At 41.7% G+C, this 72,089-nt stretch overlaps 1 protein-coding gene across 3 annotated transcripts; it reads left to right on the top strand.

Moving 5' to 3' along the window:
• Positions 1-26,674: 26,674 nt before the first annotated feature.
• On the top strand, positions 26,675-63,505 carry KLF3 (KLF transcription factor 3). Of its 3 annotated transcripts, XM_081229854.1 has the most exons (7): positions 26,675-27,034; positions 36,405-36,466; positions 42,542-42,637; positions 50,794-51,283; positions 52,178-52,328; positions 57,210-57,370; positions 59,521-63,505. In XM_081229854.1, exons 3-7 carry the CDS (start codon positions 42,581-42,583, stop codon positions 59,700-59,702), a joined length of 1,041 nt encoding a protein of 346 aa, XP_081085980.1. In that variant the 5' UTR covers positions 26,675-27,034; positions 36,405-36,466; positions 42,542-42,580; the 3' UTR covers positions 59,703-63,505. The 3 variants fall into 3 exon arrangements, with proteins under 3 accessions (XP_081085980.1, XP_081085979.1, XP_081085978.1); XM_081229853.1 differs by lacking the exon at positions 36,405-36,466 and having other exon boundaries at positions 26,676-27,034; XM_081229852.1 differs by lacking the exons at positions 26,675-27,034; positions 36,405-36,466 and adding an exon at positions 41,564-41,651.
• Positions 63,506-72,089: the final 8,584 nt, after the last annotated feature.

Genomic DNA, 72,089 nt, shown 5'->3' with positions numbered 1-72,089 from the left:
TACATTGAAACAATTAATGTTTGAGCCAAAGAAAGCACATCTAAAGGCAGATTTAGCCCTTAAGCCACCATTCTGTGACCTCTGACATTTACAAATCTGTAACAGTGCATGTGTGTGCATTTTCATTTTTCTGTGTTTATCCTCCATACTTTTTCCTCAATTAAATATCCTAGGGGTAGTAGAACGCACGTAGAAGGTACTCAGTTAAGATCAGCTGACCAATGAAGGCTTATCAATGAACAGACACCAGTGGAACTTTTCTGAAAGAGATCAATGAGTAAATTAGTGTCCCCCACGTTCAGTGCTCTCTGTGTCTTCAGTTCAGGTAAACAAGTCAAGCCCTGGGGACACAAATATGAACAAGATGTAGTCCCTGATCTTAAGGAATGTACAGACTTGTGGGGACACAGCTGTGTAGACAACTGCAACGTTTACAAAACACATGGACACATCTCATCTCATTTACATCTCAAGAACCCAAGGTAGTTGATAGAGCACGTGATTTTATACCCACTGTATAGAAGAGAAACCGAGGTTAAGTGACTTGTCCAAGATCACTCCAGTAGTACGTGGAGTTGTAATAAGAACCCAGTTCTGCTGACTCCAAACCCAGGGCTCTTTCTGCTGCACGCTTACAGTTTAGCAATAACATGCCTATTTCCCAGTGCCTGTGACACTGGAAAAATCGGGCTTATGAAGAGGGTTGATATCCAGTGAGTTAGAGGGAGGCATTGATATCATCAGGGAAGGCAGGCTTTGAAAAGCACCCTCTTCTCATTAATTACAATTTACCATCTACCAAAAAGAATTTGGGGCTACTTTCAACAAAGCATAATGCCATATATATATATATATATATATATATATATATATATATATATATATATATATATATATATATGTGTGTGTATATATATATATACATATATATATATATTTTTTAAGTTTAAAATAACAAAATACTGAAAGGAAACAGAGATGAAATCCCTGTTTCAGAAAACTGAGGGTAAGAATAGGTAGCACGAGTGGGCATAACTCTTAACTCTGAACTTCCTGAGAGAAAAGGCAAACTGGGAAGTGACAAGTTTCTTGTTTATAAAAGGAAGCGGACTAATTTTAATTTTAGCATATATTATCACCATTTGTTCTCTGGTTTCTGAATCACACAGCAAAGATCAGTATTCTTATGGAAAACATTGATTTGAAAGTATAGCATTTTACCAAAAAAAAAAGTGAATTTATTATACTTGTAAAGTCTGTGGGTTGATCAGAAGATTTGGAAATTTTGTAACGACATACTCACTAGCACATGATTGCCAACATTTATGGTTTGGCCTGTTCTCTAAAGGAAAATGGGAGAACTGGCATCCAGTTTAGAAGGACCGTGCAACAGAGTATCAGAACTGTGTTGGGGGATTGGGGGTGGGAAGGGTGAGCAAAAGGTTGCCCTCTTCATAAACAGCACACATTTCAAGTTCTTAACTGGGTGAAATACAGGCAAAATGGCGCATCAAACACAAGACGACATTCACCAGCTATGAGGCTATTTCATCATTCATTCACTCATTCAGCAAATAGTTACTGAGGGCTCACAGAGTGGGCATTCAAGCCCTGTCCTTAGGGATGGAGACAGCAGTGAAGAGCACAGACAAAAATGCCTGCCTGCACCAAGCTTCCCTGAGGCAAAGCCTAGCATGTTGCACAAATTAAAGATGGATGTGTACTTTGTCTGTGAGAGAGCTGAGGTTCCCACAGTCACACTGGCATCCAAATCAGCCTCCCTAAAAAGGCGACAGCCCTATATTTCTGCAGACGGTGAAATAGATGCTTGGCTTTTGTCACGGAACTATCTAGAGCATAGGAGCAGCTAAGAAGGGAGGTGCAAACACCCATCCTAACGTCCATAAAACAGGGCTGAAGCCTAGGTCTCACCTTTCGAAGCTCTCAATGGATGGAGGGTGGGTCAACCCTCCCGCTGCAGAAGTAACCAACAAACACCTCCTTCAGTCTGAGGAAATGGTCCTCTCCTGTCCTAAAAATGGCTTTAAGAAGCAGCTGGAAGAAGGGGGAGGGGGAATCTACAGCAGCCACAGACACTGTTAGACACGGTAAAAAATAAATAAATAAGGTTTTTTTAAGACCTATGCATGCATTTATTCAACTAATATTTATTAAATCCTCACTACATATGCAAAAAGCACTGTGCTAGGAACTAAGGAAACAGAGATGGGGGTGGAGACATGGCTCCTGCCCTCATGTCTCTTACCTTCTAGAAAGAGAGTCAGACATTGAACAATTAATTAATTAATTAATTAAAAGTAGGACAACTACTAGGAAGAACTGTCGGAGTCTATAAGAACTTTAAAAGGGCAAATTAACCTAGTGCCGAAGATAACAGAAACCCTTTACACAATCCCACTCACTTTCTCTCTCTTTCTCTCTCTGCCTCTCCCCCATCACCTCACCTCCTCTCCCCTTCTCCCTCCTCTCTCAGACACACACATATATGCACACACACTCGTGTGCACACAGGGGCACACACAGGCATACATAGCTGTAATGGAATCAGGCACCTCCTGTCTTCCTCTTTCAGAGAGAGAACTTCTGAGCTGCAAATACTAAAGATACTATTCATTCTGGCTTTTAGGCCAACAGGCTGCAACCCTGGCAAAAGCCATGGCCAAAATTCCTACTCCGAGCTAAGATGCAGCCAGGTCTAGAGAAAAAAAGGAATATTTCAACTGATTACATCTTCAAATGTTTCCTAGATCTTTGAGTTTATGGTTGTGCTTGTCCTTCTTGATACTTAATTAGAATGTACAGGCCTCAGATGTGAACTTGCAGGAGAACACAGTGTTCAAAACGAAAATGATAGCTTTCCATTGGATTGTGTGCTGTTCTATAGCAGCTCAGTGTCAGGTGCTGAAGTTAAGCTAAACTACATAAAAACAGAAGATGTAAAAGCTAAAGTTAAAAAATTATAACAGAGTTTCATATACTGAACTTTGATTAGCTATTAAATTATAATATCTGATTTTTCAGTTATATAAGTACAAAATGTTTGTGGTAGATAAAAATTAGAAAATACAGTATATAGGAAAAGATAAAAATACAGCCATATTTAATAACCAAAGCACTTTCTGTAAAATGACTAGATCAAAATATTTAACCAATTCTTTATAACTGGACATTTATTTTTTTCTAATCTTCATTAACACAAATATGTTAATGAATACCTTTATACATGCATTTCTGCACACATCTCTCATTATTTTATTATGATAAACTTTTAGAAGTGGTATTTCTTTGCTGGACAGTATTCAGATGTTTAAGATCAGAATTAAATCAATAGCCAAATCCAAAGTCTCTTTAAATTCTTTCTTTAAGGTGCTTAGAACACCTTCAAACTTAAGAAGCATCCAAAAATTGAAAGAAAACAGTCTTTATTTCCATATCAAACTCAATGGTAATATTACCTAGATATAATTTCAAGACTGACATTTCTTAAAACCTCACCAAATACTGACAGACAGCAATCTCATATGGTTATAGATACTTCTCAGAGAGCAAGCCTGTTCCTGATTATAACACAACAAATATGTTAACTGATTATCTCATTTCTTAATTTAAAATGCTGAATGGAAAACCAATCACAACAAACATAGCTATAAAATTTTTGAATGTACACAATTGCATTACACACAACAGCAGAAAGATACCAGACTGAAATGTTTATTTCTTGGTTTGGCTGTGAGCAAAGCCACCATCTCTCTGCGTCTTAGTTCTGAGGGGAAAGGCACAAGGGCTGGAGTTTCCAGAATTTTTGATTTAATAGAACAATTAAAACTACAAGCATATAATTCATAACTAACCTTAAAATGAGAGGGAGAGATAATCTCAGAATAAGAAATATTATTTAAACTGAATGCATTTAACCTGATTTTTTTTTTTAATCTGCTCCATTGCTCATATTTTTCTCATTTTTCCTTGGAGTGTGGAAACTTGCACAAGTCTACAGACTCTTAATTGAAAACAACCCCTCTAGATAACTTCTAAGTCCTTTCCGTTTAGAAAGTGCTGTGGTTTTGTGATTCTAAATTTTAATTTAGGCTCCATGTAAAAAAGTAATTCGCAAGAAATTTTAAAATTCAGTGTCTCATACTTTTTTGAGGATCCCGGAAAGGGGGTGTGGGCATTTTACCCTCCGACTTAGTGGGGGCCTCCTGTGGCCAGGCACTGGGAACACAGTGACACAAAGCACAGCTTCTGTCCTCAGGGTGTTCTCACCTAGAAGAAACAGATACTGAAGTGGCAGTAAGGCACAAAAAGTGGTATAATATGGGAGGTATGCCTCAGGACACGGAGCACTCAGCAGCACCCTAACCACTGGGCTGGAGGTGGCTAGGGGGCCAGACCTTCTGAAGAAGGTGATGCTGAAACTGAGTCTTGAAGGACAGGACGCGTGTTAGGCAGCTGAGTATGTCATTACAGGCAAACAATCAGCCTATGAAAGTGAACGTGTATCAGAAACCATGGAGAATCCCAGGAACTCCACGCCCTGGTGAGTTCCAGTGAGGGCAGAGTCTACGTGTTGGCAGATGGCTGAAGACACTGGGGAGGCTGGCAAGCGGCCAGATCAAGGACAACCTGCAGTGCTAAGTTAAGGACTTTGGACTCAATCCCCAACACAATGGGGTGTCACAGAAATATCATAATCAGAGGAGGAGACCGAGCTACATCTATAGCTTGCCTCTTCCTCCATCTCAAAGTTTAAAGGACAGCTGTACAGTTGAAAAGAAGCTCAAGGTGAGGAATTCCTATGTTACCTTTATCTTTTAAGAATTAAGATCATGTAATACAGGCTTGTTAAAATAAATTCAAACAGTAGAGAAGTACATAAAATAAAAGAGGAAAATTTCATTTCGAGCCTGAATTCTCCCCATCCCCTCAACCAAATCTTACTCCCCAGGGTTAATCACTATGAAGAGTTTCATGTAAATCCATGTATATATGTTCTAAATATATACAAAAGCATTTACATATAACACAGATCTTTTTGTGAGTTCTCTAATAGAGAATGCATTGTGCTACATATCTTGGTCTGCAACTTGACTTTTTCACTTAATATATTGTCAGTCCAGATTGATCTCATTCTTTTGGACTGCATAGTATTCCACTGTATGGTAAGGGTATGTTTCAAATGTATTTATCCATTTCCCTGTTGGTGGTCATTTAGGCAGTTCCTAATTTTCTGTCATTGCTGCAGTGTACATCCTTGACTATTGCACACCTATGTTTGTTTTCTTAAAGGATATTTTCTTAGGATTGGAATTACTAGGTTAAAGGACCTAAGAAGTTGTTTCATTTTGTTTTCATCCAGAGTATACAAGAGTGCTCATTTCCCCCAACTATGGCCAAGCTTGGTATTATCAGGTTTTGAATCTTTACCAATCTGATAGATGAGAGATGTTATCTCATGGTTGGCTCAACTGATTGTTAGTAAGCTTGAACATCTTTCATATATTTATTGGCTAAATATATTTATTTTTGTCTATGAATTGACATTTTACAAACTATACAGGTCAGAGATTCTTAAATCTGGGGTTCCAGAGCCCCCAATATATGGTATGAAATTTTCTGTGTGTATTGGATATGCATTATTCTCAGGATAAGGTCCAAGAAATATTAAGAACCACTGATCTTCAACTCTGTAAGCTGAGAGGAACATGTGAAAAGAAAGAAGCAGGGCTAGAAGGAAGGATGTGAAAGGGGTGAGGGCAGGGTTCCGTGATTGGTTATATACATGTACACACACACACACACACACATACACACCTCTTATTATCTTACCCTCATCAATATCAACTTTCCCAATAACACTCCCTCGTTTCCCTCCCCAGAAGGCCCCCCAGCCACATAAGGGCTACTAGACCATTGTAGATGGGGCTCACTTCTCACTAATATTTAGACATATATCACAGAGAATGCTGACAAACCACTCAAGGCGCTTCTTTATTTACATTTTGGTTCATCAAAACATCCAAAAACCTTACACATACAAGCCATAATTTATTTATTTGAAACCACGGAAAAGCCATTGACTTCAATTTTATCTCATAAATACCTCTCTACTCTACGTATGTCTCTTCATTTCCACTCCAACCATCACATCTTGCTTTGACCACTGCAGCACCCTCCCAACTTGCCTCCCCACATCCTATCTGCCCTCCTCCCTTATCCCGTCTGCACTTTAACCTGAGCTATCTTTTCATTTCAACATCCGCCAGCTTACAACCCGGTCAAGGCTCCCCTTTGCTCTTGAACTAAAAAGCCAGCCACTTGACATGTGCAGCTACCTGGAGCTACCTGGTCTGCTCATCTACCTCTTCTCTTACGCTAAGTCCCTCCTCCCTCCCTCTGGCTACAGCCATACCTGGAAGACTAGAGACACTCTCTCTCCCACTCTGCAATCTTTGTTACTCTGTTTCTTCTGCTCCAATGTTCTCTCTCCCCCTCCTCTCTTTCCTTGAGTGAACTTCTACTCAGCTTAAAAATAACTTCCTGGATCATCCAGGCCAAGTCATGTGCTGCAGTCTCATGCTTTCATAGCACCCTCTACTTTTTTTCTAAGCACTTATCCCAAATTTGCAATTACATAGTTCATTAACATCTGCTTCCCTCTGGCAGGTGAGCGCCATAAAGATAGAAATAGGATCTGTTCTGTTCACCTCTGAAATCCCAGTGCTCAGAGTAGGGCTGACACAGGGCAGGTGATCAATAAATACTGTTGAAGGGAGGGAGAAAAATGATGCTATTGTCAATGGTCCCTTGCAGGCTTTTATTTTCCTATACATTTTCCTTCAAATATGAGCGAATAATAATTATGTCCTCGATACAGAAATTGGTTCTTTCAGGTCATTCCCTTTACTTATCAGGGACCCACTGTGTGTGTACTAGGCACTTTTCCAGAAGCAGGGGGACACCACAGTGAACAAAATAGACCAATCTTCTCCTTTCTGAGCTTACATTCTAGGAAGAGGAAACAGAGAGTAAACATAATAGATAAGTAAATTATAAGGATATTTAGAAGGTGAAAAGTGTCTTGGAGAAAAATAAAGCCGGGTGAGTTGGATAGGAAAAGAGAAAGAGAAGGGGGAGCTAGCACCCGTTCACTGTGTGTTAAAAAAAAATATAGGGAGACCGAAATAGAAGGCGTGTGAGTACTCTCATAAAGTCTAAAATAAATTTGAGAAACACAAGGGAAGTAGATCAGCCAAACATCAACCCCGGTATCGTGTATGCCTGTGCGCGAGCTGCATTGAGGGCGTGGCCGCCAGATTGCAGTAGCTCCTCCCACCTTCTGTGCTTCACCGTCCTTCTCAAGAACGTCATAGTACTCTTAAATGTTACTCTTTTCCTCTGAACCCTCTGTTCCTCCCCCGCAAAGTTGGTGGAGCTTTCTTCCACGTCCCTACAACCTTTAGATCATCTCTGTACGACGTCACTCATCTCCTTGTCCTGTAATGATTTGTCCACGCATGTGCCAGCCCTACTGAACTACAGAAACTCCTTAAGAGAGGGGACCAAGTCCCAGCACCCAGTATCTGACTCGTTCCAGCACTTGGTGATATCTTGGGTTGGCCAAAAGACTCATTCGGTTTTTCCTGTAAGATGGCTCTAGTAGCACTCAGTTGTCTTTAACTTCATTCGAAACAATTTTGTTAGAATGTATTGTGACAGCTGTCTTATCAGCATGCATTAAAAAATAATCTTATCAAAATTAGTGAATTTTTGTGTAGCCATTTTAATACTGAAGATGGAAGAAAAAAATATTTTCAATGTATTATGCTTTATTATTTCAAGAAAGGTAAAAACACAACTGAAACGCACCAAAAGATTTGTGCAGTGTATGGAGAAGGTTCTGTGACTGATCGAACGTGTCAAAAGTGGTTTGCAAAGTTCCGTGTTGGAGCTTTCTCACTGGATGATGCTCCATGGTAGGGTAGACCAATTGAAGTTGATAGCAATCAAACTGAGACATTAATTGAGAACAATCAATGTTATACCACGCGGGAGATAGCCAACATACTCAAAATATCCAAGTCAAGCACTGAAAATCATTTGCACCAGCTTGGTTATATTCATCACTTTGATGTTTGGGTTCCACATAAGTTAAGCGAATAAACCTTCCTGACCATATTTCTGCATGCTATTCTCTACTGAAACGTAATGAAAACGTTCTGTTTTTAAAACAAATTGTGACCAGCAATGAAAAGTGGATACTGTACAATAATGTGGAACAGAAGAGATTGTGGGGCAAGTGAAATGAACCATCACCAACCACACCAAAGGCTGGTCTTCATCCAAAGAAGGTGATGTTGTGTATATGGTGGGATTGGAAGGGAGTCCTCTATTATGAGCTCCTTCCGGAACACCAAATGATTAATTCCAAAAAGTACTGCTCCCAATTAGACCAACTGAAAGCAGCACTCGACGAAAAGCGTCTGGAATTAGTCAACAGAAAACACGTAATCTTCCATGAGGATAATGCAAGACTGCATGTTTCTTTGATGACTAGGCAAAAACTGTTACAGCTTGGTTGAGAAGTTCTGATTCATCCGCCATATTCACCAGACATTGCACCTTTGTATTTCCATTTATTTCGGTCTTTACAAAATTCTCTTAATGGAAAAAATTGCAATTCCCTGGAAGACTATAAAAGGCACCTGGAACAGTTCTTTGCTCAAAAAGATAAAAAGTTTTGGGAAGATGGAGTTCTGAACTTGTCAGAAAAATGGCAGAAGGTAGTGGAAAAAAATGGTGAATACATTGTTCAATAAAGTTCTTGGTGAAAATGAAAAATGTGTCTTTTATTTTTACCTAAAAACCAAAGGAACCTTTTGGCCAACCCAATAGAAAGTGCTCAAAGTATTTGATAAATGAGAGGATGAAAGAATAGATAATAAGTGAATGAATGAACAGAAACAGAGTCGGAATGGGTGGCTATGACAATCAGAACGCATCGTGTCTTGCACCTGAGTTCTCTAGAGATTCTCCATATTTGTGTATGCTATTCTTCAACACTTCTGGATCCCAGGAATATTGGAATGGTCAGATAAGTTATTCTCTAAAGCGAATAAAAATGCCTGGGTAGGGGCTCATTCGTCAGTTACAAAATCTATTTAATAGGTCTGAAAAGCATTTTTAAAATTAACTATATCAACTATATTTCAACTTAAATATTGTGTTTGTTTGTTTGTTTGTTTTGTTTTTTGGGTTTTTTTTTTGTGGTATGCGGGCCTCTCACTGTTGTGGCCTCTCCCGTTGGGGAGCACAGGCTCCGGACGCGCAGGCTCAGCGGTCATGGCTCACGGGCCCAGCTGCTCCGCGGCATGTGGGATCTTCCCGGACCGGGGCACGAACCCGTGTCCCCTGCATCGGCAGGCGGACTCTCAACCACTGTGCCACCAGGGAAGCCCTCTACTTATCTTTTGATAGGTGGAATTTTCTAGATAGTGTACCCTAGCTCTTCAGACTTTCCAAAGGACATTTGTTGGATTTAACTTACTTGTGTGGAAACAGAGGTAGATCCTTTCCTGGTGGATTTGCCTAAGTAGTTGATGATACACTATATTTTTGCTGACCTGGATTTCGCATGTCCAGGTTGTGACAGAAAGGACACAGACAATTTTATAGGAGAATCTGAAAGCAGGTTAATCTTGGGCTGTACATTTCTGAATTCATTTCTACAGTTATATCAGAGGTACAACAGACATATTAGTAGGCCCCCAAAGATGTGACTCTTAAAAGTTTAAGAAGTTATTACCATAAGTTCCAGATGCTGTATTAAATTAAACAGATAGAACTATCTCCAGGAGTTTATAATGAAAAAGAAAGAAATGATCCAAAATATAGATAGGTGATAGATGTAGATAGATATATAGATAGATGAAAAAAGAGGTTTGTTTTATATTAGCAGCATCTCTTTATTAGGGGATTAAATTCTAATTAGCTGGCCACAAACACACAAAAAGAATGTATGATTAATTTTTTTGTACCTGATTAGAAAATTTTCAGAAAAATGTGGGGAAACAATCTATTTGTTGAAAATAAGATGAGAAGTGATAGTTTAGCCAAAGGAGAGAGGAGTGACCGAAAGGACTGGGAAGGGTGTAACCCTGAAGATGTGGGTCAAAAATAGGCTATCCAAGAATCAAATAAAGGGGCAGAAGGTTAAAGTGGTCAAAGGAGAGAAAAGGAGAGGAGAGAGAAGATGGATAAGTAAAGGATTGGGAGCACAATAGTGCCAGGGACATTGTAGATGTTCAATGAGGATTGGGTGGATGGATGGATGGGTGGATGGATGGATGGATGGATGGATGATGGATGGATGGATGTTGGATGGATGATGGATGGATAGTCAGAAGAATATAATAGAAAAGGATAAATTGATGGCTGAGGGTGAGAATCCAGTCTTATTACAGACAAAGAAGGAATAATGATAGAGGGAATTATAGTGTTGGATTTTGTAGGATGTCAATTTGTAACTATTTAAAGTGCAGATAAGTTTTCCTCTAGCTAACTCATGTGTAAGACCACAGGTTAAAGGTCACTTTCTTAAAGAGGGCTTTTCTGACTATTAATCTAAATTAATTCACCCATTTTTTCCTCTCTATATTTTTCCTTTATAACACTTACCACAGTAATATTTTTGGCAATTATTTGTTTAATATCTGTTTTCCACTAGACTATAGGCTCCCTGAGGGAAAGAACTATGCCTTTTTTTGCTAACTACTCTGTCTTTAGGGCCCAGCATAAAGCTTGGCACATGTTAAGCTCCCAATAAATATTTGTTGACTAAATGCACAAATAAGTGTATGAATCCATGAATGAATGAGGTTGGGACATGGGGACATGCAAAGCTGTGAGGCTTGTCCAGCCTCATGAGGATTGAGGCCTATTAATTCAAGGAATGGCTGTAGTGCAATATAAAATGCCCTGGAAATAGCCAAGACACAGAAGCAACCTAAATGTACATCGATAGATGAATGGATAAAGAAGATGTGATACATACATACAATGGAATATTACTTAGCCATAAAGAGAATGAAATAATGCCATTTGCAGCATGGATAGACCTACAGATTACCATACTAAGTGAAATCAGACAGAGAAAGATAAATACCATATGATATCACTTATACATGGAATCTAAAAAAACTGATACAAGTGAACTTATTTACAAAACAGAAACAAACTCACAGACATAGAAGACAAACTTATGGTTACCAAATGGGAAGGGGGGAGGATAAATTAGGAGTTTAGGATTAACAGATACACACTACTATATATAAAATAGATAACTAACAAGGACCTACTGTATAGCACAGGGAACTATATTTAATATCTTGTAATAACCTATAATGGAAAAGAATCTGAAAAAGAATATATATATATATATTTCTGTACACCTGAAACTAACACAGCATTGTAAATCAATTATACTTTAAATTAAAAAATAAAATAAAAATTTTAAAAATGCCTTGGAATTGGAGTCATAAAGTCTGAGTTTAACACCTGCCTCTGTTGTTTACTTGTTGTCTTAATTAGGGCAAGATAACTTATCCAAGCTTCTGATCTCTCAAATGAGGATAATACACCTCACATGGTTGTTATGAAGCTTAAATGAAGAAATTATTCAGAACTTCTCAAAGGTTTTCTCCCAAGAACCCCTCAGAAAAGTGGGGCAGGGGTTGTAGTTCACATCTCTGTTGAACTGAAGGCACACTCAAAACAAAAGCAACTTTTTTGAAATAGGTGTCATCTTGAAAGGTTATGAAAAGTTTGTATTTTATACTATAATATATACCTATATTGTTTCAGTATTTAAATTATGTTTTAAATTGTTCACTGCTAATTTACTTAAATTTTTTCCCATAAAATAATTGAACAAAATGGATGCTCATAAAAAATGCCCTGTATTATTATCCTTTGGTTTTCCATATTTATGAGAAGCATGGATTTATGTGAAGTGGCCTCCCACATGATGGTTGGTCCTCCATAATTTTGCTGAACCTGAATCTGTCCACCAGAGGAGCAGCAAGTTTAGTTCAACAGGCAAAACAGATAATATGAGGAGGATTCCCTCCATAGAGGCAGTGCCAAGGCAGGTTTGCTAGTCTGGACATAAATCAAGGGTAAAGGTTAGAAAGGATCTATAACTTCATTTAAACCTATATAATCAAAAGGAAAATGATCATTGCTATGTAAAATGTAGAATTTATATACTAGATAATTATATATTTATTATAAATAATTACATTTATTTATAATAAATATATTATTTATATTTTATTTATAATAAATATATTATTACATATAATGTTATCACATAATACAACATATTGAACTATCTTCAGAGAGAAAATTATCAAAGATTACTCCTATCTTTTGTTTTATTCTTAGAACCAAATTAAAAAAAAACAAACCCTCCACCCTCTATACTAACAACTAGAAATTGTCAGCTCTGAATCCGAATTAGCCATAAATATATGCTCTATACATTTAGTCGTGGCTCACTTTCCATTTCCAAGGTTTCAACCCAGTGAAAACATTAAACACAGTATCACTAAAGCAAACCCCCATATGAACTAAATGTGGTCTGCCCTCAGTTTCCTCATTATAAAGTGGGGTCAGCAATACTTACTTCACTGGCTGGTTATAGCACTAAATGCAATGATGCCTATAAGTGTGCCAGGTACAGTGCCTGGCACACTGTAACCAGGACCATCTGAGTTCTAGGCTTCATTCACTGCTCTGTCATCAATGCCCACGTGTTATGGGCTGAATTGTGTCCCATGCCCACCCCCTTGGCCAAATCCATATGTTGAAGTCCTAACCTCCAATACCTCAGAATATGACCATATTTGGAGATAGGGACTTTAATGAAGTAATTAAGTTAAAATGGGTAGGCCCTAATCCAATATGTCTGGTGTCCTTATAAGAAGAGGAAATTTGGACACAGACAAGTACAGAAGGAAGACAATGTGAAGACATAGGGAGAGACCATCTTACAAGCCAAGGATCCAGGTCTGGAACAGATCCTGCTGTCACGGCCCTAACAAGGAACCAATTCTGCGGACCACTTCATCTCAGATTTCTAGCCTCCAGATATGTGAAAAAATAAACTTCTGTTGTCTAAGACACTTAGTCTGTGGCATTCCTAGCAAACTAATATACCACTGGAATAAAAGCTCCATGAGAGCAGAGATTTTTCTTTTCCTTTTGTTCAGTGATGTACCCTGAGTGCTTAGAACAGAGTCTGACACATAGCAAGCACCTAGTAATTGTTGAACTATTACATAAATGTCCAGTCCTGTACTTGGCACAAGATATTTAGCAAATATTTGAAGACTGAATAAATGATTCTATTTCCCAAATACCAAATCAGGACATAGGTTGAAAAGAAACTTCTGTAAGTATATTTATGTAAGCAGTGTAAAACTTTCAATATTAAATCACACTTGACAATCATCTCAACTGAAGAGGGCCAATGTCATGAAATTCAAGCTTGTCTGGGAAAATCCAGCTTTGGTAGAATAAGTTGCCAACTGTTTGATGTCCCTACCCCTTGACCTAAATTGAAGCACTGTGCATACAGCTCTCACTTGCTTTTCCAACCTCTTTTCTCCAAGTCTTCCACACTTTGCTGGAACCACTGTGGTCTCTGCATCCATTCCAGATACACCAGGCTCAACTCAAATCCCTCCTCCTACATGAAGCTTTTTCTGACCCTCTGAAGCCAAGGCTTATTTGGCTTCAGATATTTATTTACTTATTTGGACTACTTTTTAAAAAACATATCATCTACTTCCTCATACCATCGGTTATCTTTGAGTGAAGATATCTTTCTGGTTTCCATTTTAGATTGAAAGGTCTCTGAGGACAGGGATGTTGTAAATTACTTAATTCTACCCCTATCTAAGTAGGGGTCCAGCAAATATTGTAGATTATAAAATTATGTCATTGGAAAACGGCATAGTCAGCAGTTACGCCGAACCCCAGCCCTGAGTCCAAAGAGTCAGGAAAGGCACTGGCAAATCCAAAGCTCTTTAACAACTTGGGCACAAGTCCTACTAAAAGTGGGAAATGGAGAATTGCAATTACAGAGCCGTGGTGCTGTTAACGTCGCCATTAACATCACTCTAATAAACATACATCAGGCCCTATTTTTGAATAATGTCTATTTGATTAATGCTGGGAGTTTCCTTTCCAAGGATTCTTACTATTCTTTCCTCTGGCTGGTTTTCTGTTTTTTGTTTTTTGGGGTTTTTTTGATTGACTAGACACTCACTGCAGATAACCAAATCAGCAGCAGGGTGCGGAAATATGTTTGATCTCTGCCTCTGTGGGCCTGGCAAACAAGCTAGAGTGTGTTTATGCAATCATAGGCAAAAGAAATACTGCATAGAATTAATTACTACTTTTTTTTACTATCAGTCCTTTTTCTGATTTTCCTGATATGAAACATGGCCCAGTGTAAGGAAAAGTCTTTCCTCTTGATTTAATGCAAAACCTTTAGGAAGAATAAGTGTGATATTCCTCGGTTTGTTTTCTGACCACTTGATCTCATCTTCATATGGCCTTTAAAAAAATCCTGTTGTTATGTTTCTTTTCATTTAATTGGATCCAAACAATAATGATGAATAAGATAACTGGAGAAAGAAGGGTCCTAACCTCACAGGTAAGTGTGGATATCACCATCTTTGACTATTTTAATGTGCTTCTCATTGAATCCCCAGTCTAACTTTCTCTCCATTTTTATGTGATGTAAGAGAACATGTTGAATGGAATTTTTATTGATAATAGTTTGAATGAAATATTTAATTATAATATTCCCCTTGGGAAATTAGACTAATAACACTATTTTGAGTAAAGCTTATATTTTCAGGAGTATAACTCAGAAATACTAAAGCAAGTTATATGGAATAAGGTATAAAATATCAAAATACAAATCAATACTATATAAATCAGACTGTGGCCATCCTTTTATAGATAAATAAATTCAAATGGAAAAGATCATTTACATGGTCAAGGAAACTAGTTGTTGGAATAATATAGAATTGTCTATTAAGTATAAAGAGTTGAGACAGGAACTGTAAAAAGATAAAGCCCTTACCCCAATCAGCTTACAAATAACTACTGGAGTGCAAGCTAACTAGAAGTATAAACTGCACGGGGAGCTGAGAAGGGAGGTAATTCTACTGATAAAAGCAATTTTTCTTTAATTTTTGAAAGATGCCTTTTTTAGATCCAAAAAGAAAATTTGAATTATACACATTTTATTTTAAAAAATGATACAGGAAAGGTTTTCTTTAAAATAAGCTAAAAAAACTTTGCCTTCCTTCCTTAGTTTCTAAAGACTATGGAATAGAAAGATCGCTATCTAGAATTGAAATAACATAATCAACAGTATTATTAGGGAGGGCATCAGGCATAGCAATCACTGTGTCTGAATTAGACAATACATCTTTGTCGGGTCATCTGTACCAAATGGTCTAGATTAAATTAACTATCTTTTTTTTAAGAATCTAAATGTACTTTTGCCTCAAGTACAGAAGAAAGTCAAGGGGAATACATTAAGAAGTATGACACATTTTGTCATCCAAATAGCACTACTCATTTGATAGCACTACCACCTAATCAAAACCGCAAAGTATCAAGGACTGGACTTTGGAAAGGTTCTTTCAAATGCAGCAGAATTGGGAACACCTCGAGATATTTGGTGAGGGAAAGCAAACAGATTCTACCAACAGTATCTCTCCTGAAACATGGTAAATAAATCCTCATCAAGACATTTCCTGGGAATTTCTGGTGGCGCAGTGGTTAAGAATCTGCCTGCCAAGTCAGAGGACAAGGGTTCGATCCCTGGTCCGGGAAAAGCCCACATGCCGCGGAGCAACTAAGCCCGTGTGCCACAACTACTGAGCCCACGCTACGCAACTACTGAAGCCCGCACGCTCTAGGGCCCGCATGCCGCAACTACTGAGCCCGTGTGCTGCGACTACTGGAGCCCGCATGCCTGGAGCCTGGTCAACAAGAGAAGCCACCGCAATGAGAAGCCCGCGCACCAAATGAAGAGTAGCCCCTGCTCACTGCAACTAGAGAAAGCCCACGTGGAGCAAGGAAGACCCAAAGCAGCCAAAATTACATATATAAAAATAAAAGACCTTTTCCTGTATCCTCCTGAATCTTGGGAGCTTCTCTAAAATGCCCTCATCTTCTCAGGACTAAGTGAAATACAGTGAATTTTATTTGAAAATTGTGCCAAATAAACACACATATGGGAAAGGAGAAAAACTTGTGTGAATCTGGGGGAAATCTTCATTTTCCTGATAGCCACAAAATACTAAGAGAAATGAGTTTAGGATTCCACCATTGTTAATTTCAGCTTCTTTTGAATCTTTATCTTTCTTATCTCCAGCACAGTAAAGGAAATTGGTTAGATAAATTACTGTGTAGCAAAAATTGTATTCAATGAGTTTTGAAAGTGTTTCCCTCTTTTTTTTAGAAAGTGAATTTTCTATGAAGATACTGTGACTACTAGGCAGAACTGTATATTCAGTGGTACTGATGACTTCTTTTATGATGGTATTCCAAAAACTTTAAAAAATATTTCTCATAATTATTTCTCACAATCATAAGTTACTAAACTTAAGAATCCATAATGTGCGTTAAGTAATAGATCCATTTGCAATGATAATGAACAAAATTGAAATGTAAGTCTAAACAGCTCACGTAAAACTGCTGACTGGCTAAAATATTCTTTAAAATCTAATAAACTAAAGATTATACTGATAGCATAAACACAGTATACATTGTAGATCTTTCTTGTCCATATAATAACTGAGTAACTTTAAATAGGCAAAGATCACCCAAAAAGTACTGTACATAGTTCAAATTTCCCCCATATTTCCTTTTTATCCCCTCATGAAAATACAGTGTCTTCAAGAAAAGGGGTGGAGGGAGACAAACACTGGAATACACACTGAGACATAATTTAGAGGTATTCATGATAGAAGAAAGCACAAGTCAGTGAATTAAAAATTGAATAGATGCCGTGCCTTTTTTGGTATGAGAACACATAAAAATAGAAATTAAAAAGTAACCAACCAAGGGAAGAAAAACATGGCTAAAAGGGCCGGTAGCTGAGCTGGGGTGGGGATGGGCTGGGGGACAGAGTCAGGGAGACAAACAGGATGCCAGGAGGTGAGAAATAAGGGTGGGGAGTAGTGGGCAATCTGAAGAGGAACTAACAAGGTCTGTTGCTTATAGTTACCCAGAAAACTTTAAGAATAATAACAGACAAACAAATGTAGCTTAAAGAAACCTGAGAGAAGCCAGTCCCTGCTGGCTGGGAGGACAAGCCCCCCTGTATTAATGGTGCTTGGGGAGGCAAAGGTAATCTCCCATATATTCACATTCAGCACAACTGCTGACACTCCTGTTTCCCGCTGAATCAACAGATCCTGGCGAAAGACCACAGGGAGACGGTGAGTGGACCTTGTGCTCGGGGAAGTATATTTCTGTCTCTTGAGAAATAGGAACTTTGGCTCTATTCAGTCCAGTGTGCTGGGTTTTCTGGTTTTTCGGTTTTGTTTTGTTTTTTAACTTTTTCTCTTTGGAGTCACTTTTAAAGCAAATACACGCTATTTTGAGGAAGAATCTCAGTTCCAAGAACATGCACAGGTTCAAGCAGCAGTTAAAAAGCCAAACAGTCAATAAAGGAAGATGGTCACCCTGTCGCGCGACCTCACCTCCTAGAGCCCCTCCCTTTCCACCCACAGCCCCCCATACGTGCCCCCACCTCAAAACTCACAGGCGCAGAACCACACCTCTGGCTCCGGGTGCCTTCAAGGGGCCACCTTGTAAAACTGTGCTTCAGGCCCTACATTTAATTACACACGGCGTGCACATTACTTTCTTAGCTATTTAAAGAAGCACACTTCTTATAACAAAAGTAATATATGCCCACTAAAGAAAAAAAGGCACATAAGAGCATTGAATGGAAAAAAAAAAAATCACCCTCACTCTTATCACTTTGCTATGACATTATTATGATCTCAATATCATCTGCTGTTAGCAAATCTTTTTCTATTACAAGGGCAATGAAGAATTCTCTACTGTTCATGTGATCCCACCATATGCTTATTATTTTTCTAGACATATCAGCAAACTTGTAAGGCATTTGTGAGCGTGGACAGGCTTGCCAGATTGGGAAGCTAAGGAATGAAAGTTGAAGCCTTCTTCGCCAGTAAGTACCAGGGAAACTGGTGCAACTGGGCTTTTACACAGAGGGAAACGCTTCACATGTTACAGTTCAGGGTTTGGATGTAAGCATGCAACACACTTGGAATTGGCAGAAAAAGGAAGGTAGCAAGGCCACTTCCCTAGAGTATAATTCGCACAACATCTCTCTGCTGGCTTAGTTACTGAAGAGGGAAGATGTGTGTGTGTGTGTGTGTGTGTGTGTGTGTGTGTGTGTGTTTAGAGTGAAAGAGAAAGAGATGGTGTGCGCACACACACATATATATGTATTTCTCCCCACGGCACACGCACCATAGTTGCTGCCTCCTGCACTGCACTGGTGGAATTTTCCATTAGAGTTATATTTAATGTCATTTTATATGCTATCATGCATCTCACTTGTTCAGAAACCTTCCATGGTTTCCCAAAGTCTGCTGGAAAAAATTGCATCTGCTTGGCATTGCATTTTCCCCCCAGCACGGCCTCAGCTGACCTTTCCTAGCTTGCCTTACACCACATGGTTCGTCCACCCCCCCACCCCTCCACCACCAAATCCTGGGCCCCTGGGCGCCTCTCCAGACTCCAAAATGCAGTGTGGAGCCCCCTCTCCCTCCAGCAGTGAAGTTCTGTCACTATTTATCACCTCCTCCGTGAAGATTTTGGGGGTTTTCCTGACCAATGTGATTTCTTTTGCAAACCTATAAGCTCCTTGAAGACAAGGCCCAAACTGCACAAGAATACTCGTAGTTTTTGAATGAATCAGTTTACCTTTTTATCCTTTTAACACCCATATCAGGGTTCTTTTCTAAATTTGGCTCATTATATTCTGCATTGTGTAATAATTAATTAAGCAAGTATATATATTCTTTCAAATCTCTTGAACACAGGGATCATATACATATTTCTTGCACTCCTACACCCACCCCAGACCTATAGTAAATATTCAACCAGTACTTACCAAACTAACCCAAATCCAGGATTTAAATGCTAATAAATTTTCCATAATATAGAGGAGAGTTTTGGAAACATAACAAGTAAGCCTCATTCCAAAACAAGCTGAAAGATGGGAAGTAGTTTATCTTACTTTGTGGGTCTCCCATTCTCTTAGAAATAAGTTACAACTTAGAAATAAGTTACATTCTCCATTTTCATATGTGTAGGTCATTGATTTGGGAATTACAATTCATTTCCCTTTGAAATAAATGTTATAAATAATGTTTAAGATCCCTGATAAGTCCCCCAAAGCCAATCTGAACGCTCAGTGAAGCAGAAATAGTATATTTGCAATAAAAAGTAGAAAATAAAACTATTGTTATATTTTACTAGTACAATAACCAATAAAAACAACCAAATACATGTGATTATTTTTAACCTGAATAATCATGATTCAAGGAAAGCAGATTTCACTATACAAAAGGAGGATATATCTAATCATTCTCTCCTGGTTGCTATCATTCACCAGTCTCTTGGGAAATCAAGATGTGGCCTGAGGACCTAGGTCTTACTCTTGATTCCTAAATCTGGACAAAATTATGAGTAATTTCAGCATCCACATGGAACCACATTTAATACCCCATTCGTTTTGTTCCTTTGTCTCCTCACTTTCAGGGATATTCTCCACCCACTTCTCTTCTCCCACTCCCACAGGCACACCCTGAACCATGCTACCCCTGGGGATAGCATGCATCACCTTTAAATGTTAAACTTATATATCCCCACTCTCTGGGAACTCACCTTCTAACCTTCCAGGTCATTCATTACATTATTCCCAACACACCCATTCTTCGACCTACTTGAAATGTCCAGTTCACTGATCCTTTGCCCAGATCTCTAGAGTGTCCTTCTGTTTTAGCTCTCCAGCTCAGATTCCAATATCCAACATTCCAACTATTTTTGTACTACTGTCCTTCAATTGCATTGTTCTGTCAAACATAATCCAGGACGATTTCAATTGTCCACCTGCATTAGAAATGCTGAGAGCTCCTGGGTTGGGTGTGCAGGACACATACCATTTTGATCTTTATTAAAAGTCGTGGTCACCTAACTCAACCTCAGTATTTCCTGGCAATCCTAAATTGGATGGTTGGATGGATGGATGGATGGATAATATTAGTGAAAACTTGTAGAGATGCTAAAGAGAATCTCCGCACCCTTTGTAATGCTTTTCAGATGGGTGGACCTTAGTCTAGCATTTCTAATTTTACTTCAAAACATGTGGCTTTGCAATTCTGAGAAAGAGTAAAGTTGGAGGCATCACAATTCCTGATTTCAAACTATATTACAAAGCTATAATAATCAAAACAGTATGCTACTGGCATAGAAACAGACACATAGAACAATGGAACAGAATTGAGAGCCCAGAAATAAATCCACATGTAGATAGACAGTGATATTTGATAAAGGAGTCAAGAATACTCAATGGGAAAAGGACAGTCTCTTGAATAAAAATGGTATTAGGAAAACTGGATATTCACATGCAAAAAAATAGACTGGACCCCTATCTTACACTGCTCACAAAAGTTAACTCTAAATGGATTAAAGACTTAAATGTAAGACATAAAAACATAAAACTACTACAAGAAAACATAAGGAAAAATCTCCTTGACGTTGGTCTTGGCAACAATTTTTTGGCTATGACACCAAAAGCACAAAGAACAAAAGAAAAAATTAACAAGTGGGATTACATCAAACTACAAGGCTTCCGCACAGCAAAGGAAACCATCAACAAAATGAAAAAGCAACCTATGGAAGGGGAGAAAATATTTGCAAACCATCTATTTGATGAGGGGTTAATATCCAAATAAAATAAGGAACTCATATAACTCGACAGTAAAAAACAAAAACAAACAAAAAATAGTTTTAAAGATGGGCAAAGTACTTAAATAAACATTTTTTCCAAAGAGGACATACAAACGGCCAACAAGTGCATGAAAAGGTGCTTGACGTCACTAATCATCAGGCAACTGCAAATCAAAATCACAATGAGATACCACCTCACACCTGTTAGAATGGCTATTATCAAAAACACGAGAATAACAGTGTTGGTGAGGATTAGAGAAAAGGGAACCCTTGTGTACTCTTCTTGAGAATGTAAATTGATACAGCCACTATGGAAATCAGTGTGGAGGTTCCTCAGAAAACTAAAGATAGAACTACCATATTAAACAGCAATCTCATTTCTGGGTACATATCCAAAGGAAATGAAATCACTATCTCAAAGAGGTATTTGTACTCCCATGTTCATTGCTGCATTATTTATAATAGGCGAGGTATGGAAACAACCCAAGTGTCCATCAACAGATGAATGGGTAAAGAAAATGTGACACACACACACTCACACTCACACACACACACACACACACACACACACACTGGACTATCACTCAGCCATTAAAAAAGAAGGAAATCCTGCCTTTTGCAACAACATGGATGGACTTCAAGGGCATTATGCTAAGTGAAATGTCAGACAGAGAAAGACAAATACTGTATGGTCTCACTTACATGTGAAATCTGAAAAAACCAAATTCATAGAAACAGTAGAAGGGTGGTTGCCTGAAACTGGGAGGTGAGGGAAATGGGGAGAAGCTGGTCAAAGGATACAAACTTCCAGCTAGAAGATGAATAAGGTCTGGGAATCTAATGTACAGCATCGTGTATATAATAAACAAATTGTATTCTATACTTGAAAGAAGTTGTTAAGAGTAGATCTTAAATTTTATTACCGCCGGAAAAAAAAAGAAGTAATTACGTGAGGGGATGGAGGTGTTAACTAACTTTATTGTGGTTATCATTTTGCAATATATATGTATATCTAATCATCATATCATACACCTTAAAGTTACATATGTTATAGATCAATAACATCTCAATAAAGCTGGAAGAAAAAGAAAGGAGAAAAAACATACATTTTCCTTTAGGGTAGATGTGTCTGTGTTGATCATAATTTCACAAGCACGTGACAATTTTCTGCCTTCATAGCTCAGTCCATCATCACACAAGGAGGAGAAACTTTCCTGGGAAAAGAATGGAAAAACTCTGAAAGAGAGTGGAGGAGGAAGAAAGAATCTCAAGAATATGTGTCTGTGTATCAGAAAGAGATTGCCTGAAACGGAACTAACTGTGATATAAGCCCTGAAAGAGAAAGTGGAGGTTTATAGTGGCTTGTATCCACTAGGCTCTGAATCAATCTCAACATAGTATTATTGTTTAGTTTTCATCCGTTAATCAACAAATATTTTTGGAACAACTTATATTTGCCAGACACTGTTCCAGGAGTTTGGGAAACAGGAGTGAAGAAGACAAGAGGATGCAGAGAAAAGGAAACCCTCCTACACTATTGGTGGGAATGTAAATTGGTGGAGCCACTATGGAGAACAGTATGGAGGTTCCTTCGAAAACTAAAAATGGAAATATCATATGAGCCAGCAATCCCACTCCTGGGCATATACCCGGAGAAAGCCATAATTCAAAAAGGAGTGAAGAAGAGAGTGTCCTTGCTCTCATGGAGCCCAGGTTATAATGGGGAGAAAAGGTTAAAAAAAAAAAAAACGCAAGGACAACTAGATATTGAATGAGGAAGGGAGGGATATTTTAGATTGTGTGGTCATTCCTAAAGATGTAATATTTGATCTGAAAACTAATGTTGAAAAAAAGAACTATCTTTATGGAAATCTGAAACCTTGCTTTCCCCTCATGACTACAAGATGGCTGCCATAGCTTCAAGCATCACACCCTCATATAGCTTCCAAAGCAGGTCTGGGGGTTTATCCTTGCAAGAGTTTCCTTTTATCAGGAAGAAACATTTCCCATAAGCCCCAGCACACTTCCCTACAGGTCCCACTGGCCAGAACCAGGTCACATATCTACTCTCCAGTCACCAGCAAAAACGATTGCAATGATTGGTTGGGAGGAATGATGCTGGCGCCAGGGAGGGGTACCCTTCCCTGAGCACATGCTGCCCCAAACCTAAACCAGACTAGCCTGCTGTCCTCCAAGAGCAACAGTGAAGCAGCTACTGGAAGGACCAAGCTTGAGATATTTCATTTACCCAGGATATATGGATTTATCCAGTACCTAAGCTTGTACCAGGCACTGTACTAGTATTAGGAATAAAAAGAAGACCTAGACACCACTTTGTACCATCTCCTTAAAAACAGTGAGGGGAACTCCTTCTTCCCTCTCTCTCACTATTTCAAAGGTACAGTTCATGGCCACTTGCCACCCTGAAGCTCCCTCTCATCTTTTTAGTCTGAATGACTTCTTCTCAATTCATAGTTCACACTTACTCATTTTACAAATATTCATTGAACATGTGAGCCATAAGGATTTTGCTAAAAAGACAAGGTCCGTGCCCTCACAGAGTTTTGATTTCAGTGACATAGAGAGGTAAAGAGTCAATTACAAGAAAGAATAAAAAGAGGATGGGCTTCCCTGGTGGCGCAGTGGTTGAGAGTCCGCCTGCCGATGCAGGGGACACGGGTTCGTGCCCCTATCCCGGAAGATCCCACATGCCGCGGAGCGGCTGGGCCCGCGAGCCATGGCCGCGGAGCCTGTGTGTCCGGAGCCTGTGCTCCGCAACGGGAGAGGCCACAGCAGTGAGAGGCCCGCGTACAGCAAAAAAAAGAGGTGAAGCCTGGGTGCTATCAGGGTACCGAGAAGGAGCACCTCCACTCGTCCAAAGGTGGGGTGAGGGATGGTAGTAAGAAAAGATAAATTTCATTGAAGATGTCATTTAAATCAATATTTAAAGGATGAATAGAATTTAGGGAAATAAGTGTGGAGGTCAGGAGAGGGGGAGAAAGCCAAGGAGGCTAGTCCATCTAGAAAAATGAGTGTGTGCAAAGGGCCAGAGGTGGGGACAGAGAGCTGGGGGAAAGCAAAGGAAAGAAGCTCATTGTTGCTGGAGAAAAGAGTGGGAGGGGAGCACAGGTAGACATGAGTTTATAATGACAGGTGAAGGCCAGGTCAACATGGGGGCTAAACTCTTGGACTTTATCCGGAGAGAAGCCATTGAAGGTTTGACATGTTTAGGTTTGCATTTTAGAAAAAGGCATTCTTAATCCTTTGCTCCAATCCCTTACCCACACTTCAGCCACACTGCAAACAGGATGACCAACAAGACACTGTGGCAATAGGCTGGGCCAGGGTGGTGGCCAAGGAGTGGGTGTTGATTGAGGAGGTCAGGGATTCAGTGAACCACAGGGCTGTGACCAGCGACGGAGGGGGGCGGGTAGTTAAGGATGACTTCAGGCAGTTCTGGTTGGGGCACCTGGAGGGATGGTGGTGTCCTTCACTGGATGGATTCCTTTTTGGACAAGTTATGTTGAGCTGCCTCCCACAGGGCACTGAACACAGTTGTGTTCATTAATTAATCTTTTTTATGACTTCTCTCCTCCCTCCCGCATCTTTCATATCAAAGCCCCTCCCTATCAGATAGACCTACTTCAATCTTCTCTTCAAGTTTTCATTACTCTGTGTCCCCCGAGTGAAGCCTGTAGTTTTTGAGACCCCACTATGAGCCAGGCACGGAAATGCAAAACAATTTCACCAGTCATCACTAATATGTTGTTATTTTTTCTCAGCTAATACAAATCTAAGTCGTCTAATCAGACATTTAACGGTGTCAGTGATCAATGGGTTGCAATTAGTAATTGACCCGAATCCAACATTTTTCCTTGCATTTGTCTTTATTCACTAAAACAAACAAACACAAACCTCATCCCTTTACATTTTAAAGATTAATCTTATGGGACAGTATGATGGCACATAAACCGGTGTCCATTCTGGGTGTTTTCCACGTGGTCTTTCATGTATATGCATTTTTTTTTTACAACAAGCAATTTCACTATTTGAGGTTTCCCGGTACTAATTTTATAATACTGTGTAGTTACATGCCGGGGCTCCGAATATACTCTATCTCTACGTTTTAAGTAGTACCATGCCTGGATGAAGCATCAAAGAGAGAATAGTGAACTTAAAGGGATTTTAAAACATCTTGAAACAATAACAAGCCATAGACTGCAGCTGGGGCATTTTAAAACAGTACACAGGACTAAAACAATTGAACCAATTTGTCCTTTGTTCTCTTTATTGCATTCTTTATTACATTAGTACTGCTGAAAAAGAAACTCGAAAAGCATTAAACTTGGGTACCAAGCTCTCCAAAGTCCTCCCAGGGGCCTGGCTGGGACAGAGAGCGAGTTTCCGCCTCCCGGCTCCTGTGAAGTCCCCCGAGGACTCTCGCGCTCGGTCCCAGGGAGGCGACACGAAAGGAAAGGTCGCCGCTCCGAGCCCTCAACTCGCCCCGAGTTCTCCCTCTGGGCGGGAGGATCTGGACCGAACTTTGCCAAGTTTTCCGACAGGCCTGGCTGAGCAAATGCCGCTGCGCCCGTCGCCGTTACGCTCCAGCGGCAGGCCCGGCCGTGGGAAGTTTGTTCGAGGGTCTCCCGGCCTTCAAAGAAAAGTCCCGGGAGGCGGGGGCACCACCCTGCCGGGCCGCACCCCCGTGGAGCGGGCGACAAGGGGGCCCCGGCGCCCCCGGGCACAAAGAAAGCGCGCCAGAGGATGGCCAACGACCTTGGAAACTCTGGACCATTTTAGGGTTGAAGTCACCCTAACTGCCCTCCCTTTCCTCGCCGCTCTTTCTCTCCCGAATCCGCCCCCGTCCACCCGCGGCTTCACCAGCGGTGCCTTTTTCTGCTTTTTCTTTAAGGGAGTTGTCTGCGCTGGGCCCAGGAGGGGCCGCGCTGCGCGCGGGGCCCAGCCCTTCCCGCCACGCCCCGGGGCCGCCCTTCCCGCCGGAGCCGGCTGATTGATGGCCCCGACCGTCCCGGGTCCCCCGCCTCGGCTCGCCCGCGAACCCGGCTGTGTGTTTTGGAAGCGGCGCAGCGGGCTGCAGCGCTGTGACGCCCGGAGCGGCCAGCGCCGCCCTTCCTTCCCCCCGGGCTCGGGCGGCGGCGCGGCGGCGGGTCCGGGCCGGGCGGGGCCGCGGGCTCCCGGGCGGAGGGCGGAGTGCGGAGTGCTGCAGGGAGGGGACTCCGGGGCGGGGGCTCCAGGGCGGGGGCGCGGGGCCGGGCGGAGGGCGGAGGCCGCGCCGCGCACGCCCAGCCCCACGGCCGCACCGCGCCTCGCGGGACAGGTTGGGCGGGCGGGGCGGCGCCCGGCTCCGGGGAATAATGAGTGTCTGTCAGGCCGTCCCCGGGTGACTGGGCGGGGCGGGGCGGAGGCGGCGCGGGAGGCGAGGGTGGCGGGGGAAGGGCGCAGGGCGGGGTGCGTGTTTGCGCTAGTGACTCGGCCGACCCCTCCGGCGGCTGCCTCCACCCAAGTGGGTGGGGACCCGCCCAGCCCGGGCGGCCGCGGCGGCTCCCTCTCCCCTCCCTGACCCTCCCACCCCGGGTCCCAGCCTCTACTTACCCCGCCAGCCCTGGGAGGCTCGCAGAGCGAGCGGCGCCGGCGTCATGTGACTGCCCGGAGTTGGTGCCAGGAGCCAGAGGGGAGCCAGGAGCGGAGCCGCGCGGAGCCGGGGCCCGAGCTGAAGCGCAGCGCGAGCGCCCGCCGAGCCGAGCCGAGCCGCGCCCGCCGCACGCGCGCCAGTCCCCGTCCCCTGCGGCCGCCAACGCCAACGCCGCCGGGACTGGAGCGCTGACACCACTGCATCCGCGGGTTTCCAGGCAGCCCGGATCCGGGCCTTTATTTCTCGCCTGCAGCGCTCAGCACCGCGCCTCGAAAAGTAAGTCCCCTCTCCCTCACCTTTCCTTCTCGCCCCGACTCCCGCTGCCCCCCTTTTCGGCTCGTCCGGTTTCCTTTTTTTTTTTTCCCAAGGTGGGGCGCGCAGTGAATGGGTTGGGGTGCAGCGCGGAGGTTGGGGCGCTCCTGGGCTTGGGAAAGTGCAACAGCTCCTGGCAGCCGGGGGTTGGGGTGGAGGAGGAGGCGAGGAGGAGGGGGGCCCCGGGCTCAGCGGTGGAAAGTGTGGGACTGGGGAGAGCCACCGTGCGGATCGGCGGGTGCGGGGAGCGAGGCTGGCGGCGCCCGCCGCGGCCCCAGTTAGGGCGCGGGCGGGGGCTCACCTGTGTGGTCCCCCGACAGCCGCTCGCCCGCCCGCGATTCCCTCCAAAGCCCCAGAAATCTCAGTTCCCTCCGCGTGTGGCAACGTTGTTTGGAGAAAGGTAGCGCAGAGGCCGCGCGCTCCCGCTCCTCCCCCTCCTGGTCCCCCACCCCCCGCGCTCTCCCCCTCCCCCTCCCCGCCCTCCGCCTGCGCCCCCAGCAGCCCCCCTCCTCGGACGGGGCGTGCTGCCGCTCACCCGCCGGCGGAGCAAACTTGGAGCAGCTTCGCGGGCCTTCTGGGAAGAAACTTGGGGCGATTGGGAGTAGAGGCAAACATCCCAGTCTCGGTGCTGGAGCCCACGAGCTGCCAGGGCGTCTGGATTCCCGAGGGCAGGAGAAAGAGCTGGCCGGGTTTGGAGAGTCCTCCTCCGGTGCAAGGAGAACCTGCCGCAGTGTCTGGAGCAAGGATTGCAGTGTGGCTGGAGGCGGAGAACGCCTTAGGCAACTGCCCGCAGTGTTAAGGGACCCGATCCGGGTGGGGACTGAGGGACGGATCCCTGGACCCGCACCCTTGGGACCTACCTTTCCGAGTGGCTTTTTTGGAGATGGCAGACAATACCTGGAATTGTCATAGCTACTTCTTTGCCAGATAAAAGAGAGAACACTCTACGCTGCTTTAAATTTTACAGCAATATACAGTAATACTAGATGAAGAACGTGTGAATGGGACTTTAAGTCAGGTTAAACGGAAATTGGTAATTGCTCACCGTCTTGTATTTCACTAAAATAAACATTTTACACTGAATTTTTTTTTACTGAGAATGTATTTTTCCATTAATGTCATCGAAGACACTTTAAATGTATTTATATTCTCACAAAAATCTAGTATATGGAGAAAAGTATGAAGTAGTATTCTGACTTCATTTACATTTAGTATCTGTGATTATTAAGCAAAATCAAGTGGGGAATAGGGCAGTTGTTCACTATAGGTTATTCCACAGAACAATTTTGTGCTGTCCTTTTTTGAGTGCTTTATGTATGAATTTGAGGAGCATTTTTAAAAGAGAAATCCATCTGGATGATAATCTGCCTAGCCCAAGAGAAGACTTGCTTCTAGGGAAAAAACAATTTGATAACACTAACATCTTCAAAATTTTGTGAGTTAGTAGTATCTTTAAAAGAGTGGATGAGTTTCTTCTGACTTGAAACATGGAGTATGGGAGTTGCCCTTATTCTGTTAACAGAACCTGAAATGGGATGTTTGATTAATTTTATTTACTCCCTAGAGAAACTGATATCTCAATTTCTACAGTCAGTGGGGTTTGCTGCAGAACTGTTAGAAGAAAGCAGCCTAATGTACTGTGGGTGAGGTCAGTGAAGATAGGCTGTAAGGAGCATTCTGTTTGCATGAAGAATGCAAGTATGAAAATCCTAACGTGAGAACAACAAAAGTAACTGCCTAGACCACAGAACCTTGTCAGAGGTAAAACATGACAACATAGCTTTAGAGAGAGCTATTGTTTTTTTCACTGCAAAGTTTCTAAATTAAAACCCAATCTTCTGGTTGCTCTGGACACAGTGATGCCTTTTTTTTCTTCTTTTTTTTTTTTTTTTTACCTGTAGTTATGTCTACACACAGATTCTTAAATCTCTGCTATAATAGAAACCTGAGTTAAAGAGTACTGGCTAACAAAATAAAGAGAAAAATCAGAAAAGGACTGGTGAGTGGATTTTGCTACCTTAAAAATACCTAAAGGAAAAATAGACATTTTAGGATATCTTATACAAATTGATACTCTATTCTGCAGATTGTATAACAATTTTGGATTAAATGAAATATCAGGAACAGAATCACATTCTCAAAAGGTGGATTTTTGTAGACGTGTGTACATGTAGAACAGATGTGCAGCTGTGTGGAAGTATCTTTGTAACTATGAAGTTGAAAAAGACAGTGAAAATTTGGGGTGACTCTAGATGTCCCACACTCTTCATCTTAGAATTTAGTTCTGTGGCTCAGGGACACTTACAGTTGGTCCCACTTCGGTTATGTGGGATGACCCCAGTGTCAACTGAATTCTCAGCAGCTGTGCTGTCTCATTTTCCTCTTGATGCTCTGAGGCTGAACAGTGATCATTACCCTATTACCCTAACCCAGAATTTGATGGTGGCTAGAGACCAGCCATTAGGATGGGGGAGAAAGAGACAAAAGAAATTGGTAGGGAGGCTGGTGTTAATTAGGAAGGTTTCTGCTGCTTGAATATGATAAAATCACATGTTCACTTACGGTGTTTACTGTATGTGGAAGCTCCTATTTGTAAATAGGGCAGGTCCCCTGTATAAAGCTGGTGTTATTTTTCACACCCATAGAACAAACACCTCCACCCCCCTGTTGTTGTCTTAAAAAACTCCAGCTGCTCATGAATATAGGGTCAGGGAGGGCCGGCTAAATGTTTCTCTGTGCTTTCTCTCCAGCACAGCCAGCAGAGCTGTTTCCTGTTCTTTGTTTCAAGGCTGGGGTTTGCGTCATACATTCCAAGTGGCATATGTGTGCTCTTTCCTGTTTCAGGCTGTTTTCTGGTAGATCAGTAGCCCAAACCAGGCCATGGTCCCTGCCCCTAAACTCCCTATCCCCACCCAGGGAGTTATCATGTCTCCACACACTTAGATTGCCTAAGATGCCTGTGTTATGTCATAATGAGAAGTCAGTTAACCTTTTCACATATACCCTTTGCTCCCATGTGTTTATATGGGTGAATAAATACTTTTACCTTTTTTAGTTTATCATTGCCAACTTGTGATTTTAAGAAGTGTGTGTGCGTGTTGGCTAGAAATCTAAAGGAGGTTGTTTTGTTTGTTTGTTTTTCATTCTTGTTTTGAGATAGGCATTTTGCCCTGAAGCTGTCAATTTTGGATGGGGTTACCACCTTACAGTTTAGAAGATCTAGCATGATCTGAAGGATGTGGCTCACCCTTGCATTTAACACAGGACACTCAAGGCACAGGAGGCTTCATGGGTTGGAGAACTCAAGCAGTCTTGGCAGCTTGGACTGACTTGGAAGTCTTGCTTATGTTTTAAGGGAGAAATCTTCTATTGAAGCAAAACATAAGATGTATTGAGAGTACTACAGGATTATTTCTTTTTAAGGCAAAGATTTTACTGTATGCTACATCTGATTTCCAAACTGTTCTAAGAATAAAAAGCTCAAAGAAAAGGAGAACTGGAATAAGTTCATTTAATGATAGTTTGGAAATTTTTAACCTTATATTTTGAAGACAGAAGGAGAATGCTCTTGTTTTTATTGTTTTACAGTAACAACTTTCTCATAATCCCCTCCCCCCCCCTTTTTGGTATATTCTGTCAGTTGTGAGTTTGCAAATTTCTGGGTTAACCATTTAAAACCTACTTTAACAAACTATTTTTCTCTTGGTTCTCCAGAAATGAAATTTTAAAAGCAAGGTTGGAAAAGAAAACTTTTGACAAGTTTCCCCCTTAAATGTCTTATTTGGGGATTTTCTCTAAAATCTAAAGGAATTATCTGCAGTGTTCTCTAATGGAATTAATGGAAAGAGTTGCTGAGGAAGCACATCAGGCCCTACCTATTCTTCCCCAAATCGGTAATAATAATAATCATGCTTTGGCTTTAACATCTCTTCCCATCACGCTTTTCTTTGATAGATAAAAGGGAAATGCACAATATGCTATTAAAGTTACTAGGGTCAAATAGTAGGATATTGACAACCTTCCAAGAAAAAAGATGGGAGTTTGGAAAGTTTCAATAAGATTTTTCCTTCTTTGGAGGAAGCAAACTTGAAATACTAAGCTGCTTGTAGGACAAGAGGCCTTTAAACTAAATTCATAAGTAACCCAAATTGAAGTAAGTTTTTTGGTTTTAGTTCCAAAGTTGTGAACAAAATTCAACTAGATTTGGTAGACTGAGTCTTTATTTGGCTTACCCCAAATCATTCTTTCCTCCCTATTTGTTGGGAGAGGGAGGTGGTTAATAGAGATGCTTAGGATCTAATATATTCTGTCAGGAAAAATTCTGCAAGCTTTTAAATGTAAGCTAAACGGTTGGGAAAAATTGTACCAGTCTGATAGTTATTATAATTACCAAAAAAGTGAGGGCAGTGAACACAATAGTTTCATCTCTAAACCATGTAAATCATTTATCTCCATCGCCCCCCCTTTTTAGATACTTGCCTTCTTAATTTGTCCAAATCAACATTTCTGCTATAAAATGAACAGGTTTCTTAAGTGGTTCTTACCCTCTGTTTTCACACCCAGTTATGTTTTAAGAAAAATAAATACAGGCAACCTCATCCTTTAAGTATCAGGAATTATATTATTCTGGAAATTGGGTTTCTTTTTGAAGTGCTTCAGTTATCATTGGTTATAGCTTAAAAAAAATCCTAGAGACATAAAACAATTGATATCTGGTTTGCTAATATGTAGTATTCCAGCCAAAACTCCTGATGGAGTGAGTTGGAAGGGAAGAATTATGATAGCTTTTAGCATTCTCATTTTCAAGCCTGATCTGTCCCTTTCTTAGACCCCGTTTCTCATCTGAAGCAGTAATGCCAGAGCTCGAGACAGGAAACCAGACAGCAGTCTGCCCTGATAAGAGAGGGCATTGTCTAAGGAAGGTAGCCCTGCTTTCCCCCCCTCAATTCTCCTTCCTTGAAATTTAGTAGTAATAAGAGACACAATGCTATAGACACAGTTTCTGAACCAGAACTAGGACTGTTTTTTCCCACAGCAAATATATGTATGTATATACATATAAACACATACACACACATACATATATATATATATACACACACACAACAACACATATATGTGTGTCTGTGTATATCCTTTTAACTGGCTCTGTGCTCTTTCTGGAATGTCACCATAGTTAATGGCACATTAGAAAAAATTATCAGTATATTTTGTATCTATGGGTCAGAGTATTTAATAGTAAGTTTCTTTCTCTAGCAAAGCAGGTTCCTAGAGCTATTGGAAACTCATTCCTTTGTGTTGGCAGGCCGAATACATTATCACTTCCCCCATCTCATTATTAAGGGGAGCTGGAGACTGAATGTAGTAAGCTAAGTGGCCCTTCAGCCCATGCATTCCGTGTAACCCTGGGTCTAGCTCTTACCCTCTTCCCGGAAGGGGGTGCCTCCTGAGACAGCCCCCTTCCAAGAGGACGCTGAAGGAGCCCAGCTTAACCTGGGACATGCTTAAGATGGTTGCCAATCTCTAGAAGGCCTGGGGCTCTCCAGGGATGGCCTGGAGCTAGTCTCAACCCAGATCAGTGGAGTTTGGTCAAATTGAGACAGAAGAGGTTCTGCAGACACTGAGGTCAGCGCCTTCTACCCTGGAGAGCGACCTGTGATCCATGTGGGGTTTTTCTCCTTTGTCCCATATGCTCTTCATTCTAACTACTGTTCTCTGAGTCTAATCACTGAAATCCACTCTTCTGTTTGTTCTTGCACTTTACACCCTGGTACCTTCCAAAGCTTTGCACCCCCCAAACTGCTAACATTAGGAAGTTCAAGTTCCTGTTCCACTTAGTTCTCCAGACAAGGGTGTTTTGTCTCCCAAGCCTCCTGAGTAAAGTTTTCACATTTACTTTGCGTTTCAGGTTTTAGAAGATGATTTTAAGGCTAGCTGCACTGGCCCCTGGGCAAATTTTCCTTGTGTGACCCCTGGTGTACAGTCACTCTGAGGTCCTTGCCCTTCATTTTATCCTAGCATGTAAGAAGGGTAGTTTGACATCCATTCATGTATTCATCTCACAAGTATTTATTGAGCACCTACTCATTAGAGCTAATCTAAGATTGCAGTCACTTTTCTCAGTTATGCCACAAGATGGAGTAGGTCCAGAGTGATCTAACCTGAAGAGTCACTTGGAAATCGTAATTGTCCGCTGGAGCCTCCCCATGGCACTGCCTTCCATGGGCCAGTGTGGCACACACGCCCCACGCCCCTGGCCCCAGGGGAGTGCCCCAACTATAAGATGATTCTACTTCAGAGTGAGTCCCAGGGCACAGAGTGGAGCAGAACAGAAAGAGCCGTGGGTCTGCAGCGGACACACTTGGCTTCTTGGCTGCAGCTCCAGCCAGCTCTGTGAATTTGGGCGAGTCTTTTCACCTCTGTTCCTCCATTTCCTCATTTCTAAAATGGGGACGAGGACCTGACCCTTCCACCTTTGTACAGTTATTATGAGGATTTCCGTATTTACTTGGGTGAAGCTGCCAGTTTTTTCTGAACAGTTATGGATGCACTGGCTAGGAAGAATAATCGGCTAATTTGGGGCCTTCAGAATGTGTCTTTTGATGTTGCGTCCGGGCATGCACTGAGACAGGGGAGGCATCAGGGACCAGTGGGAAGGAGTTGAAGTCACCACTGCTGTAAGTACACTACCCCTGGTTCCAGATCCCCGAATGACAGACCTGTCTGCAGAACTCTCCATCCCACTCTTGATGTGTGTTGTCCCCTGCCAGGGAGACAACAGGGTGGAGTGCCAGGTCCACCACCAGCCTTGAAGTCTGACTACTTGGGGTTCGAATCCCAGCTCTACCACTTTACCAGCTGTGTGATCTTGGGCAGATTAATTTACCTCTCTGTTTCGGTGTTATCAGTAAAATGGGAAGGTAGTACCTCCCCACCTCATAGGAATGAAATGACACAGTCCATGTAAAGAACAGCACCCAGTGAGTGCCAGTAGGAAACCTGTGACATCACTGAGCCCCTGCCTTTCCTTGGTCAATAGAAGAGGCTTAAAACAAAACAAACCTAGTGTTTGTTACACACACACACACACACACACACCTTGAAGTCGCCTCTTTGTCTTCTCTCTTGCTGTCATTTTTTTTCCCCCTATCTTAGGTTTTAAAACAGAGTAGAGACCTTGACACTAGACTTGTTTAGAAGATCTCTGGGTGGGTAATAAAAAAAAATAATTTAAAAAAAAGGATGATGCTGATAAGGTCTCTGGAGGACCCGGAGCAGGCAAGGTTAAAGTTAGGAGCATACCTTTTTTTTGAGGAAGTTTGGTTTAATAGGTTTCCTTTAGGTTAGGTCCCCTTACTCCTATTACTTATTTAAGGGAGGGTTTTTTTGTTTGTTTGTTTTATTTAAGGGAGATTTCAAGTGCATTTGAAGGGAAAGGGAAGTGACTGTGGGACTCCTCATACCGGCTCAGTGCTTTTATATTCACTCCTTTGGGCCTGGCAAAAAACTTAGTGGATGTTCCTGATCTCCTCTGGGGAGCAGGGAGGGAGCGCCTCTAAGGAGGTGTAAAGCACTCCTGTCCTCAGGTGCCGCCAGTCCGGGTGGTGGTCCTGGGCAGACCATTTGTAAAGCAGAAAGGCCCAGCCTATCTAGGTAAGAAGAGGTGGCCTCAGATTGGTCAGGGAGCAATCAGCTGGCTGCGCCGAGCAGCGAGGGCCTTGAGCTGGTCTTTGAAGAATTAGGAGGATTTAGATAAGCCGGAAGGGGACGGGCATTCCACCCTGGTTGCCCAGCGTCAGGGCCGAAAATGAACAAAGGCGGAGTGGGGAGGCGGGGGACAGGGCAGCCAGCGTGGAGGGCGCCTGGTGGAGCTGGGGCAGCTGGTAGGAGAGGGGACGCCGAGCATGGTGCTTGAACTGACTCTGCAAGCCCTGGGGGTCCCGTCGGAGGAAGGTTTGGGAGCTTGGGAAAGACCAGCTGAGAAGAGGGCTTTGAGAAATGTAGGTGGCAGCGGCGTCAGGATGGATTCTCCATCCTGGGATAGACTAGTGGAGGTGAGACCCCAGTAGCACACTCTTGAGGTACTGAGGGCCTGGCCCCCTGGTGGCAGCAGTAGGTGTGCAGAGGAAAGTCGGGGAGGAAGGCTTAAAAGAGGACCTCTAGGTTTCCATGGTGAGTGACGAGAAGATAAGGCAAATGGGGGAGGGGAGCAAGGAGGAGGAGGGTTTCCATCTGGGACGGGTTGAATTCTCTTACATAGCACTGGTGCAAAACGCTTTTTTGTTTGTTTACTTTTGAAGGAAGAGGGCAGTATTAGCTCAGTTCCACATCCAGAGGTTCTGTGGCTCTGAAATAAACGCTTAATGGAGCATCCTCGGGAGCTGGGGGAAATACCACCACTTCTTTCTGGTTATTTGCAAGGTTCCAGCCATCTCTGCTCAGGCTGGAATTTCCAGGAACTGTCAGCTGACCTGAGCCAATTGGTCCCTCCCAGGGCCACCCACCCCACCCCGGCAGGGCGGGGCCCCATGGGTGGAGGCCCTTTAGGGTGGAGTTGGGTGGGTCTCCAGCGATAGGGCACCCAGCGGAGAGGCAGACAGCGGCAGTGGCCTCACGCAGCCCTTCTGGGTCTGATTATATAACACTTCACAGAAGAAAACTGAGGGCTGAGGCAGATCTTGTAAGACGTGTACACAGCAGGAGTACACATTAGAGGTGCTTTTCAATTGAGTTGAGGTTGCTCGCCCTTAAAACTAAATTACAAAATTGTGCGAGAGCGTGAAGGACGAAACTGAGTCTGTAACCTCAGTAGGGAAAATGATGAGTGTTCGCTAAAATTTCTCTAAGAAAGATGTTGTAGGCCACTAACTAGGTGGCATTGAACTTGAGCGTTTACTAAAGGGTATGGGCTTGGGTCTCCCCTCCCCCACCCCTGCTCTGCTGGGCTCCAGCTGGAAATGTGTAGGGAGGTTGCTTGGTTGTTACCTTTGCACCTGTCCTTATTTACATGCAAAGGCAATTGCTTCACTTGGTCTTTCCGAAGTACAGGGTGTGGGCAGAATCTTATCTGAAGCCATGTCCTGTTTGGACAAGTCAGACTGCCTTGGCAACTCTCCATAGGGTGGAGCAGATGGGCGGATGCAGGAAAGTAAAGTTGGGTGGCTTGTTAGCCGAGAGGGGAGAGGGCGGATTGTTTGCTCATGGGTCATTACAGTTAATCTGAAACTAAGTAATTAACTCCTTCCCCATTTACAAAACATTTTCATGTAAAATAACGAATTGATGAAGGGCAAAGATTCAGAAGTGTTCCATGGAGTTTTTCCTTTCGCACCAGCAATAGAAGACTGAGCTAGGAGACAGATCACCGAGTGACATGAAAACGAGACGCCTTTCCAGGTAGGTGCCAGCATTTGGCTGTCCTGAAAGGAGGCTCTGACTTAGAAATGCCTGCTTACATCTGTTGTGTGGCCTCTTGTATTTCTGGCCGGAGCAGCTGCCTTTAAATATTCAACTCCTGGGAGCTCTTGGAAGAGTTTGGGTACAAAAGTAAAGAAAGAAAATTTCTTTGGAAAGGAAGTTTAGCTACAGGGACGTTGCCTGCCTGCCCTGGTCCTCCTCCTGACCAAGAATTACACACACACACATTTTTTGTTTGTTTGTTTTAACTCTTTTCTTAATTTTTTTCCCTGAAGTTCCTTTGGGGAGTAAGGGGTGAGGGAAGGCAACATGCTTCCCTTCTTTAACATCCAAACACTTGGGAGAATTGAAAGGGGCGCTTACAGACGGTGTGTTGGTTTGACCATCCTGTTTTTCTCCTTACACCTGGGTGAGGTCGGCTCGGAAACAGATTAGCTTTGAGAGAGGCAGGTAATCTTGAGCCTTAGGGTCAGGCTGCGCTGGGGGAGGAGAATACAGGGACCCTCTGAGTGCATTAAACAGGAGATGAGAAGGGACAATGTCAGAAGCAAATCCTGATATATCACCAAGAAATTGACTTGAGATGCACACATTCCCCCTCCAGACCCCCCTCTGTCCCCCGCCTCACACCTCTCTCTCTGTGTGTCATGCTTCTAAGGAAGGGGCAGTTATTTATAAGGTTGTTTCTGTAATAAAATGAGCTGTAGCTTCAAGACAAGCTACTTTCAAAGGAGGCTGGCAACATAACCTCCTCTTACATTAAGGCCTGTCTGTATTTCTAAGCTCTGCGGCTTATTTGTACCCTCATAAAGCAATTGTCGAGTAGGCCCCTTGGAGGGCTGAAAAGGAGATGAAACTATATTGCTTGTGAAACTTCATGTAAGTGATTCACCAAAGCTTTTTAAGACATAAACATGTGGTTGTGCATTTTGGCAAAATTCTGAGCCTTCTTTTGACATCTGAAAAGTCAGAAGTATAAGTAGAGAGAGTGTGATGGGAAATCTGTTTCTTCCTTTTGGAGGAAAATTCAGTTGTATTGGCCCTTCCCAGCAAAATAACACGGTTGGGGGAAGATGACATTTGTTCCAGTGATGGAAGATTATTTTGGCAATGGTGATGTTCCTATATTTTTGCTTTTAAGGCACCTTGATAACTTAGAAGCTTTTTTAAACCAGTTTTGCCACTTTTTTCCCCCTTGTAAATGCAGTTGTATTATCCTGGTATTGCTAGCTTAGAATGTATGTTTCCTAAGCTAGTTAAACACAACTAAGATGTAAATGTGTTAATGTTTGGGAAATAGTTGTAAGAAAAAACAGAACCATCTTGGGGGGCCTTCTCACCTCTGTGATAAGAATTCCTGAGCCTAGTTAAAACCCCACTACGTTTAAAGACCTTGATGTTGGCAAACTCAATTTACCGCCTCTGTCCTAGTCTTTATACTTGTTTTAGTGCGCCACCTAATGGTTCTACTTGGGACTGCTGTCAGCGTTGTGTAGTAATAGTTCTACAGCATTTGTAGTTTACTCAGCATTCTTTTAACATGATGGTAATAGCCCCAGAGCACTGAGTCGCCCACGCGTTAACAAAAGCCACTAAGTTTAGGAACCCCAGTTCTTCCAGTGCGTGAGTTACTTCCCAGTTATATGGAAGGCCCTTTGGAGACACCGCGGTCACTCTTTTCTGATTCTAGATCAGAACCCAAAGACAAGGTCAATGCTCATGGCAAAAAGTGGTCTGTTCAGAGACAGAAACAGTAGGTACAGAGTCTAGACGTTTTCTGCAATAAATAAACAAAAGCCTGATTTGTGTTAATGTATTTGATTCCCTTTCTAAATTTGGTTTCTTTCTAGCTTAGCTTCCGTCTTATTTTTATTAAAAGTTTTAATTATAGAATTAATAAATTTAAAAACGGGCACACAGGTGTGTATAAAGCTGCTGCCCCACCCCTCCCAAGAAGCTCTTGTTAAGTAAGGGTTAGGGTGTGTCTTTTTCTTTTCTTTTTTTTTCACCACATGACCTCCTCATTCCATATCGTGTGACTATCACTGAAAGTATAATCAGTCATTTTAGAAGCTACCAAATGGAGAGCAAAGTGCTGTTAAGCATGTGAGTGGACAGTGAGTTTGGTTCTGTTCATAGTGATATTTGAATTTTGCACAGACTTTTTATTGTCCGGTGATGCATTATTTAGTTAGGAGTTTCAAAATGAGGTATTCTCAATTGTATCTTGCTTCTTCATTTATTAATTCTAATACTTGTGTATGAGAAATATCCCTTCATCAGTGATTGAGTTACTCTTTGAGGTACAGTTCTGAACAAATAAACATACCTTTACAATTTTTTTAATAAAAATGAATCAGGTTTTGTTAGAAGGGATGCTTTACGTTAGACGATTTTTTTCTCATAAGTCTTTCAAAGCACTAATTTCCCTAAATTTAGATAAAACACAAAAATTAAAGAATGAAAGTACTTTAAATAATGTCTTAAAATGACCCAAGCTATAGCAGGTTAATGTGTAATTCATTTCTAAATGGGTTCAGTACTTATTGCTATAGGCATTTGAAAAAGTTATTGAAGGCTTTATGAGCTAAATGATGGTGTTAAAATTTGAACCAAAATGAGCTACAGAGCCCATCATCTTAATTCCACTGTGCTGCTCCTGCTTGTAGGAAAGGAGTCCAGGTAAGGCAAGGTGTGGAGATGCTAGGAAGCTATTGCGATGGTACAGCAGTCAAGTGACAAGGCCCTATGTGAGATCTCATACAGGATGTAGGCAGCTATTACCTTTGAAACTGAATTTAGTCTGAGTTTTTTAAGGGTGGAGGGGATTGACCTCTAAGGCTAGGTGTATGTTAGCAAAGAGACAAGTACCTGGCATTTCCGAAATCGGAACCAACAAATTTAGTGCTGTTTGTACAGTATATAGATCCAAAAATTGTGTGCATATTCAGTGATATAAACGACTTAAGAGGGCAAAAAGAGTTTTTTGGTTTTGTTTTAATCTCATTTGATTTTTTCCAAAACCTTGAAGGTAAGTGTTTTAGGAAGTAGGCAAAGGAGGTGTCCTCTGCATTTTACATGTGAAAAAGGGTCTCCCTCCTCCTCTCCCTCATGTCAGGGGTCAGGTGCAGATCTCCTGCTTGAGTCTACAGATCAGGACTCTTTCCTTACACTCCTGAGAATGTGAGTACTTTTGTTTAGAAGGATTTGCAGCAAGATACTGTCTAGTGGAGTGGATGAATCTGTAAGAGTAAATTAAATTTAAAAGGCTTGGGGGAGGATGACCAGCTGTGGGTCGAGGCTGCTGAATTATCTGACCTCATTGATATAAGGGGGCTATCTCACGTCTTTTGTTTACGGTCCGCTGTAGGGCCCTGGACAGCAATTCTTAGAACCATATCCATCTGTACAGCTGCTAGCCTGGGAACTGGTTAATAATAGATCCAAAGACACAAAAGGGGTTTTCATCCTTCATTATGAAATCATCCATTTTTCACTGGCTGTGAGGTTTGTTCTTGCTGGGATACAGAAGAGGGTGGTAGCACCATTGATTTGAGCAGCCTGGTATCAAATTGTGTTCACAGATTATAATACGTCCTGTGATGTAGGAAAATATAATTTTGAAGTCAGGGCCTTATGTTGAGTTAATGATGATATTCACGTGTTGTCACAAGACCCAGGACAGTCTTTCTTCAGCAAAGCAGTGAAGCACAAGAACTACACAGTATTACTTTTATAATTGTGTGTGATGATATCTTAGTTTAACCCATAGAGCATGGACACCACTGGCTACAGAATCGCTATCATGGAGGTGGGGATGGGATGTTTAAATACTGAAATACAGGAAGTAGTCTAAACCAGGGATTTCTATACCTTTTTCTGGTAGAACTCAATCTAGAACTTGTTTACGTTCCCACCCAAACCAAAGTAATACATAAAAACCTCACTTCTAACCAAATTTGCATAGGAGGTGCCTGAAGAAAGTTGTTGATGATCTGGGTAGTATGTGGGCGGTGATCCTATAATGTATGAAATGCAGTTAAATGTTCAGCAGACCGAATATTTTGTCTTCTGAGGAAGCGATTATTTAATGTATTTTAGTGCCAGAAGTGGACAGTGTAGAACACAGGAGGAAAGGGATAACACAAGCATAACAAAAGAAGAAGAGAAAGATCCAACAGAATCAAGATGGACATTTTCTTTACATTAGGCTAAAGATTGTCTTATTTCCTTATGAGGAGAAATTGGAGTAAATACAAGGTAATAGTCTTCATATAAAAAAAGTACTTAGAGGGCTTCCCTGGTGGCGCAGTGGTTGAGAGTCCGCCTGCCGATGCAGGGGACACGGGTTCGTGCCCCGGTCCGGGAGGATCCCACATGCCGCGGAGCGGCTGGGCCCGTGAGCCATGGCCGCTGAGCCTGCGAGTCCGGAGCCTGTGCTCCGCAGCGGGAGGCCACAGCGGTGGGAGGCCCGCCTACCGCAAAAAAAAAAGTACTTAGAAAACCACAAGCAGGGACCGGGAACTCAGGACCTGAATTTAGGCATTTCTCAAAAGAAGAAATGTAGGGAATTCCCTGGTGGTCCCGTGGTTAGGACTCTGTGCTTCCACCGCAGGGGGTGCCAGTTCGATCCCTGGTCAGGGAACTAAGATCCTGTGTGCCGTGCAGCATGCCCCCCCCAAAAAAAAAATCAACTTGTAAAAGAAGAAATGTAAATGGTAAATAAAAATGAAAAAGACTCAGCTTCAATAATTAAATCAATAGAGACTAAAAATCGTTTGTCATTTTGATGTTAACAAATTAGCAAAGTTTTAATTTTTATAGAGTATCTTTGCTGGATGATACAGCAAATGCTTTGGTAAAAGTACATGCTTCTCACTCTAGAATTCCCCTTCATAAAATTTATCCTAAAAATTAAGGATGCGCAGGAGGATGTAAGTATAAAAGTGCTCATTGCTATCTGTAATGGTGAAAATTTAGAAGCAACTCAAGTGCCCAACAAGAGGAATTTTTAAAAATCTGATTGGGGACTTCCCTGGCAGTCCAGTGGTTAAGACTGTGCTTCCTCTACAGGGGGCCTGGGTTTCATCCCTGGTCGGGGAACTAAGATCCCGCAAGCCGCAAATATCTGATCGGTTCACACAGTGGCACACTGAACTTGATGGTATGGAACCGCACTTACTGAAAAACATTTTCCCAGTAAACTGTTAGGTGAAATTATGGGTACTATGTAGTATGCATATTACAATCCACTTAAAAAGAGAGTTTGGAGGGATAAAGACAAAGATATTCATGATGGTTGGTTCTAAGTTGTCTTTTTGCCTGCCTTGTTTTTTCCTGATTTTTCTGTAACAAAAGGGGGAAAGGAAAGGTGTTTAACATTCATATATAATGTTAACTTCTATTGAGCTGCACAGTAATCTTTTTTTTTTTTTTTACTTTCTCTGAACCCTTAGTTCTAATTAATTTATTTATTTTGGCTGTGTTGCATCTTCGTTTCTGTGCAAGGGCTTTTTCTAGTTGTGGCAAGCGGGGGCCACTCTTCATCGCGGTGCGCGGGCCTCTCACTATCGCGGCCTCTCTTGTTGCGGAGCACAGGCTCCAGACGCGCAGGCTCAAGAGTTGTGGCTCACGGGCCTAGTTGCTCTGCGGCATGTGGGATCCTCCCAGACCAGGGCTCGAACCCGTGTCCCCTGCATCAGCAGGCAGATTCTCAACCACTGCGCCACCAGGGAAGCCCTGCACAGTAATCTTGAACAAGCGTGGCTGCTCAGAAGAGGCTGTACCTATTGTTCCAGAAACATCAGGGTTTATGTATTTGAGTTAGAAATGCCCGTTGGCTCTCACCCGGTTATGACCATGGAGTCTGGTTTTAATTACATAAAATGGCATCTTTCATAGATAAGGGAAACAAATTCCAACCATTCCGGGGGCAGGGGAGGGGAAGGAGCAGAGAGGGGGGAGGGGTGGGGAATATTATATATATATTTCTTTTACTGATTTATATTGAAAGTAACCTTGGGATTTAGAGAGACACTTTGTTTTGTTTTCTAGGCCAAACACCAGAGCACCCTAGAAAGCATAATTAAAAGAATGCTCATGTTTGACCCAGTCCCTGTCAAGCAAGAGGCCATGGATCCTGTCTCAGTGGTAAGTTTTCCAAAACCGAACACCTCTTCTTACTTATTCCAAGTGGTAATAACTCTACTGTGTGTTGTGTTATTCCTTAAAGCCACTCGTTACTTGACAAGCATTTGATAGGCAAACTTTTCTGAAAGCCCCTGGTAGTAAGTGAGGTAAATACCCTCCTAGCAACTGTGCCCCATTTAATAACTGGGATCCATGTTTCCTTAAGCCCTGTGCCCCAAAGCCCCACCTGCCCCCAAGATGTGATCAGCGCAGAACTTGGGCCACAGGAGCATCTGCTCACAATAGAAGTAGTTTTACGAAACCCCCTCAGTTACCAGTTTTTTAGTTTGAGTTCTCAGGATTATTGGTTTTGGCAAAAATAAGTTTAGCCAGATTAATTTTTTAAAATTAACGTGTATTTAGGGACATTCAAAAAACACTGGTATGCAATGTTTATCATGATTAGGAAGCAGTTTCCAAATGTACCTACAAGAAATCTGCATCAAGAACGAGTTTACCCATAGTTCAAAAAGGGTCATGTACCGCAGTGTTCATTGCAGCTCTGTTTACAATAGCCAGGACATGGAAGCAACCTAAATGTCCATCGACAGATGAATGGATAAAGAAGATGTGGCACATATATACACAACGGAATATTACTCAGCCATAAAAAGAAACGAAATTGAGTTATTTGTAGTGAGGTGGGTGGACCTAGAGTCTGTCATACAGAGTGAAGTAAGTCAGAAAGAGAAAAACAAATACCGTATGCTAACACATATATGGAATCTAAAAAAAAATGGTTCTGAAGAACCTAGGGACAGGACAGGAATAAAGACACAGATGTAGAGAACGGACTTGAGGACACGGGGAGGGGGAAGGTAAGCTGGGATGAAGTGAGAGAGTGGCATGGACATATATCTACTACCAAATGTAAAACAGATAGCTAGTGGGAAGCAGCCGCATAGCACAGGGAGATCAGCTCGGTGCTTTGTGACCACCTAGAGGGGTGGCATAGGGAGGGTGGGAGGGAGACGCAAGAGGGAGGAGATATGGGGATATATGTATATATATAGCTGATTCACTTTGTTATACAGCAGCAACTAACACACCATTGTAAAGCAATTATACTCCAATAAAGATGTTAAAAAAAAAGAAGCGTTTACTTAGAGGTGTTTTTCACTTGAAATCACCACCCAACTATATAGAAGAGTTTCTTAAACATGTTTGTGAATGTCATTTTTTTAAATACTGGAAGAAAAAAAAGTACTCCATTTTACCTCATGTAGTGTTTAGGCTGTCCTTCAAGGAGCTGATTAAAAAGATGAAAACTGGGGGAGGGGGGGAACTCCTTGGTCCTTTTGCATGTAAAAATATATTAAGAATAAAGTGATTTGCTTAAACTTCTAGCAGCCATATGGAGCTGTGACTGGGGAGAAGCTAGGGAAAGAATGAACTTGACCCTGAGGATGGAATTTCGTATCACTCAGAAGAGTCTGTGACTGGGAGGGAATTACGTTCACTGTTTTTTTCAACACCTTAGTGCTAAGCTAGCCCCTCCTGTGAGCCAGGCCCCTCTACATGCTTCTCGGCCACCAGGGAACAAGTAATTAGTCCAGGTGTTTATAGAGGTGCAACATCAGTGCTGTGGAGGTGGGACATGGGTGACAACAGAAAGGTGTCCGACTGCAAAACAGGGAGTGGTTGAGACTTGAGGAGATCTGGTTTAGTGAATATAACAAGGCCACGCTTCCAATTCTGTCCTGCTCTTTTCTTCCATGGGCTTGGAAAATACTCACAAGGGGAAAAACTTGGCCTGAGTTGTGTATCTGAAGGTTGGTAATGACACGCTTGCAAAAATTAGATCATCCTTATGCACTGGCTGTGGAGGTTCCTGCCAAAACTGTTTATACAAGACACAGGGGTCACTCCGAGGCCCTTGGAACTGAGTTGCCATGGAGATTACTGTGCCAGTGAAGTGTTTACCACTGTGTACAGTGAAAAGTTAAGTCAGGAAATAACATTCACCTTCCTGCATGATAACTGGATAACTGTGTGTCTGAATATGATAATAACAGAGCAATAAGAACTATATTAATCAAAACACTAAATTGACTTCTAATGTTACTCGTTTGGTCATCAACCCCTTCTCCCAACTGCTGCATGATCATATTGGAGGAATATTAAGGTATACAATTTCCCCATTAATTATATCCTTGAAATATGAATAGGTTTTTAGTACTGAAGAATATGATTAATTTGATAAATGACGCAGGACCATCAGTGATGCATTTTGTAATCAGGCATGGGAATGTGTCACAAGAGCCTAATTTAAAGCTAAAATGAAGTTGGCACAATACAGTTAAGTGCAAGGAAATACACTTTGCCGAAAAAATGGAAATAAGATTAGTTTGAAGTAACGGTTATACTTGTAATGCTGGAACTTATATTAATATATGGAGTTAAAATATGTAGAAGTATTTTTGCAATTAATGGTCTTTTTCTCCTTCATGCTCTGGTTTTCAATTTCTACAGATGCTTATAGGATTTAATTACATTGTCTCAACCAAAAGATAGTTTCAGTCCTTATAATAAAGTTTCTTTTTCTTAATTCAGCAAAACCTCAGTTAACTAAGACATTTGGGGGGTAGGGCATTGTGATTATTTTACATAACAAAATTAAAAGCTTTTGTTTCCACTCTTAAATCTTCAGATTTTATCTTTCCTGCCTTCATAGGTGGAGTATATGAAACCTGATTTATTGTGCCTTTTTTCCTTTTTAATTCTGCCTTTGATCTGAAGGTTGAGGTCTTTGTTTATTCAAGTCAATGTTCTAAACATTAAGCCATAGACATGTTTAAGATTCTTTTTGTTTTAATTCCACATATGCATAAAAATATTTTACAGTGACTTATTCCCCTCCCCCACTCCTTTTTCTTAAAAAGTGAGAAGAGCAGAAGCAATCTGCCTATTTGGTATTTTGCTATAGTTTAGAGAAAGTGAGGAAATGTCATTTTTCTCTGGCTGAAGTATAAGCCTTCATACTTCCCACTAAACCTTGTACCCTGAGGCACATTAGACTTTGGATTGTCAATCCTGGTAAGATTTGCAAGAATGGGGGGCAGAGTACACCCGCCTCTGCCGTGGATCTCTGTTACTTACCATCAGTGCGATGCTGGCAAAACCAGCAGCTCCCTGAGCCCCCCATTGTTTTTCCTTATTTGTGAAATTGGAGATTTTTAATGTGTAAAATGTGAAATGGCAGGTGTATATAAAATATGCACATAAAGGAGTTGTTTTTACCGATACTGCCAAAGAAGTTTGAAAATTAGAACTTAATTCAGGAAGTGAGAAGGAATTTTGAAAAGTATGCCCTCATATTCTTTTCCTACAGGAAGATTACTTTTGAAGAACGTGTATTTTTTTCTTTAATGAAAATTATCATCTAACGGACTCCTTACAGATTGAGAAGTACTTAGAAATCAGTAGTCCCTCTGCTGTGTTCTAACAGAAACTTTTCATGACTTTTCTGAGCCTGGTAGAAAGAGAGCTTTCTGCTTTTGTTTGCATAGAGGGGCATGACATTTGCTGTTTGCAGCGAGTTTGTTTATAAATGCACCACGTCTTCCTGCACTTGGAAGCCCACCCTTGGTATGAAGATTCCTTTGACTTGCCATCGCCCTGTAACGGACGGCATATTTTTTTCATATTAATGAACACTGAAACAGAGACTCGCCCACGTTTCATGGAGTCACCCCATCCACTTAAACCATCTTGTAGTGGAAAACTCACCAAAACTATTTCCAATAAAGTGAGAAACTATTAACCCTCACTTTCATATGAAGTGTTAGCACTGAAAAATTACCCAAACCCGGTGCCTGTTTCCTCTCCACACTTAAAAAAATCATGTTTTTGAGAATCAAAGAATTGGTATTATCAGTAGTAAAACCTTACTGGGAGAGCGTGTTGACTCACATCATCCATTCATCCGGTGTTCTTTGAGCACCTGGGCTGGACCCTCATCTCCCAATCCAGTGACAGGAAGCCGCCAGCAGAGAAATAACCCACAGCGCAGAGGTGTGAACACTTGAATGCGTGTTACAACAGAGGGAGAGAACTTTTCTTAACAACAGATCTTCTGGAAAAGTAAACCCATTGCCGCCGCTAGTGGGGGTCAGGAGTGGGGAAGCCTTGCGTGAGTCTTGTCTGCAAGCTGCTCTGTTCCCGCGAACAGAGCTCCTCGAGTAAGCAGTATGTATACGAGCCAGTGGATGCCTGGCAGTGGCTGGATGCCCTCCTTCCGCTTCATCAGTACTTGCCTCTGATTTGGATTTCGCTGGTGCAGCCACACTTATCTGCATTGCTTTGTTAGAAGACAGGAATAGTCTGGAACAGAGAAGAAGCAACTATTACCAGGGTGTATCCACCCAAGGTACACACCCCAAGCAAGCCCTATATCAGTCCTTACACTGTGGAGAACCAGATTGTTGCTGGCTCATTGCAGTGGCTTATATGGTCCACCCATATAAACACGTCTCATAGAAGGTTCTGGTAAACATTGCTATGAAATTTGCTAGTGAGACAGTTTGAAGAACCACATTTCTTCACCCTTAGGCGAGGCAGTCAGACTGGAAGTTGTTAATCGTGTACTCAGTCATGTGCCCAGGTCCCAACAGTCCCCCTGCTTTTAGCCCTAGAGCCTTACAAAAACCACATGTCCAGTATAGCTGGCAGGGGGCATTCACAGGAGGGCAAGCTCTCTGCAGAACTGTGCACAATGTTTATAAAACTTAGCTCTATGTGTGGATGTTTCTTTCTTTATGGCTTGAGAAACCTGAGACTGTTATTAAATTTGCAAATCTCCCAGGTTCTAAATTCCTGCTTTCCTTAAACTCACCCCACAGATAGAAAAATCGAACAATGACAGCAATAAAAGTATGTCCTCCTCATTTTGCTTCCTATGTAGCTGCCAATAAGTTGGCATTAAAATCTAGGTCATAGGAATGTCTTTGAAGACTAGGGCTGAAAATAAGGGAGAAGCTACAATTCCGTGAGTAGAAACAATGAATACTGCCTCCCATTTCCTGGAGTTTTTGTTTCTCATACCAGAACTTTTGCCCTTTAGAAAATTATATCAAGATGGTTAAACTTTAGAATCAGGAGAAATCTTTTTTTCCTCCTATAGTTAATTACTTCCTTAAACCCTCATTGTACAAAGTTTGTAATTTTTTGTTAGCAAACCTTGTGCCTCTTTTGCTTTTGCCTATTTCAATATTTAAATTTAAATCTATTTCATATTAATATTACTGTATATTTTGGGCCTCTCACCTTGTGTTGCGCCTGTGTGTGTCTAGTTCTAAAGAAAGGTGGAAACAGTCTTTACCTCATTTGATCCTTAATATGTAATTCAAAGCTATTTTTAAAAACAATTTGTATATTTTTACAAATTCATGTTTTCTGATTTTATATCCTCATGTCCTTGTTTTTAAGCAGTATTATTAGTGAAAATTCTCCCCGCCCCCGCCTTTCAATTGCATTTAAACAATATACCATTTTAATAATAAAAATTAGTATTTTTATTCTGTATCTCTGTCATTTAGAGCTGAGCTGTTCCAAGGGTGGTCTGTGGCACCTTAGGTCACTCCCCAGTAATTCAGAACCTGCCTTTTAACAAGATTCCCAGGTGAATTTGTGTGCTTAGTAAAGTTTGAGGAGCCCTGATAGGGAGCATCAAAGCCCATTGCAGCGCGCACCTCTTGTATAAGGAAGGAAGACAAGGGACTCGCAGGACCACGGTGTGTGTTAAGTTCATCACATAGGTATCTCATTGAGTCCAATTTTTTTTTTTTTTTTTTTTGGCGGTACGCAGGCCTCTCACTGTTGTGGCCTCTCCCGTTGCGGAGCACAGGCTCCGGACGCGCAGGCTCAGCGGCCGTGGCTCAGGGGCCCAGCTGCTCCGCGGCATGTGGGATCCTCCCGGACCGGGGCACAAACCCGTGTCCCCTGCATCGGCAGGCGGACTGTCAACCACTTGCGCCACCAGGGAAGCCCTATTGAGTCCAATTTTAATCTTAACCTCACAGCCTCCTGGAAGGTGGGTATCCAATACCACCTTGACAGATTTTGCCGTATCCCCATGGCTCCTGCACTCCTAATATTTATTTAGTAATTTTTCTTGCCCTAGAGATAGAATTGCTTTTGAATATAATAAAGTTATCTTAAAAGGGAACTTTGTATCACTACTGTAAAAGTTATTTTAAAAGGGAACTTTTTGTCACTACTACTGAGAAACATAGTTTTTCTTAATGCACTGAAATAAACACATAACTATTCTAAAGCTCTGTGTCTGTCAGAGAGATGTACACCAGACTGCAGGAATCACTGTTCCATGTGGTTATGTAGATTACGAATGAGGATACAGGTAAAGAAAGAAAGGACAAAAGACAAAGTACATCTTAACAATGAGAAACTGACATCAAAACCAGATTAAGATAAGTACTTGCCTGTCCCCTTACATTCCAATACTCTGATGCTCAGTTGGCCCAGAGAAGGAATCAGGCATCTGGAATTTTAAAGCAGCACAGCTGATTCTGATGCATAGTCAGGTGGAGATTTACCCAGCCAGGCCCAGAGAGGAAAAGGGTGTGATCTCAGTGGTAATCCCAGTCAAAAACACTGCTATTCCACAGTTATTTATAACTCAAATTAGTGGCCATTGGAGGGGCTGGGGAGGCTCAGAAATTAATAGTACATTTAAGCTGTTTCATTATAAGGCCCCTTTGGTGGGTTTTCTCAGTTGCATCATGAGCTAGTGTTGCCTCAGAATCACAGACACATCAGATTTTAGAGCTGGAAGAGAGGCACCGTATGTTACTTTTCACTTTCACTGTAAAACATTCAAGTACAAGTAATTTTCTGCAGGCAGACTTGACATGTTACCACTAAAAATTTCAGTTTCCCTAAAATGCCTACAAGTAAAGAAAATGACTTATGTTGAGTTTAATTTTTTTTAAAGCATTCTACAACAAAGTTTTCTATTTTTTAATTTTAGTTAAGGTATAGAAGTAATTTTAGTGAATTCCATGGCCAAGGACAGTACCCACAGTGTGCAATTATGATTGATTTATATTTAAAGCTGGTAAATGAGAGTTAGGTTACCTTGATGTTATAAGAGAGAAATGTACCTGAAGATGAATTAGGTCAGTTGTGGAACAGGTCTTAGGTTTGGGAGGAAAACCATTGGTGTCTCCTCCAGTATCTCGTGAGGTTGTCCTGCAGCCTCTTTTGATGAGGTGGGTAGCAAGGTGGAAAGGAGAGAAGGCAGGGCCTCGGCTTGTGTGCAGGTCCCTTCCAGCGTCACATGTCTTTATTTGAGTCCTGTTACATTAGCTTGTTCTTACAGTTCTGTGTCATCCACAAATTTGGAGATGAAGTCATCTTCTACAGTTTCATTCAAACTGTGAATAAGTCCATCGCACAAGTTGGAGCCAAGAACATAATCACCCTCATGTGGGTGGCCTTCTACCGTGTATAGGTGTGTAGGGTGACTGGCCATCCTGGTATGCCTAAGATTGAGGCGTTTCCTAGGATGTAGGACTTCCAGTGCTAAGGCCAGGACTCGTAGCATGGATGTGTCAGTGGCTGAAGACCATCCTAAGGCACTACCATGCAGCTCCACTTGTCCCTGTTATACACAGCATATGAGAAATGTTCAGTGTCTTTCTGCTGAGCTGGAGGACACTAGAGCCAGGGAGAGTATTTCCTGCCAAGTAAGAAACCCCATCAGAAAATCAACAAGGTTAGTTGGCTTGGCTGATTCTTGGTGAACCTCAATGCCAACTCCTAATGATAAAAGCCCATAAGCCTTCTGTTTCATAACTTATTTTAGAAGTTTTCCAGGTATCATCCTCTGCCTTAACATTGGACATGGCCATAATCGTAGAATTAAATTTGAGATTTTTCGTGTGACACAGTTACCACATTAACTTTAGTGCTTACGTTTATTAGACCAGCTCTCTCTCATAGCATTGTTTTAGGGTCAAGCATGTATCTAAACCCAAACCACTTATTAAAGTCCATGTGATTGAAGGTGCCTTGTTGTATATTTTCATCTTAATTCGTGTTTCAAGCAAACACGCTTACTTGGCTGTTGACACGTTTCCGTCTTTCTTTTCCAATAGTCCTACCCGTCTAATTTCATGGAGTCAATGAAGCCCAACAAGTATGGCGTCATCTACTCCACACCGTTATCTGATAAGTTCTTCCAGACCCCGGAAGGCCTGTCGCATGGGATGCAGATGGAGCCGGTGGACCTCACCGTGAACAAGCGGAGCTCGCCGCCCTCTGCCGGGAACTCTCCGTCCTCCCTGAAGTTCCAGTCCTTGCACCGGAGAGCCTCACCGGGGCTGAGCCTGCCCTCGTCCAGCCCACCGGGGAAGAAGTACTCGCCGCCACCGCCGCCCGGCGTGCAGCCCTTCAGCGTGCCGCTGTCCATGCCGCCTGTGATGGCTGCAGCCCTCTCCCGCCACGGCATCCGGAGCCCCGGCATCCTGCCCGTCATCCAGCCTGTTGTCGTTCAGCCCGTCCCCTTCATGTACACCAGCCACCTCCAGCAGCCGCTCATGGTCTCTCTATCGGACGAGATGGAAAATTCCAGTAGTAGCATGCAAGGTAAATTCCGCCACTCGCCCACACTGCCGCCCCCCTGCTTAGTCCGGACTTGGGTCTTCACCAGATAGTCTGGGTGAGGGAGCAAAGGAGGCAAGGGGCCAAGAGCTGTTGAACTCTGAAAAGGAAATATTCGACTTAGAGTCGGCCTAAAGCATTTGCTTTTTCTTTTTTGTTTTTTAAGCATTGACACTGGAAGATCTCCCAAGGATCAGGCTGTCTGTTAAATGCCATGAAATGATTAGTGTCACTATATACTTGTCAGCTTGGGGATAATAAGAATCTTGACTTTATATTTTTCCTTATTGAATACCAACATGGTTCTAGGTGCAAAAAGGCATTTAAGAAATACCTTTAGGGGCTTCCCTGGTGGCGCAGTGGTTGATCCAGGGGACACAGGTTCGTGCCCCAGTCTGGGAAGATCCCACATGCCGCGGAGCGGCTGGGCCCATGAGCCATGGCCGCTGAGCCTGCGTGTCCGGAGCCTGTGCTCCACAGCGGGAGAGGACACAGCAGTGGGAGGCCCGCGTACCACAAAAAAAAAAAAAAAAAAAAAAAACCTTTAGACCATGTGATAACTAATGGCTATTAAAAGCCACCTTGTTTACTCACTGGTCAGAGGCAGAAGGCTGGGGTAACAAGGAGATAACCAAACGTCATAAGGAAGAAATCCTTTGGGGGTGGATGTCTTAAAAGTCCAGCTTCCTCCAAACGGTGCTTGCTGACAAAGTAATTGTTAGGAGGAACAAGAAGCACCCACCGATTCATTTCTGCTGTCATTTTGCCAAAGGCAAATAGATACACATCAGTGTGGTAGCTAGAAGCCATGCAATAAGCTTTTAAAGGCTGAAATCGGTAAATGGTACATAGAGTAACTTTTCTATTTTTATTTTGTAGTCCCTGTAATTGAATCATATGAGAAGCCTCTATTACAGAAAAAAATTAAAATAGAACCTGGGATCGAACCACAGAGGACAGATTATTATCCTGAAGAAATGTCACCCCCTTTAATGAACTCAGTGTCCCCCCCGCAAGCACTGTTACAAGAGTAAGTATATTGAGGTCTGCCTGGCATTTACGTAGCGGCGTGCATCTCGGAACTGGAATGGAAGCTGGAGCTTCCTGCTCAAGATGTGGTGTGGATTGCCAGCCGGGACTGCCTTGTCGTTCGGGGCAGCCCCTGGGCCAGATGGGAGAATTTCTCCAAAAACTGTGTGCTCTATTACATGTGTTACGTCACGTTCTCAGTGAATTGGTCGCACATGATCTTGCCACTTTACCCCAGAAATCATTTTTATCTTGTTTTTTTCCATCCTTCCAGACTATGGGTATATAATTTTCCCATCATCTTTAGCCCAACATGGATTGAATTTGGTGTTCTAGATATTCTACTTAAGGTTGGATCCTGGAAATGCTTCATGGGATCACGTATCGTCCTTCCCATTGTCAGTTCTCATAAAGTATAGTGTTTCTGTGGTGGGGAATGGCTTTAGTCAGAATTTTCCGGGCCAACCACAAATCCAAGAAAGATACTCCAAAACCAGTCCCATGGCAACAGAAAGCTGACCATGTTGCTCAGAGAAGCTCGGCGTTGAAAGAACTGTTTAGTCTCCTGTCTTTCTAATTGTGAGTGCCCTAGAATGTTCGGTCTGCTTTAGAACCGCCATCCAGTAGGAAGTTTACACTACTGGTTGACATCCAGGCACCTGAAAGGTGGTTTAACTTGCTGTCATGTGACGGTGTCACACACAGTCTAAATAACATCATTACTGGGATTTGTCACTAGAGATGCCCTTGACTTCCACCAGTGATTACACTGGAGGCTGTGTCTGCAGTAGGTACAAACGTGGCCTTCGGATCGAACATCTTGGATCCCAGCTCTGCTCTCCACCGTGTATATGACCTTGGCCTACTCGCTTAATCTTGTTGCCCCTGCTTCCTCTTTATTTTCATTATTGGTTGTAATTATGTTTCTTGTGTTATGGTCTTTACAACATTGGATTTAATGGCCAGCTTCCTAGTACAAAGGAAGTTCAACAGTTTCTGTCTCCTCAGGGTCCCTTCTGTCACCTTCCTCCCCATATAACCTTTTCTCCAGCATTTCTGCCCACTTTTCTCCCTTAACGTAATGAATTCTGTAACAGAATATGAATCCTCTGGTTTTAGAACAGCTATTTTCTGGAACTTAACATGTATTCTGGTTGTATCCGCATTCAACCCAAGTAGGTGCCTTCATAATAGCTCATATATCAATTGTCATTTGCATCAAATCCGTCCGCTTTTTTTGCGGGGGGTGGGGCGGCAGAGGGTTGTCATCTACACTTTGATAGATGAAGAAGAGAATGAATCTTCTTCCACAGCCACATCAGTAGGCAGACTGTCTGATGGTCTTGCACATTATTGCCCTTCACAATTACATAGTGCCTCCGTACCCCCAGAAAGGAACTTTTCCAAGTGTTTTCAAAGGAGTTATTTCATTCTCCCAAAACAAGCAGGTGGGAGTCAGAGCAAACAACTGATGAGCCAAGACATAAATAACTTGCCTGTAATCACACCATTAACAGCAGAGGGGGCCTGGGCTGATCTCCTTCTTCCAGATGAGTGGTCTTCCTGCTATTTTTAGGCCATATCTAGCTGATTGCATCTGCTGCTGCACTAAGGGAAAGGAAAAATAGACTAACCAAAATGGACACATCTTGTAGGCTGAATTACCTTTTTTTTTAGGATGTCAGATGTCTTTGGTGAGGTAACTGGCAACATAGCTTGTACCTGTAATTGTTCCTGCACAGATGATGAAAAAGATGCTATAAAGCCAACTGCCCACATAGCAAGGGATCCATTGACTGAAACGGGGTTATTCCAAAGTCTAGGTTATTATAAATTACAGTGTAACGCATTACGGAAGAATAATTGAAGGCAATATTCTGTGCTCTGAATTATGCTGGAAAGAGAACACCTTTTCTCTTTTCTTGCTTATTTTAAGTAACGTTCTTTTGATGATCTCAAGCTCAGTGGCTTTTAATGATTAATGAGTAATGTGCTTATTCTAATGACCTAAGAATGCATTTTGCCTCTCAGAAAATTGAACCGATTAGCCACAACTGGGACATGTACCCTTCAAGTAACTCTCTCACAGATGTGATTAAGTAATGTCTTGGAGTGTGCCCAGTAGCAGCCCACATAGGAAACCAGCTAGCCAGGAAAGAATCACTGGAAACCAAGCACCTGGTACCATGTCCATGAGGCAGCCCCAATAATATTTGCCTTAGGAAACCCTTCCTTTACAAGGGCGGACTTTAAAATACAGCTTTGAAATCCATTTGTTTGATCATAAAGTTATAGTTTTAGGATTATTTTTAAAGGCACTCAAATGTATATCAGATTTCTTTTGTTATTTACATGTGTGAAAATTTATTTAGAACAAAAAGTTTGAGGATCAGATTTCCCCACTGAGGTGGGAACGTGAAACTGTAGCAGACATAAGAGGGATCAGCTTAACTCAAAACAATGACCAGGTCTCTGATATTTACTAGGTATTCTAACTTCTTGGTTATAATGATCCCAAACAACCTCCTTAAAAATGAGCAGTGAGGAGACCAAGAAGAGTGAGTGAGATCCCAAGATCCTGAACCTCAGCCTGTACCAATATCCGGCTCTTTAGAGATAGACTGCTGACCCCTCTCAGAGTGATGCTGCCTTCCAAGGGAGATGTTGGCTGGAGTAGAGATTTCCTGATCTGGTGTTAGGACATCCCAAAAAAACTCCTCGTGAAATTAAACAACTGTAGGGGCAAAGTTTGCTAATGGGTTTCTGCACCTTGAAATAGTAACAGCTACTGTTTAGCAGATTTGCATCTGGAACAGGTGTTCTTAAGTGTTTTGTGTGCATTACTCACAACAACTTTCTGAGATCGCATTATTATCCCCTTTTACAGAGAAGAAACTGAGGCACGGAGAGCATGAATACCTTGCCGAGGGTTATAGGGACTATGAGAACAGAGCTGGAGCGCACAGCCTTTTAGGGTACCTTTTTTTAGGGTAACATGTTCACAAAATGAGCAACTGAAACAGCAGTCATAACTACTGCACAGAAACCATTAGAATCCCAACCCATAAAATCGAATAACTAGGAGAGACTTCTAAAGTTATCTGGGATTCTCTCCCAGGGTCCCAGAGGCACATGAGATATATTTAACTATTCATTTTTTTTTCCCCTCAACATTTTACTTCCTGAAGTTCTCTTAATGAAGATGAAAATTTTCAGTCAGTGGCATGAAAGTTGAAAGTTTCAAATAAACTGATAAACTTTTCTTTTTATTAAAGGGTCTTAATAATCGAGCTTTATAAAAACTCTCACTTCTCCATTTTCTCTGCTATTTGTTTGTACATTTATATAATTGAAGTTCTTGTTCTCCCCCGCCCACTAGTTCATGTTCATTTTTCCATGTATCTAAACTTTATTCTTTCATATCGTCCCACTAAGCATCAGGGTAGGAAGGTAAAGTGATACTCAAAACTGACAGTTTTCTTTGCTAATCATAAGTGAGAAATTAGTGAAGTCACTCAAGATAAAATGCACCTTTTTATTCTCTTCCTAGTCACTTCTCTGGGTGCTTGAAAAAGTTGTTGATAAGAGACATGTATTTACATTTTTACCAAGATAAAAAAACAAGTTTCATTCGGTGACTCTCTTGATTTTTATGTCTAAATTTTATTATTCTTTATCTCACAAGACTATTTACCCTCATCACATTCTTTTCACCAATCTTTTTTCCCCCATACACTCTTGTATGAAACATTCACATGTTATTTGGAATATCTTAAGAACTTTAGATTCAAATTTAAAAGACAAGTCTTTCATTGCAGTTAGAGGCCAACCGTTGATACATAAGCTTGTAATGTATCAAGTTATTAGTTAGGAGAGCAAATGGATGGATTAGAACTTGTTAATTACATCAATCATTAGGGGAAGCCTGAAAAAACTACAGATTTTTCCTAGCTCTTCCCACCTGCCATTTCTCTCCACCAACTTCCTTTCTGAAAAAGAGAAATTTCATAGTAATGATATGTAACCTGATTTGATTTCAACCCCCCTCCCCCCCTGGAAAGGTGTGCAGGTGCAGGAAGGGGAGTCTGGTTGAGGAGCCAGGAAGGTAGGGAGGATGGCAGGCAGCCAGTGAGGGAGCCGGTGCTGCACCTGGAGCCTGGGTCTTGAGTCCTGAGTGAGGGGCTTCCTCGCCTGACCACTGGCGCTGCCTGAAGTTCTCTCTCAAGGAGGAAAAATAGTGACAGTAAAGGTTTGAGTTTGTGAAGACAGTAGTGCCAATTTTTTTTGTGGGGGGGAGGTAAAAATCAAATGTAAATTGAGCCTCTTTAAGAGATTCAAACTAAATGCCAAAATTATGTAAAGGATAAAATGTAGATACATCCTACAGCGTGGTTGCCTGAGACTTAGGAGTTTGACCTCTTACATCTTCCCCTAAGGAATAATAAATGTGAGAAAACATAGTACAGCGTTCAGCCTAGGACCACAGAATTCTACAAGAAAGCAAATTTCTATTAAGGGAAAGAGACTCTCCTAGCACTTTGCACCTCCCTCTAGTGTAGCCCCTAACCCTTCTTACTGTCATTACTTATCTACATGTCTGTCTCCCCCTAGAGTATGAGCTCCTCCAGGGCAGGAACCCTGTTTTTATTCATCTTTGTGTCCCGGTGCCAAGCACAGTGCCTGGCTCATGGTAGGTGCTCACTCCATGTTTGTTGAATGAATATAGCAGTGCTTCTTGGGTTGATCCGCTAATTTCTTTTTGTTTATTTTGTTGGGTTTTTTGTTTGTTTGTTTTTGCCCAGTGTTGTTAATGCTTTTGGTACCTTGAAGGAAAGGAAGAGCCTTTCACTCACCATTTTGCATTTGGCATCGGCTTTCCTAGGAATCACCCTTCAGTCATCGTGCAGCCCGGGAAGAGACCTTTACCTGTGGAATCTCCAGACACCCAGAGGAAGCGGAGGATACACAGATGTGATTATGATGGATGCAACAAAGTATACACTAAAAGCTCTCACTTGAAAGCACACAGAAGAACACATACAGGTATTGGAAATACAAGACTCGCTTCATCTTTCTTCTTAAGAAGTGCTAACATGGAATGTTAAGACAAATGTTGTAGCTTTCAGAGATTATTGTAATGAAATTTTTTCAGGCATCTTGAAAGTTACCATAGCTGCAGATGTCTCTTGTCAGTTGTGAAAAGTGAAGTTTTCGATAATGATTTGTTTTTATAATAGAATAGATTCAGGGTTATCTATTCAAGGCCCCTTGCAACCACTTGCAGTTCTGTGGTCTCTGTAGTAAGAGAGAGAGAAGGGCATGAAACCTCCACTGGGAACAGAGGGCGAAAGTGCCCTTAACCATGGGCCTGTTTCATCAAAGATGTGGCCTTCATATAGGCTGTCACTTAATAAATGTTGTACATTATCAAATTCACGATGGCAAAAAAAGAAAAATAAAGTTCTTTATACAGAACAAGTAAATGCAGCAGTTTATAGAAATGGAACTCAAATAGAAGACAGTCATCGAAGGAAAGAAAAGTGAAGATATTTGGGTGATTACCGTCTTCTAAAACTGAGGGAACTTGTAGGCTATTGCCTGCCATATTTGTTGTAGGATATTTTCCAGTTTGCCAGGCGTTGCGTATAGAGCGTACAGACAGATCTTATAAAAATTGTTAAATAGGTGAGGAAAACATAAAATTGTCCCCTGTGCTCACGAACATTTTGTAGCAAAACATCTTAAGGAATTCGTACAAAAATGTTTTAAAACCTGATTAATTGCAGTTGGTATTGGTGATTAATGTTTATGGAAAGCCTCATCTGAGCTGACCTCATACTCTTGGATGTGAAATTCTAGTGTAACAGCAATTTCCCTCTCTGTACGTTTCCTTAACTCAGAATGTAGAATATTTGGAGTTTTGTGAGTCATTCTTGTTAGGAACATTTACAAAGGGAAGAATCCGGGGTTTGGAAGAGGAGAGGAAGTAAAGTGTCTGGCAGAGTGGAAGTGAAGGTTTTCCGTGCATCCTGGGAAGGAGGCAAAGGAAGCTGAGGGGATCCAGCCGCATACAGTGTTCTTTGGCTTCCTCACAGTGTTGCCACGGAGAGAGCTGAGGGTGACAGCCTTGCAGTTAGAGGACCACCCAATGGTCAGTGCCAGATAGACTCATGAAAGCCTCCTCAGGGCACGAACGGGACCTGAGAGGTGGATGTTACCAAAGGCCAGCCTAAGAGTAAAAAGACATTGGAAGTGTATATATGTCCATATTTGGGTAACAATTCAGATGTAAGAAAAATAACTCTTAGCATGTGTATTCTGTGCAACAAAGCAGAGAGTATAAATTCTGAATATGTCATTGAAATGCCAAGGAATTACAATCTAGAAAACAAGGGATAGTAAATGGGAATGAATCTGTCATGCCCATTACCCAATATTACTGATTTAAACATGTAAAATTACCGTTAACTGCCTTTTTATTTGTAAAGGCCTTCATACTGCTGTCCTCATGACTTTCCCACAAAGGTCTTCTTTTTCTCACCTGTAAGTTATCGTCACACAGGAGAGGGTTGTAGAAACCTGACTTCTGACAGAGTGGGGAGGAGTTTACTATATTTTCCGTACGTCTGAATTAAAGCATTATACTTAGGCGTTGTTGTTCTTGACTAAACAAAAACTAAAATGTTGAAATCCCTGATGAATATTTGTTGCTAGGGACTTAGGGACTTCACATTTTTAGAAAACTATTAAAAAGAATAAGCAAATCCCATAAACTTTCAGTTTGGACTTCTCTTTGAATGGATAGGGCTGCATGTAGCTAAGCTCCTAAGTAGGTTTATGACTTGGAGGTCAACAAATACGGACCACCGGGTATTAAAAACTTGTTCATTGCCTCCTTTGAGGGCAAAACCAAAATTCTTTGATAGCCCCTCAGAGTGGATTTCAGTGCCATAAATATGCTTTAGGAACTCTTAAAATCCCCCTCCCCCCCTTTTTGGGCAGAAAGCCAATTTCATATTAAGACAATCTGTGTTTCTTATTTGTCGCCTAGTGGTTCAAGGGACAAATGAATGATCCTATCTTGGAAATGATGTTTGTCAAGAGCTTTAGCTCAGAAATATTTACTGTCTTTAATTATTAATATCATTTTGCTCTTAGAAAAAATCAACTCTTTTTTCCCCACCTTTCTGCAGGAGAAAAACCCTACAAATGTACATGGGAAGGATGCACATGGAAATTTGCTCGGTCTGATGAACTCACGAGACATTTCCGAAAACATACTGGAATCAAGCCCTTCCAGTGTCCAGACTGTGACCGCAGCTTCTCCCGCTCCGACCACCTTGCCCTCCATAGGAAACGCCACATGCTCGTTTGAATGCCTCTATCTCCCGCCTCAGCGTGGCTCCCACTCTCCCAGCTCTCTCTCTGTCCTTCCTCCCATTATCTAACTCATCTTTTTACATGTACATTTTAATTTTGATTCAGCTGGTCTGAATCTCTGAATTTATATCATTCAAACTTCCATATGGTCAGTAGTAAATATTCTCTAATCCTCCCTCTCCTTGCCACGGGTCAGACCTAAAGAATGTGAACACTTTTTTTTTTTCTTTTTTTTTTCCGGGGATGCTAAGCAAACCCTTCTTAGAGATACGTTTAATGTACTGCAAGCAAGGGAACATGTAAACTAACATAACCAATTGTTTCTCCATGTAATCCTCAAAAGAATGTCAAAGTAAATGTATTAGAAATACAGTATCCAGCCTGCTAGTCCTTGCCAGAGGCATCCAGACCTCTGTGCTCTGTGATCGAGTTTGGTGCTCCACAGCAAAAAGAAGGGTGGAACCTTTCACAGATTAGCTAGACATGCAACAGGCTTTCAGACTAGTACAGTCAACTCTTCCATTGTCCTTCACAGATCTGGCTTGTCAATTTGGATTTAGCACTTCATCTAAATGTACATCCTTTACCCTCCTTCGTGCCTGCAGCTACTAAGGAGGTCTTTGCCACCAGGGAGGTGAGCCAGAGCTGCTGATTTAGGTGGATGATGTCTGTCCGTTGAGGGGGTGGATGCTGTACTTGCTAGCGTGGAGTCGGAGCAAAGGGGCATGCAGCAGGGGCAGAGCGAGGCGGGCAAAGGAGGAAGCCAGCCATTCCTGCTCGCCTAGGGCTTTTCGGTGACAATTCATCATTTGTTCCGCTGGGCAGTACATTCCCAGAGCTTCAGTCCCTATGCACATTCAGCTGTGCGGAACCCTACTGCAAAGCCAGATACCAATGGGGTTCTCCATGCACCTGTCTCTGTTTCTACAATGTCCTTAATGTGGATTACCAAGCATTGATAGGGATGCCACAAAACTATTTGCTCAGTAATGGGAAAAAATCTTTTGGGTAAGGGTATGAATGGTTTTCTTTAATGGCCTTCTTTTACCCCACCTACTTAACAGCTTTTTTGCAAACAGGGAAATGTTGAGTGGTAATTGTGTTGCCCTATCAAATTAATCATGGAGGCTTCATATGGAGACTTTTCTGTGTGAGCTGTAAAGTGCCAAATTGGCTGTCATCTGTGTACATGACACATATCATAAATAAGCATCTGCTAACGCTTTAGTAGATTCCTTCAGTTTAAGACCTGAGTGACACTATTTGTAAATATAAATAGTTGTGAAGCACACATAGCTTTCTTGGGGGACAGATTTCTGAAAAATCTAGAAAACCACAGTTCAGGGATTCATAAATGTAGCTCAAATTCCCAAATGTTTACTGTTGGAGCTGGCAATCTCCTATCACTATCAAGTATCCTGTCAGAAGAACAAACTGAAAATGACTCGTGTTTATGTTGAAGGTTAATAGCACCATCATTTAGGGGAAGTTTTTCAAAAGCAGGCTTTTGAGCACCATAGTGTAAATGCCAGTAAAAATAATTTATGCGTAGAAATGCCATTGGTCCTAAATTTGAAGAAAGTGGGCGATGGTGGTGTAGTGTGGATGCATTTAAGCAAATGCACCTTCATCCCTCGATAAAGGATGGAGGAGCAGAGAGAAGAATGGAATCCTGAAGATTCATCCCAGCCACAACTCAGGATCCAGCACAACCTTAACTGGGAGGAATACACTGTTCAATTGTTTTTAAGACAGTGCATGAGTGATTCTGGAGGCCTGCGAATTGTGTGGGGAGCTTACTTTGACGGCGCCGTGTTAATACAAGTTAGTTGTAGGGACTGCACACCTAAGAGGTCCCGCTCGTAAGCCCTCGGATCCAACTGAAAGGAGATGTAGTTGAGAAATGCAAAGTAATTTGTTATTGTGGCACTTGGTTTTTCTTTTTTTTTTTTTTTAAGCACGGCAAAATTTGTTTAGAATATTAAAACATCCTTATGAGGCTTTTGTTTTGTTTGCAACTATGACATGAATTGAGGGATAAAAAAAATGGCTCTTGGAAAAGTAGGTATTGTCTGTATTGTAGATGTTTAGTCACATTCATGCCAAAATGTTTATTGCTTGAAATGGTTCTTCCACAACACACCGAAGAATTAAGTTGGGGTGCAAAGAACATTTTTGTTTTAATGGAGATAACCAGTTTGTGTGTGTTCTAACCCATCTTGAAGGTGGGAAAAGGGGCCAGAAAGGATAGAATTGATCTTTGAATAATTAGCTGTGAGTCTAAGTCCAGCTGATAGAAAGCTTCGTGGGTTCTCATGAAATTTGATGTGTATGCTATGGCATATTGACTTTTTTTTTCAGAAAAGCAAGCAAGACCCTGCAAAGACTATTACATTACTATTCAGCTTGCTTAGATTATGCTAACAGTTCATTAACAAAGATACATTTCAACTCTGAAAGAAAAGCAACCCAGGAAGCTATTCTCTGTTCCCATGCTGGTCTGTATACTTTAGTTACCAATTGGCTCTTAACCAAATTTTCCTTTTATATATATATTTGTATTTTACTATGATAGTTGAGAAATTTAGTCTCTTAGTAATTTTTAGCTGTTATTGTGGAAGACCTCCAATACAAGATAAGGTACCCTTGAACGTGTGGTTTTAATGATATGCCATGTTACTATCAATGGTGATTTTAGTTGCAATATTTTAAATTGATGAGAATGATTTGTAAACATGAAGTTAGTGTTGTGTAAATTCTGTTTATTATAGAATTTCTTTGATTATTATCCAAGTGTCATCTTGGGGGAGAAGTCAGAAAAATTAAATCTGTAACCATCATATTTTAGAGTTCTAAAGTGTGAATCTACATCGCAAATGGGCATTAACATTCTAAATCGCCTGGTTTTGAGAATATGTTAGCAGCATAGCTATTATGTTCAACTAAGGAAATGCTAAATATCAGAAGTTTCAAGAGCCTTAGAACAGATTTACAGGGGAACTATATATGAATGTGTATATTTTATTAAACACCCATCTGCACTATCAGTGTTGCACTAATGTGGAATTTGAAAAACTATATTGCTGATACTGTATATCTACACATCATTCCTGATTAGATTGTTTTAAAGACAATCTCAAAGGTCTAAGGTTTTAAAATAATTTGATTGGTTTGAAAATATACAGTCATCTTGAAGGAATTGCTGTCATACATGAAGTTGCTCAGAGTGGCCTTTATTCTCTTGTTGGTCAAGGTTAACAAGTTCTAAATGATTGCAAATTCACTTAAATAATACATTTACAAAGCCATTTTACATGCATTAAACGAGGGCTACAACAATATTATGTTTTACAAATACTAGCACTTTTTTTTTTTTTGCTGTTATGTACTTAGTGTTAGAGGGTCAAAATAATCTTTCTGCTTAGCATCTCTTAAACCATACCTGCAAGTATAGCAGGATTATTACATTTACAGTACTTTAATACTTGTATAAACTATGCAGAAATTTTTAATAAAGTGTAATATATTTTATAAGCTAATAAGACTGAATGGGTAAAGGTTTTTAGCATGCATTAGTATACTTGCAAATACTGAAACATTTTGGTAATCTTTCTTACTAAAGATGTGAATGTTTAATGTTCTTTCTCTGTTTCTACTCGGTAGTCCAATGGGAATTCAGTAATGACATTTTGTCATGTCAAACTGTGAACATAAATTTGTACTGTACAGTCCTCATATACTATATACAGTATGCAATATATGTATTATATACTTGTTAATAAAACCATCAGAATATTACATGTGATCATGTGATTACTATGTATGCAGTGATCACTAGGAACAAAACTTAGCAAAGTAACATGTAAGAGGCCCTTAGAAATTTCAAAGTAAATCACCCTTTGATAGGCAGTCATTAATGGAAGGAAAGAAAAACAGATCTAACTGGAAAATGCACTATATGAGTTAACTCAGCCCTAAAGCTATGTCCCTGGTTTTCTGATAAGTTTTCTAAGTACAAACCATAAACTTGTAGACAACCCAGCATAAACCTACAAATTCACCTAGTGCATTCTTGGAATATTTTATTGTTTATGACCCTACCTGCTTCCAAAAACAATTTTTGGTTTCTTATGTGTAGTACTTTAAGTTTTTAAATAAAGATTAGGATTTGTAGCTTGGGCAGTGGGGAATCAGGAATTAAGGTAAATAATTCTGGTAAATAAGGTAAATAAAAACATGATTTTTCAAGCCTTCAGTAAGCCGTGTCTATGGACACTGCTGTGTCCTTAGCATCACAGGAACAAGTAGTTTCTAGTGGGCATTTAGAGTTCTTGTTTATGACAAAATGTCTACTCTCTTGCTCCACCTAAATGTAATTGAAGCTAAGATACTGGCTTTTTAGGTCTCTCAGCAGCTTCCTCCAGCCAGACTTCATCTTAGCATAACATGAAGTAATGTCTGACTGGCGCTTGTCACCTGACTCAACTTCACAGGTTGGACAGGGGAAGGAGGATGGGGTGGAGGCTGAATTCAGCCTTCTGCGCGCTCTCCATCAGCCTTCTCCAGGGAACTTCTCTGCTTTTATACTGTGATAGTTGACTGCAAGCTCAAAAGGTATTATATGTGACTATGACTTCCTAATGGAATATCACCTTGGATTAGTCCAAATAATTGGCTGTAGTTCTCACTATATTTCATGTATGGGTGGGATGATACTTGCTGATTTCAAAATGAGACCCAGCCTTCTAAGGAAGTACTTTCTTAAAGCTGGATTCTGCCTGAGTGAATGATCAGAATGGTGACAAATATAGATTTTATGAGAAACTAAATTCTTTGCGGTACGCAAGCCTCTCACTGTTGTGGCCTCTCCCGTTGCGGAGCACAGGCTCCGGACGCGCAGGCTCGGCGGCCATGGCTCACGGGCCTAGCCGCTCCGCGGCATGTGGGATCCTCCCGGACCGGGGCACGAACCCATGTCCCCTGCATCGGCAGGCGGACTCTCAACCACTGCGCCACCAGGGAAGCCCAGGAAGTACTTTCTTAAAGCTGGATTCTGCCTGAGTGAGTGATCAGAATGGTGACAAATATAGATTTTATGAGAAACTAAATTCTTTGAGGAATGGTTGAGCAAATTAAGATGTCCAGCACACACACACAAAATACATAATCATTGCCCAATATTTTAAACGCTGTCAGGTCAAAGAAGGGACTAGGAGGCTTGCTGGGGGCAAGTTACCAAGTCTAGTATGCCTTCACGGAAAGAAGTGGCTTTCAGGGATGGGTTGAGATGGTAGTGAAAACACATATCTATAGGTGTCTAAGTTGAACTATTACAGACCAGAGTGACCTGTGTGTATGTACCAGACAACAATGAATTGCCCTTCAAGGGTACATTTATTTTAAGATGTGTAAACCGATCCTGTTACCATTTCCTATATCTGAGCTGATCACAGTCATGGTGGCTGGAATGAGACTGTATATGTAGAGAGTGACCCCCAAGTGAAAATGACATGCCATAATTAGAATTCTCTTTAAACTTACTACTTTGGTGGGGGGCGGTTCTCACCAACTTTAGACATATATATTGCTTTGAGCGCTTCTGTTTGTTCTGTTCCTGGGTTTGCACTCCCCTTGGGTGTCCTGAGTGGTCTGGGTTAAGGATAGAAGACAGCAACTGGATCTGCAGGTTCCTAGACTGTATCTCTCTTTTACACTGAATACAATCAGTGTTTCTTCCTTCTCAAGACCAGTGTATTAGGGTTCTCCGGAGAAACAGAACGAATAGGATATATAGATATAGATTAGGATATATAGATATAGATGATATAGATATAAAGAGATTTTTAATGTGGAATCAGCTCACATGATTAGGGAGGCTGAGAAGTCCCATGATCTGCTATTTACAAGCTAGGAGACCCAGGAAAACCAATGATGTAATTTTAGTCCAAAAGCCTGATAACCAGGGGAGCCAATGGTATAAAGCCCAGTCCAAGGGCGGGAGAAGACCAGCATCCCAACTCATGAAGACAGGAAGCAAAAGGGGCAAATTCCTCCTTCCTACATCTCTTTGATGCAGGCCCTCGGTGAATTGAATGATGCCCACCCACACTGGGGAGACAATCTACTGAGTGCACAGATTCAAATGCTAATCTCATCCAGAAACACCCTCACAGACACACGCCAAAATACTGTTTAATCTAGGCACTCTACAGCCCAGTGAAGTTGACATTAAATTAACCATCACACTCAGGAATTCCAACAGCCCAAGGAATTGGCTTCTAAAGAATTCTGTGTGGCAGAGGAGGGTTTTGAGGACCTTCAAGGCTTACAGATCTGCTCTAGATTTCATCTCCTGCTACAAAGGCCAGCTGCTTCCCTGTAAGTTGCACACCTTCACAGCTATACTCATGCAATCCCCCAACGAAACTAAAATCCCACCACACATTCAAACCAGCATCCTCAGCCCCTACTTTTTGCTCTACACACTTGACCCTGCCTCCTTGAGATCACTCATTACACTCTAATTATTTGTCCAAGACTCTCTTCCCCACCAGAATGAGAAACCCCACAGTCTGGGATGGGACTTCTTCACATCTGTGTCCTCAGCACCACACACACAGTGAATACATCATTAGATAGTGGTTGAAAGAATAGGTGAATCTGAGTTCTAGTCTTAACTTGGGCACTAACATCTTTCTGACCCCTTCATATCAAAGGGACCACCTCTGAAACGTCTCCTGAATTTGTCCTCTCATGTCCATTGCCATCTGCTGCCCCAACTCAGGCCTCTGGGACTATCACAGAAGTCCTCTCACTCTCTCACTTCAATCATCCTCCTCCACACCAGCCACCAGGATTGTCCAGCTGTTTAAAATCCTTCCATGGCCCTCATTGCACCTGAATTGGTTCTTCTAAATTCAGCCCTATTCCCTTTAAAGCCTCATCTATTACCATAAAATTTTTCTTTTTCTTTTTCCCTAAGAACCTTCAAACACTCTCCAGACTCTATGACTTTGATAGTTGCACAAGATATTCAGGGAGATACTCAACAAACTCCTACTCATCTTTCAAAACCCGACTCAAAAGTAACCTTTTCGGGCTTCCCTGATGGCGCAGTGGTTGAGAGTCTGCCTGCCGATGCAGGGGACACGGGTTCGTGCCCCAGTCTAGGAAGATCCCCCATGCCACGGAGCGGCTAGGCCCGTGAGCCATGGCCGCTGAGCCTGCGCGTCCGGAGCCTGTACTCCGCAAAGGGAGAGGCCATAACAGTGAGAGGCCTGCGTACCGTACTGCAAAAAAAAAAGTAACCTTTTCTTTAGGATTTCCTTGGATGAATTCCACTCACACTTTCGATAGTGATATTCTCTCCCTAATTTTTTTCTGTGCCTCCATAACCCTTGTGTTTCCCTCAATTATTTGCATTTATCACTCTGCATTTTTAATTTGCCTGTCTCCTTCCCTCACTAAATTTCAAATCATCCAAAGACTATTCTCTTCCAGATGTCCAATGTCCAATCCCCAGGGCCAGGCACAAATCAGTACTAAGGGAAGGTATGATGAAGGAACAAATGGGTAATAAAAACTAACATTAATTGAGCATTTACTGTATGTGCGGTACCATTCTAAGTACTTTGTGAGTGTTAATTAGTTTACCTCTCAAGACTGTAAGACATGTAATTATTGTCATTACCTTTTTTTTTTTTTCCGGTACAGGGGCCTCTCACTGCTGTGGCCCCTCCCACCGCGGAGCACAGGCTCCGGACGCGCAGGCCCAGCGGCCATGGCTCACGGGCTCAGCCGCTCCACGGCACGCAGGATCCTCCCAGACCGGGGCACGAACACATGTCCCCTGCATCGGCAGGCGGACTCCCAACCACTGCTCCACCAGGGAAGCCTGACTCACTCACTTCTTAACTAAAAAAAATACTACTGATTCTTCAATGATTGCACAGCCAGAACTTTCCAAGGGGTAAAGGAAGAGGAAATTTTGCTGATTTCCATAAATGAGGCTTGATGTCTTTTTTTTTAAGTGCCAGGTGCATTGAAGTATAATTTACATAAAGTTATTCTTTTTAGTGTACATTTCAATGAGTTTTGACAAGCACATACAGTCATGTAGTCACTATAATCAAGACATAGAAAATTCCATCCTCCCTAAAACTCCCTCATGCCCCTTGTAGTCAACATCTTCCTTCAGGCTGATTTTGTTTCCCTGTACTTTTGCCTTTTTCAAAATGGATGTAGCTTTTTGAGTTTGGCTTCTATCACTCGGCATTGTGTATTTGAGATTCATCCATGTTGTTATATGTATCATTAGTTTATTCCTTTTAATTATTTAACATGGATGTTCCACAATATCCTTATACATTCGTCAGGTGAAGGATATTTGGATTGCTTTCAATTTGAGGCAATTATGAATAAAGCTGCTATAAATATTCACCAAAGGTTTTTTTATGTTAGCATAAGTTTTCATTTCTCTTGCACAAATGCTTAGGATTGCTAGATTGTGTGATCAGTAAATGTTTAGTTCCCTAACAAACTGCCAAGCTATTTTCCATAGTCACTGTACCATTTTTGCATTTCCACTAGCAATGTATGAGAGTTCCAAGGTACTCCACAACCTTGTCAGCACTTGGTATTGTCAAGTGTTTTGCTTTATGCATCCTAATAGATCAAACAGTATCTCACTGTGCTTTTAATTTGTATTTCCCTCATGACTTATGATGAACCTCTTTTCATGTGCTTATTTGCCATCCATATATCTTCTTTGTTAGAGTAGGATTTTTTGTGCAAGTCTTTTGTCCACTTTTTATTTGGTTGTTTGATTTCTTATTATTGAGTTTTAAGAAGTCACTATATATTCTGGATGTAAGTCCTATTTTGCTAATATTTTCTCCTAGTTTGTGGCTTTTCATTCTCTTAACAGTATCTTCTGAAAGCTGATGTGTTTAATTTTGATAAAGTTTAATTTATCAATTTTTTTCTTTTATGGATCATACATTTTGTATCCTAAGAAATTTTTGCCTAACCCAAGGTCACAAAGATATTTTTCCTATTTTTTCTTCTAGAGGTTTTATAGCTTCAGGTTTTCCATTTAGGTCTATGGTCCATTTGGGGTTAATTTTTGTATATAATGTATGAGTCAAGGTTAGTTTTTTAATATACATGTCCAATTGTTCCAGCATCATTTTTTAAGATTATTTTTTCTCCATTAAATTGCCTTTGCATCTTTGTCAAAAAAAATCAACTAACCATATATGCATGGGTCAATTTCTGGACTTTGTGTTTCACTAATCTATGTGTCCATCCTTTCACCTATATCACACAATTTTGATTACAGTAGCTGAAACTGAAATCTTTTACATAAATCCTTGGACATGAGCAAATGTAAAATACTTCTAGAAGAACACGCTCTTACCCCATGACACAGAGAAAGCCCTCCTTTGATTTAAGTTCACAAGCCAAACTAACAAATACTATAAGCAAGAGTCAGCAGTCACTGCAAAAGACACAACAGAAGAAAGTCATATGGTGGAATTGTCAGAAAGAAACTATAAAATAAGTACATTTACAGACATAATGGGATTAATCAAAGCCCTAAGAAGAGGGCCTCTGTTTCCAGTCAAGATATGAATAAGTGCATTCCACTCTATTCCTCCTGCTGATTACAACAGAAAACTCTAGAGTAAAACATAAAAGAGGACACGGTGAGGGGGAAGGGTAAGCTGGGACGAAGTGAGAGAGTGGCATGGACATATATACAGTACCAAATATAAAATAGATAGATAGTGGGAAGCAGCTGCATAGCACAGGGAGATCAGCTCAGTGCTTTGTGACCACCTAGAGGGGTGGGATAGGGAGGGTGGGAGGGAGGGAGATGAAAGAGGGAGGAGATATGGGGATATATGTATACGTATAGCTGATTCACTTTGTTAGACAGCAGAAACTAACACACCATTGTAAAGCAATTATACTCCAATAAAGATGTTAAAAAAAAAAAACATAAAAGCAACTATAGGGCTTCCCCGGTCGTGCAGTGGTTAAGAATCCACCTACCAATGCAGGGGACACGGGTTTGAGCCCTGGTCCGGGAAGATCCCACATGCCGTGGAGCAACTAAGCCCGTACACCACAACTACTGAGCCCGTGTGACACAGCTACTGAAGCCCACGCGCCTAGAGCCTGAGCTCTGCAACAAAAGAAGCCACTGAAATGAGAAGCCCACGCATTGCAACGAAGAGTAGTCCCCACTCGCTGCAACTAGAGAAAAGCCCTGGCGCAACAATGAAGACCCAACACCGCCAAAAATAAATAAATAAACAAAATTTTAAAAAAAAAGGCAACTATAAGTAGACTCTGAAAGGTGACAAAAAGATGATAGACCAGCTGGAGAACTTAGAACTTGAAGGACAACACAGCAGTAAGTTCCTTGAGGTCATTTTTTGTTTATCTGATTTCCTGTCATATATCCTGGGAGCTAGAGCAGCCCACAACCTGGAACCACTACCAGGTACAAACAAAACAAAAAAACAAAAAGCAACTCTCTCAAAAAAGGACCGAGTGGATGACTCTACAGGATAGAACCTTTTTGAATACAAATGTCTTAGTCCAGACAAATACCTTAAAAGATGCAACATCCCCCATTGTCCATTGCCCACCATGCTGCAGAGTCTATGGGATAGAGCCCAATCATCCCCACTCTGCACAAAGTGAATGTCAAGCAAAGAAGTGTCTCCCCTTCCCTTTCCGCTGTGGTGAGGAGCTCTGATGACTAGCCCTATTCTGCATTAAATAAACACATGGAGAAGCAGCGCTTCTCCTCCTGCCACCAAGCACGGTGGTGAGAGACTGTGGGGATGGAGCCCTATTGACAATGCCTACCCAGCACTAAGCAGCAAAGAGGCAGCATCCCCTCCCCCTTCTAACTAGAGAGTTGGGAGAGGATTATGGAGAGGAGGGAGCAGGAGAAAGAGACCTTTTAATCAAAGTATGAAGTCCCAGGCTCATCTCTGAGCGGTTCAAGCAGTAAACTGACCAGAATCAACACATCAAAAGCTTTGAGAATTGAACCATAATGTGGAATACCACCCAGGCTTCAGACTGGCCTCTCAGTAGTACACAGTGGGGCAGACCAGAAAGGTACTGCAAAAGTTTAAAAGTTAAACCACAGCCCACAAAAGTGGGCCAGGTTGTGTGTTCTAAATCTAAATGGGTTGACTGCTTGCTAAAATAGAAGATTTAAAGAGGAACCAGAGTCTCATAACATAATACACAGAATTTCTAAAATATAATCCAAAATTACTTGTTATAGCAAGAGCCAGGACACTCTCATCTTGCATGAGAAAAGAAATCAACAGGGGCTTCCCTGGTGGCACAGTGGTTGAGAGTCTGCCTGCTGATGCAGGGGACACCGGTTCGTGCCCCGGTCCGGGAAGATCCCAAATACCGTGGAGCCGCTGGGCCCGTGAGCCATGGCCACTGAGCCTGCGTGTCCAGAGCCTGTGCTCTGCAACGGGAGAGGCCACAACAGTGAGAGGCCCGCGTACTGCAAAAAAAAAAAAAAAAAGAAAAAGAAATCAACAGATACTAACAGACAGAAGTGTTGAATTGTCTGACAAAGATTTTAAAGGAAGTTTCACAAAAATTCTCTTAAAAACAATTATGGGCATTCTGGAAACAAACAGAAAACTGAAAATCTCAGCAAAGAACTAGAAGATATAAAAAAAGAATCGAGTGGAAATTTAGAACTGAAAAATAAAACATCCAAAATAAAAACACTCATTGGATGAGCTCAATAACAGAGACCACAGAGGAAAGAGTCAGTAAACTTCAAGACAGATCAATACAAATTATCCAGTCTGAACAATATAGAGAAAATCAATTGAAAGAAATGAACACTGCCTTGGGGACCTGTGGGAGAATAACAAAAGATCTAACATTCATGTCATTGGAGTCCCAAAAGAGAAGAAAGTACAGGGCTGAAGAAATATTTGACGAAATAATGTAAAAACTCCCCCAATTTGTTGAAAGACAAAAAGACAGCAACAAAAAAAAACCCTCCAGATTCAAGTAGCTGATTAAATCCCCCAAACAATAAACCCAAAGAAATCCCTACCCAGACACTTCATAATCAAACTGCTGAAATGAAAGACAGAAAAAAAACCAAAAAAACAAAACGAAAAAAAAACCCAGAGTTAGATATAACATGGATGAAACATGATATTGAATTTTTACATTGGCAACTAAATAGATAATAAATACTAGAATTGTGAATGGTTTGTTTTAAGAGATTGTCTTGGCAAGTGAGAATGGCAAAAAAGTCAGGGAGAAATACAATCGTATTGGAAGGGGTGGGAGGAAGAGAGGGATGGGCTGGCAGCCA

Source organism: Mesoplodon bidens (genome assembly GCF_964165515.1).
Source record: "Mesoplodon bidens genome assembly, chromosome: 1".
In the NCBI taxonomy this organism is placed as follows: Eukaryota; Metazoa; Chordata; class Mammalia; order Artiodactyla; family Ziphiidae; genus Mesoplodon; species Mesoplodon bidens.
The sequence above is the reverse complement of the archived record's forward strand: the minus strand, read 5'-3'. Positions and strand labels throughout refer to the sequence as shown.

Coding starts and splice junctions, on each gene's coding strand:
- KLF3 (XM_081229852.1), top strand. Junction 51,284..52,177: donor TTCCAGTAGTAGCATGCAAG/GTAAATTCCGCC, acceptor TTTATTTTGTAG/TCCCTGTAATTGAATCATAT. Junction 52,329..57,209: donor CCGCAAGCACTGTTACAAGA/GTAAGTATATTG, acceptor CGGCTTTCCTAG/GAATCACCCTTCAGTCATCG.